This window comes from Electrophorus electricus, chromosome 6, assembly GCF_013358815.1.
Source record: "Electrophorus electricus isolate fEleEle1 chromosome 6, fEleEle1.pri, whole genome shotgun sequence".
In the NCBI taxonomy this organism is placed as follows: Eukaryota; Metazoa; Chordata; class Actinopteri; order Gymnotiformes; family Gymnotidae; genus Electrophorus; species Electrophorus electricus.
In genome coordinates, this window is record NC_049540.1 from 13,833,207 (window position 1) to 13,905,295 (window position 72,089).

The 72,089-nt window shown below is 39.0% G+C and overlaps 3 protein-coding genes across 3 annotated transcripts in view; 1 reads left to right on the forward strand and 2 right to left on the reverse strand.

Moving 5' to 3' along the window:
- The window catches only part of ddx54 (DEAD (Asp-Glu-Ala-Asp) box polypeptide 54), a 6,254-nt gene extending 3,735 nt beyond the window's left edge, over positions 1–2,519 (forward strand). Inside the window, exons 14-20 of the mRNA XM_027020587.2 lie at positions 1–9; positions 202–414; positions 574–725; positions 851–964; positions 1,061–1,174; positions 1,280–1,371; positions 1,738–2,519. The exon at positions 1–9 is cut by the window's left edge and continues 65 nt beyond it. Coding sequence (XP_026876388.2) covers positions 1–9; positions 202–414; positions 574–725; positions 851–964; positions 1,061–1,174; positions 1,280–1,371; positions 1,738–1,982 — 939 coding nt within the window. The 3' untranslated portion in view covers positions 1,983–2,519. The remainder of the gene's footprint in view (positions 10–201; positions 415–573; positions 726–850; positions 965–1,060; positions 1,175–1,279; positions 1,372–1,737) is intronic.
- A 26,598-nt stretch (positions 2,520–29,117) lies between these two features.
- Positions 29,118–45,993, reverse strand: tbx5a (T-box transcription factor 5a). Its single transcript, XM_027020586.2, has 9 exons — positions 45,592–45,993; positions 44,474–44,652; positions 43,601–43,695; positions 41,659–41,778; positions 40,177–40,324; positions 37,042–37,194; positions 33,541–33,632; positions 31,471–31,700; positions 29,118–31,192 (listed from the first exon to the last, which is right to left on the reverse strand). Exons 2-9 carry the CDS (start codon positions 44,612–44,614, stop codon positions 30,606–30,608), a joined length of 1,566 nt encoding a protein of 521 aa, XP_026876387.2. The 5' UTR covers positions 44,615–44,652; positions 45,592–45,993; the 3' UTR covers positions 29,118–30,605.
- Positions 45,994–70,731: 24,738 nt separating this feature from the next.
- The window catches only part of tbx3a (T-box transcription factor 3a), an 8,397-nt gene continuing 7,039 nt past the window's right edge, over positions 70,732–72,089 (reverse strand). The window contains exon 7 of the mRNA XM_035527681.1: positions 70,732–72,089. This exon is cut by the window's right edge and continues 290 nt beyond it. Within this exon, the coding sequence (XP_035383574.1) occupies positions 71,942–72,089 (148 nt within the window). The 3' untranslated portion in view covers positions 70,732–71,941.

Genomic DNA, 72,089 nt, shown 5'->3' on the forward strand with positions numbered 1-72,089 from the left:
TCAAAATCTGTATGTTGATATATGCATCTATGCTCTATTTTAAATTTTCACTCATTGCATTGAAGATTCCTTGGTGTCAGTCTACCCATTCGGGGCGGAAAGCCACAATCATATTGATATAAATGTCACACACTGTTACTTTAAAGAGTTTCTGGAGCTATAAACATAGCTTCCATCTGTCACCTGATCTGTTCTCTATAGACTATATTTGAGATTAACTCCAGCAACAAAACCAGTGCGGGAGAGGTGATGCGGGCAAAGCGGTCTCGGGACAGTCGATCGGTGGATAAGTTTAAGAGGACAAGGGAGGAGCTCCTAGCAGAATCTGCCAGTGGGCTGAATTCACCAGCTCTTCAGGCCAGTAGCATAGTGGAACCACAGTCCAGCGAAGGGGAAGAGGAGGAAGATCTTCAGGTGAATCTAGAGAATGACCAAATTACCTTCTTGAGGTTGACTTTGATGTTGGACGGAAGACCGAACTTCTGACTACTCGCTCTTCATGTTTGAAGGTTTATCGAAAGTTTGTGCTGTAGTTGGACTGTAAAAGCCGAGCTATGTTGTCGCATCCACTAGGGGGTGTTCTCAGAGGTGGTGGGTGGAAAGAGACGGAAAAAAGCTGAAGACACAGAGGTGGACAGGCCTAAGAGCAAGAAAGACAGGCAGTCGGGTCAAGATGAGGACTTTTACATCCCCTACAGACCTAAAGATTTCAATTCAGAGAGGGGGTATGACCATAAACTTCACATCTGTTCTTATCAACTTGGTTGAGAACTAATGCTTAGCGCTGGTACGTTTTGGCTCGGGAGTCGTGCGTAGGGTGTGAACACTGGAATCGTGGTTCCGTTTACAGACTCAGCATTGGAGCAGAAGGGAGCGCATTTGAGCAGCAGGCTTCCTCGGCCATGCTGGATCTGATGGGTGACGAGGGCAGTACGCTGAATCAGAACAGGAACATGATGAAATGGTGAGGGGACAGCCACCTTCAGACCTGAACACAGCAGAGCAGAGGTAAACTAGCAACAGTATAAACATTCCTATGATGTCGCATCTGTCTCTCTAGGGACCGCAAGAAAAAGCGCTTTGTCCGTGACACGGGAAAAGAAGACCAAAAAACCAAAATAAAAACGGAAAGTGGACAAGTGGTAGGTGCAAAGAAGACGAAGAAGAAGAGCTTGTATCCTTTCGGCGTTTTTTTTTCTCCTGTTTTGTAGTTCTATAGCTTTCAAATGAGTTTGAGTAACACAGTGCCTTTAGGATTTATTCCTTCACTCTACCACAGCTATGAGGAATGGAAGAAGAAATACAAGGTGGATGATGCAGTTTCTGATTCAGATGGAGAAAATGGAGGAGGCAGAGGACATGCATTTGGAGGTATGAAGACATGATTTCTATTCAGATAGAAACCATAATATAAGAGCAGAAATTGGGAAATTTTGTTAGGTTGTTTTATTATCAGACAATTTACATTTATCTAGCCATATTTCTACACATATTAGCGCGCATATATATATATATATATATATATATATATATATATATATATATATATATATATATATATATATATATATATAAAGTTTTTTGAATCTGTAATTGATGTTTGGGTAATTTTGGGATAATTTTATATCAAGTCTCTTTTTGTCCACAGTGTCCCTCACTGCATTTACATACTTAGTTAAAATACTCATTTTAGAATGTGTGTAACGTTTTAAAAATGTTTCTTTCTTTTTTAATCAGGTCGGCGGGGCCGGCGAGGAGGCGGCCCCCAGCACGGAAGCTGGAGTGGCCCGCGGGCACGTTCGGAACTCAAGAACCACGAGCAGATTTTGAAGCAGCGCAGGCGCCAGGCCAAGCAGCGCTTCCTGCAGAGTGGCAGCCTGAAGAAACTGCGTGGCAGAAACAACCAGCGGCTCCGCGAGGTCATGAAGTCCGGCTTCGGCCGTGGCCACTTCAAGAAGGGCAAGATGAGGAAGAGGTCGTAAAGGCCATGTGGTCGAAGCCCGACCAGTTTCTGATCTTGGTTTGCTAGCGTAGCTTTCGTCCTGTGAACAGATGGAGCTGGTTTAAAGAGCCTGGACAGTAACCTGTGTACTGTTTTTTTTTTTTTTTTAATCTTTGGCAGAATATGATGTAAACAAATCAGGTTAAGTCAGCTTTGGGAACTTTCTGGCTCATGCTACTCACTTTTGCTGTGTCAGTTTGATGAGTAAACTGTGTTGGGCAAATAGGATGGGGCAGTATGGAGCTAGGTAATGTCAGGTAGTAAAATGTTAGTAAAATGTAAAAATGCCTTTTATAGCGTGAACCCGAGCTCATACACGGCTATGTTTTAAGACCAGGACCTGTGTTCTTGCTGAAGAGCCTCCTGAATATGCCAATTTTGTGAGATACAAGGTTTTCTGGGGAAATCAGGTAACATTGGAAATTTAAATGTAACATAAACTCTAGGAACCTTTAAATCCTATATAGCTTGTACATGTGTATTTTTAAATCTGCGACCAGTACAGGTCCTAATAACATTTGCTGACTTTGCGTTTTTTTCCTCTACGATGCTTTAGCATTACTGTGCCACGTAGTACAACGAACCTTGGTTTGACCCTAAACATTTTTCTCACAAAAGTGCAAGCTATTATGAATGACAGCCAGCAGACGTACATCCACAAGATGGCAGCATACTGTAGCTTACGCGATTTATATTTAATAGTACACAATTGTTAAAAAGCTTCACGGGTAGGTATACAGCCATGGGTTATTTTAATGTCTGATCTTTAGCTCTGCCATGCAGGAAACGACATATCAATGGTCACTGAAGGGCTTGGTTGTTAGACGTGTCTTTGAAACAGCGATGTGAAGAGTGACCTTACGTTGAGAGACAAGAAGCTAGTTCTACCGCAGAAGTATGCAGTCTTGTAAAATATTTGGTGGGGCCCATCTGGATATACTTAGATTCTTGCTGTAGTTTGCGATATGTAGCTTGCGTTATCGCAGGGTTATCTATGGCATATTTGAGTTATGCCTGGATCTCACTGACTACAATGATGATGATTTGTGAACGCCTTACCATCTACCAGTATTGTAGGCCTACAAGCAATACACCACTACCAGTAAAGTTACGGCTTCATATCCTCGGTGAAAAATTGCATTTCTACATTATTTTTTTTCTTTAAAGGATATCGATGGTAAGCGCGGAGACCCCTCTCAACATTGCACGTAAAATATAGACCGCATTTTAATCAAATGCTACGGATCTAATTTATGTCGACTTGTATATTAAACTGCAAAGTTGGCTACATAAGTACATGAACCTTTTGCCCTTTACGGTTATTAACGTTCGATTTCGGTGACGAATCATTGTTCAATAATGTCAAATTCTGAGGACACAGTGGTAATTAATTTGCTTGTTTCTCGGTTTAATCCAACATTTTATAACGTGATACTCGTCTATCGCCAGGCTAAGCAATCGTGTAGTCCTCAACACTGACTTCATTGGCCTTACTACTGGGGGTAAACATGAGTCCATCATGCTAACGCTTCCTCTATTCATTTATTTGAAATATAAAAAAATAATTCCGACACGGAAAACAAGTAGACAGGCACAAGTACAACATTTAAACACCGATTTATACAGTATATGTAGAGAAATATATAAAGACTACCCAATGTCAAATTTGTCTCACTATAGGCAGTTGAGAAAAATGCCCGTCCTTGAAAGGGGACCTGTATGTGAGCTATTAAAACCTCCCCGATAGGACCTAATCCCTGAGACAGACCGTGCTCTCGAGTCTTCCTATCGGCTTGCTCTTTTCAAAACCTCTGCTCTATCCTGAAGTGAAGAGGATCGGTCACCTTATCTTCGTTCCCAGGGCTGACACAGCGCCCACTTGAGATAGGACTGAGAGACTACTACTCCAAACTGTGGTGAGACCACAGTAACCTAATAGTTCATATGCTGCAGGGCCATGTGAACGCTTTATCAAGAAATTATATAGTGTGCATCATTGGCCTCATTTTTGAAAGCAATGTAATTGCATCCTATGAAAAATACTTTGCTATAGTTTTAGTATTGGCATCTTAAGAGCAGTATGATCTCACTGATGGACAAACTGGCCTTCAACACTTTTTAAAGATATCTGTTCTTCAGATCATCATTTAAGTCAAAGGCCAGAAAGGCCTGCTGGATTGACATTTCCTTTTGTTGCCTTTGCCTGGGCTGTTGAACATCCAGGGTGCAGAGTTGTTGACATGGCATCTCAACAATTTATGTCCTGGCTCGTCATGTTTGTGTGATGCACATTTTATGTTTTTTTTTTTTTATTATTATTATTTTTTTTACTTTAGCAAACTATTGTTCATTGTTTAGATCACTTTTTTTTCATTTAACACTTCATGGACAGTTTGGTAGGACTTCAGTAAGTAAGGTTTGATTTATTCTAAATAAATTGATTGGCTTGTAAAGCTATCATAAGTTAAGTAGATGTATGGAGATATTTAGAATTACAGAATCTAAATTATCCTAATATACCTACATTTGCATACCAGAGAAGAAAGCAAAATCTAATTTTTGCAGTAACAGTAAGATTATAGTTTTAAATATCCATTCTTACTGAATTTGAGTGTTTACTTTTTTAAAATTAAAACAAAAAAATCTGAAATAAATGAGGTCTTACTGAGTTTCTGAGGGTCATGTTGTAAGCCAATGAAATAGTAATAAATGGATGAATATGCTAGTGGTAATGATGCATTTAGCAGATGGACGTTAAATATTAAAGTATTTAAAACATTTAAATGTTTTTATTTTTTTACAGCACTTAATAGGGCATGGATTACTGTCACCACAGAATAAAAGCTCTTTGATGATATGAACTCTACACTGTAGTATTGGTAAGTCGCTTTGGATAAAAGCGTCAGCTAAATGCCATGAATGTAAATTTAATGTTCTTGCTGTAGCCCATCCCCAATGTCAGGTACTCTGCACGCTATTCACAAGATGGCACCAATGAGCAGGATAAGAACCATGACTTCAGAAACCCCACCCACCCCCTCCCCATTTTAGTAATAATCTTTCCATGTAAGTTTCTGATGCAGGCTTAATCACAACTTCAGGTACTTAGTCTGTCCCTTTTACTTCACTTGTTTCGTTAATTTCATTATGGAAGTTACTGTCTTTATGGACGCCTGCTGTCACCATGGTGTGCTTGATGTGGACTAACTTAATTGGGACCATAGTATCCACTCAGTAAATTTATATGCATGTGCACCTCTTTAAAGGCCTAGAATCTCATAGGGAGTAAACACACAGTGCCACAATCTTATTGGCCAGCAGGAGCCAATGGTGTCATGACATGAGATCTGTTCTTCTTCTTGTGTTGAGTGGGGGAATGTAGACTCATACCTGCTGGGCTTAGACCAACTTTGTGGAGTTTAATGGCTTACGTGGGCATAGTTATCAAAGACCTTGTCCTGGATCTATGAATTCCAGTTGTGAGGCTTGTATGACTCAACAGAAATACAGAGTAATCACGACTAGTGGTAAACTTGCTTTCAGGCAGTAAATCCCCTAACACTTTCTGTCCTGTATGCTTGGGTTAGAATCAAACATTTTCAGCATCCAGTAATGTCCAAATTATTTGAGGAATTTTTGTCTATTTAAATACCAAAATGGGTTGTATTTCCCTTCCTACCTTTTAAAAAAAGCTATGTTTATTTGACCAGTGTAGTTCTTGCGAGCCTTTCCTGCTGCCTTCCATTTTTTGTCATCCGTTCTGTCTGACGATGTGCTTATGGCATCCCATACACAATGAAATCCCATTTACTCTAATAAAGCAGGGAGAATTAAACCTGTTCTCCGGATTCTGCTACCACCTGTCATTGACACATGATGCATGGGTTAAGCCCACTGTGAGGCAGACTGTAGGAAGATGTGCTCAAGCCTCTGGTGCTGCTGCGATAAATCCCCACGCACCCTATTCAGACAGCTAAGTGAATGTGGAGTGCAGGCATTTAGTTACACCACATGGAAAGAGAGAGAATGGCCCATGTCTGCTCAATGGAGACCTCTCCGCACGCAAGGGTTACTCCTCCTTTTATACCCTTCCCTGTGTTTCCTCTTTTCATCTTTTTATCCCTGTTTTTGTTCTTGCTTTCAGGTTCAGGGTTTTTATAGCTGAGGACTCCTAATAGTTTTGCAGAGGCATGGGGTGCATAGTCTTTTTGATCAAGCAATAAAGATTTTTGAACAATTACATTGTGCAGTGGGACATAGAAAAATGCTTACATTCACCCAACTTTAAAATTACCCCAGTCTTCTAGTCTACTCATGTAGATTCTTATAGTTGACAATACTAAAGACTTTTTGCATTGCAGTGGTAGTATGCAGCACAAGTGAGAAATTATTTCTAGAGCTTTTGTTTACAAAATACTATGTGGTGCTTTTGTGACATTGTAGGATGTATGTTATTTAGTAGCAAAAGTGGTAAATGTGCAGAGTGTTGGCCATGGTCAGAAGGGTTATTTTGGGGGTTCTGTGGTCTGGTGAGAAAGCCCTTATAAAGACGTTAGACTGACTGCCAGAGGGAAAAGTGGGTTATCATGCCGACTGCTGTGTCTTGTGAGGCTGACTCGTTTGCCTCTAGTCAACACCTTCCATGCACTCCTGGCTGAGCTTCCTCTAGCTTCATAACTCGACCTATAGATTTCTTGGGCTCTCGGCATGCAACATGGCCAGGAAACGAACCCCCCTCTTCTCCATGTGGCTTATATTATTCATCAAGAAATCATGGGCCTCTGGCTTGAACAACATGGAACACTAAAGTGTTGTTAGTGATGTTCTCCTAACTCTTCTCTTTTTCAGTGGTGATTCAGTGGTGAGCCTTGATATACTTTGATTGTGTGACTAGGTTCCATTTGCTTATTTAATTAATAATTATTTACTCAGTTTCTGTTTAGGTTGTGTTTTCTTTCAAAAGCTCATGCGATACTCTACATTGTTTTAGTGTTTCATCTTCTTCCTTTTGTTGACCATATGCAGATTTAATTATTTTTTTTATTGTGTATTTTGCCTATTTAGAAATACTTTTTCAGTAATTTACCATGCATAGTTTGCTTGATTTATTTGATCAACTAAGTCAGGTGTATTCATTATTTAATACATTGTATATTCATCAATGTAACCAGACATTAAATTTGACAGCACTTCTCCACTCACCATCACATCTCTTGGTCATGCACAGTGTGACCTGGAATGGTTTTATCATCATAGTTCACAGCTTTTCTTCCGCTTCATGACTCCAAAAAGCAAACCAATGATTTCTCATTTTTTAATTTATGGTTGAGAACTCATGGTGTACATAGTGATGTTACAAGCCTGTTTTTGGCATGATTCCTCAGTTTCCTTTTATCCTGCTGATCTGCCTCTCTTTCGTTTGTTGTCTGCTATGGCCATGTATTCTCAGAGTCTCCCCGTAACCGCTCTGATCTGCCCTGCCCCTCAGCGGTTAGACACTTCATTTGTCACTGGAAGGATCAGAGAAGGCGGTGAAAATCAAAATAATCACAGGACTGAGTCACTACAACAAAAAAAAGAAAGAAAACGCCAGCCCCAAGATAACAAGACTTCTTGGATTGCAGTTTTGCAGTCATCAGAGAAATTTGAGGCAGATATTTTTTCTTTTGCGAACTGATTTGAGTGAGAAAAATGGGGATAGAAAAGAAACCGCCCTCCCTCCCTCCCTCCCTCCCTCTTAGTAAATGAAAGGGTCATTTGAGTGCGCACCCAGTGTTTCTTAGCTGCACATTTAAAAAGGTGATAATTGTATTTTGTTTGAATTGTCAGGTTTTTCTGAAGTGTAAATATGAGTTTTGTGAGATTGTAACTGTGGGAGAAGTATTCCCAAATGGACATACTTGGTATGTATAGCTTTTCAATTTTCAGTGCTTGTGCGTGTGCAGGCCAGGGCTGTTATTAAATTGTATTAATTTTTCATGGTTTATTAATTATCACCAAATTAGGGTAAATTAGGGCTTAATGTAATTGTTAGATATTATAAAATGTCACAAAATAACTTATTTTATATCAATTGAGGTTTATTTTAATGTCAAAAAATGCTTTTAAGAACAAGATAGTAATAAATGTTTTATTTTGAATATTAGCACCAATATTAAAAATCCTTTTAGTACAATTTTTAGAAATTTCTTCTAGTTACTCTACATGTAACTAAATATATTAATTTTACATAATAGATTTATTGTCCCTTTCTTTTTATCAGATGTAAATTTCTGCAGTATATACTTAAGATGCGATGCCTCTAAAAAGCATTATCTGTTTTTAAGTTTGATCTAATTTCCCTCTATGATGCTGTTACTAAAGTGTTTTGGTTAAATCGATTGTGATAGGTTAGATTACCATAGGGGGGCAGTGCAGTCATTGACTCTCAGCTTAGCATGCTAGTGTTGGTATCAGTTTGCCTCTTATCAGAGGCATTTCTATTAATTTGATCAACAGGCATTTTTCACCATTTTTTGACCATTAGATTTTTCATTCATTCATAGTGGTAAATAAACATATGAATGAACATACTATGACAGAAATATCATGCATTGCAACTGCAAACCAAGAAATTGTTTATCAAAATGCGCTTTGTTTTACATCATTCTTGATTAATCTGTGACTTTGAAACCTGGCTACAGCCATGATCTCCAAGGAGCTAACATCCCATTACCTTGTGTAATAAAGCCAGTCATGGGAGGTTGGGTGACCACCAGCGCCGTGTGGTGCCCAGTGACCCTGAGAGGGGGCTGGAGGGCAAAGTCCCTGGACATGTTGTGGAAGTGTGCAGTGGACAGGGGCCAGACAGGACGTGACCCGTGAGAGGAAGTCTTGTGCCCACTAGGAGAAGGATTCATTCATCAAGCCAAGCAGAGGCCAGTGGCCAAACCCTCAAACAAGCTGGGAGGATTAGCGTGGGACTCGCATCTTTAGACCTGCCTGCCTCTCTGTAGTTGCTTGAATAGGCAGTCTGAGAGCTTTTGGTAGTTTGGGCAAATGCTTGGATGTTTCTGGCACACTTAAATGACTGCACGTTCAGAACTTATTGATATTTCTGAATTTTGTTTGATATTTATGGAAATTAACAAAGCTTCTCATGCTTACTTTTGGAATGTTGATTTAATGAATGAGGTTTGATCAGTGCTCAGATTTTGCTGTTGTAGGTGCTGGGGACAGATGTATGACAAAGTGAAGATCTACCATTCGTCAGCGTTGTTATTGAAGTTGCCCTTACTTAAATTGGTGGCATCTCTATCATTGGTCTTTCTTTTGAAGCTGCTGTAACTCATCAGAGGAGGTTCATTACTCCAGCATCAAGGCCAGGCTGATCAAAGAGGCAAGGTCATTTGTGTGTCCACAGAATAACATGGAGCCAGGTTAGTTAGGGCACTGGACAAATAGCCTAGAGGTCATGAAATAGATTCCTGCACCAGAGATCTTATACATGCAGTCTACCTTCCGCTTTTAGTTCCAAGCAAAAGCATTTTGTTTTGTTAGCAGTTGCCAAATATGAAGTTCCATTTGCATTTCTGTCACTTTAGAAATTCAGTTGAATATATATATATGTGTGTGTGTGTGTGTGTGTGTGTGTGTGTGTGTGTGTGTGTGTGTGTGTGTGTGTGTGTGTGTGTGCGCGCGCGCGCATGTGTGTATAATGTATGTATGTAATTCCTGTTAGTGCTGTAATAGTACATACCCCCTTAATGTAATGCATGTGGCCAACCATTGATACATTTCCAAAAAGGCGCAAAAAACACGTAGAACACAGATCATTTATAGATAGTTGTAGTTATAGTTAGTACCTGCTCTTCTAGTGTGTAAAAATTGACATGCCAGTCCTTTTTTCATCCATCAGTATGGCGTGGTCAAATAACCAACAACAATTACAAAGGAAGCCATCTTTACAAATCAACTAATGGCACAAGATGCAATAGTTACTAATAATTCTTTGTAAAAAAAGCCTTAATATATGTTCCTATTTGGAAGGGTTGTTGGAGCAAAGCCCCAAATGTAGAGGAAAAAAACCCTGAAATGCTTGAAATGCTTGAAATGCTTGAAATACTTTGCCAGTACTACTGCCTCCAGTAAAATGACAGTAGAGGGATCTTTGATGCTTTGTGGCTTCTTTACTGCCAGTGCTCCCAGAACCCTTGTAAATACCAGCAGTATGATGAATTCTCAAAAATACCTACATATTTTGATCAAAAACCTAGATGAGTTTACTAGGAGGCTACAGCTAAGCTTATAATACAATGAAGGACAATGCCACATCTGTTTGCATTTTTGATGCTATTGGCAGGGGGAAAATTTTTTTTTATTTTAGAGAAATATGTATAAAGTAAGTTTTGTCTTAATTGAGTCTACAGAGTCATCAATTGTGGATAATACATGCTGGGAATACATATCTGTGCTTAATGAACTTATTTATTTTACACATTTGGTATTGCTGCTGTAGAGTAGGATTTTGACCTCTACATAATTAAACTATGTTAAATGAAAGTACAAGAATGATACATAAAAAGGAAGGATGTCAGAATACACGAAACAACAATAGTGATAAGATACCTATCCTTTGTTGCACCATTTAGATGCTGGGCCATACTGCAGTTGGCCTAATTGTTACTATTTTGCAAATTTGCAGTCATATTGAGGGAGGTGCCCTTTTAAGCAATCAGTCTGATCTGTCACAGTTTCATGTTGCCATTACTGTTTGGTCAACCTTTGTGTTCATACATCGCCAGTTTCTACACCAAACCTTTATACCCACTGGGCCTTTTTAGCTGGCTTGAAAGTGCACATATCAGCAGAAGATTAAAGAATGCATTCATGGCTCAGAGCCCAGTGGGTTTTGGGTTTGTATAGCGAAGCCAGCCAGGGGGTTCCTCGACTTGGGAAACAAGGTCTAGGTGCTAATTAACACAGCTGTCAGTGGTCCCTTGAAGTGAAGTGAAGGTTCAGATAAGCAGTCCAATGAGAGAGGCACGGAGTCTGGCTTGATCGGCCATCTGGTGCTTGTTCCCTCATCTTGATGGGCCTTTGGTTTAGGACTGGGGTTCCTACTGTGCTCCTACCTAGCTTCCAGTTCTAGTACTTATAAAGCTCAAACAAATCTAACATAAGTCATAAAATGTGTGGTAGAATTGAAAACTTAGGGAATTTAGAGTAATGTTAATGAATATTTTTAATTAAAGGGAAAAGCAAGGTTGTCGTGTGTATCAAATAATGTACTTGATGATTGGGTCTGATGCAAGTCGTGTGGTGTTGAAATTAAATCTCAGGTGAGATTCTGAAAAAGCTACCTGATAGATGCCATAATTTCTGTTGAGTTATTGTTGGCTGGATAAACATATTGGAGATCAAAAATGTTAAAAGTGATTCAGGGCAGCTTGTCAAATGTATAATTATGGGTGGTTTGGAAAACGACACATTCACTAGACTACAGAGCATATTTTCTGTGATTTAATGAGTACCGTTGATAGACTTTGGGTATCTGGCAGCCAGATTCTATTCCTAGCATGATTTGTGTCTTATAGATTTTATATATTATTCTTTAGCCTAAAATAAACAGTGATAATAAAAAATCATCATGAAATATGGAATAGTGCAGTCATGTACACTAGTATACACATATTATCCCTGAGTGGCATGCCATTGAAAACCGCTTCATACTGTGTTGATGCAAATAGAAAAAACAACAACAGAAACTAACTTGCCTTATGTGCCCCGTCTTGTTCACCTTACCCACTGTCACTTTAGAAGCCCATGGGCTCATCGCTGTTGTAAAAATGTCATCTGGCTGCTTTGGAAGCCCTTTCTTGTCTTTTACAGTTAATCCTCTATCATTTTTTAATGAGGCAATGAGTGTGCCATAAAGGGTGTAGACCCATGTTCCTGGGTAATGCATCCAACTACACTTGTGGGAACATGGCAACCTGACTATGTCCCGCCTCTCTCTAGGCTGACAGGGACAGGGGCCAGTCTGGTGCTGCTATGACAGTGGATGTAGATCTGAAGAATAAGTGCTTCCAGTGGACAATGCCAGTTAATGAAAGCCATTCTGTGATTATAGTTTCATTGATGATGTCAGATGGATTTCATTAAATGTTAATGCAGCATATAGTTGATTGAGGCCACGTTGGTAAGATTTGTAGCCATGTGAGGATGGCAGACAAATAAATAATACCTTCATCACAGTGCTAGCCGGGCATTCTGAATCTTGCGGCCTATTCCAAGTGTATTCCTACATTCCTTTCTCAAGCACAACACATTGGCAGCTTCTGAGGCTTTGTGTTCCACACCTGGCTCGAACAAAGCAAGCGAAAGGAGGGCAGGCTGAACTGGGGAGGACCAACCCGGAGGAGCGATAAAACCGCAGGAAAAGAGAGCTGAAAATCTGCAGCGAGTTACACGGCGGGCTCTGTGGCCTGCGTTACTAAGAGTCTGGGGAGAGCGTTAGAGTGTGCGGAGGCTGCAGTGCGCCATGATGGGAGACAAAGAACAGGCATCCGCAAGCAAACAGCCCTCGCCGTCTGACAGGACCCAAACGCTGGCCTGTAATGTAATGGATGGGAAGTCCTGCCCCAGCCACTTCAAAGGCACTAATGGATCACTGATAACAGTGTTATACAGCATTTTTTTTGGTTTCGCTTTGTGGTAAACGCTTAAGTTGAAGTGCTTGCCATTGGCATTATGCCACCATGAGTTTGTCAGTAAAGCTGTCAAAATACCAGCTATAGACCTATGTGGTTTTGCGATTTATTGTGTGTGCAGATGCTCCACTAGTAGTCAGGACTGGTGCTTATATACATGAATGTCATCTCAGATGAACTTAAATATTGTAATTTGTTTGTATATGGCAGTCTTTAATATGAACCAATCCATTTGTCTAAAAATGTATCTATTTTTGTTACAATTAATCAGATCTGGTTGCTTTTGCAATGTTCTCTTAAGAGGTGCATTTCTAAATTTACTATCATCGAATTTTACCATGAAAGCATAGTGGAAGAGAGTGATAGTGAATTTCAAAATACATTTACATCCTGTTCAGATGTTGCAGCCCTGCTTCTGTTCAAGTGCCTTTAGCCAGCACAAGGAACGCAGCCTCACCCTGGAGCGTGAAGATGTTCAGTGAGCAAATGGTGCTGTAGTAGAGTTCTCATGCATAGCTAATTGGCTCATTTGTGCCAGCCTTAGCTATGCTAATGCAGCTGAAATATGCTTGAATATTTCAGCAAAAAAAAAAGAAATTCAGGCAGGAACTGAGAGTGAGGTTCACAGAGATGGGATCTTTGCATGTCAGCCATAGTTTTTAAAATAGTTACATGTGAATGGTTAATTTTTAAGAGAACTCACATTTCAATGACTGGTTTTTTGCTCTCTCTGCAGCTGTTTGCTACCTCTTGACATGGACTGAAATACGATTGATGCCACAGCTCTCTTATTGTTTTTCACCCATTCATTTACTTACTGAAAGACGACTTTTTTTTCACAGATTGATGATAAGTTATGACTAGAGATTATGCAGTCAAGCAAGCTTTTAATTAGGTTAAAGTGTCACCTCATTTATTTGGGTGAGCTGTGGGAATATTGCACTATAACACATATGTTGAGTGAATGTACAAATGCCACAGAGGAGTTAGTTGCTTATTTACAGTTTCTGTTTTGACTTCTCTTAACTGATGACAGACCACAAGCCAGAAACATTTTGGTAGAAGTGTAATGAGCAATTCTGAAAGCAAATGTCTTTTTGGAAGGTTTCTGTGAGGGAGCATGTAGAATGCTTAATTAGATTTAATCAAACAGTGCTCAAAAAAGTATTTTTGTAATGTTTCCTGTCAGATTGTGTAATCTGTACTTTAAAAGGTCTGTATACTTAAAATTGAAGTCATCTGTAAACCATATTTTTTCTTGCTTATGTTGTCATTGAAATGCATCTGTGTCCTCTTTTAATCAAAGTGAGCAAACTAAATTATGGACACAGTTTTAGTTTTGATGTGTATTAGACTAATTCTGCTTCTCACTTAGGACATTGATAATTGAATTCTTAACTTAGTTAGTTACAAAGCACAAGATTTTTATTGAAAACATGTTTAGTCCGAGATTAAAACTCAAGAACGTTCTTCACTGACAACAATTGTATTTAAGTTACCATGTAGCTGGTACAGCTGTTTTTGTTGTTATTGTTGTTCTATATGCAGGTGGTGCCATTGTGATTCTATGGTTCTCCCTGTTACAGGTTTTATGTAATTTTCAGAGCTATTAATATAGAAATACAAAGACTCTTTAGCATCAATTTTCATTGGGGGGTCAGTTTGGCCAGCCCATGAACATACTTGGCCGGGTTCCTTAAAGTCTGTGTCAAAACCAGAGATGGAAATTAATGAACACTTGTTGGTGTGTTTGGTGACAGCAGGTATAGGCAGTTTATCCCAGATTTAGCTATGCTTTAAAAAAAAATATTGGCATATAGATGTGACCATGAACAATTCTGAGATTTTTCATAAGAGTGTTATAATTGTCTTTTGCTATGAATCACTGTTTTAGGAATTTATGTGCCTGATATACTTTATAGCCAAAAGGAAAACTGTTTCTCATAATAACAAAATAAGTGATGCATGAGGTTTTTATTCTATTCCTATTCGTAAAGAAATAAGCAGTCTCCCTTTAACGATGGGTCATCCAGAGGTTCTAACACTGTACTTGTTTTTGACAGGGCTGCCACCAGGGGGAGTTTGACATTCATCTTCTATTCATCTACAGACATTGCCCTTTACATGGGGGCGGAGGGATGGAGAGAGAGTGAAGAAAAGGGAGCACTGGGTAGTGGGGGGGTGGGGGAGGAGCGGCTGCTTGCTTCCACGAGCGGATTCTTGACCAAATATTCTGCGGATTTGTATTCATTGCACCCCTGCTGCTATTGATATCATTATGTGGAGCTGTCCAGCTGGGAGGAGGAACCCTGGCCAGGCGGATGGGAGGTCACACAGCTGGCCGCCCTAATGAGAAGTGACGCTGGCTCCGGGCCGGCCAAGCATTCCCCGGAATTCAAACGTTTCAAACGCACATATCGGAGCCGCGCTTTCCCAGTCGGCGCATTCGATTAATTACTGATCAAAACGTATAAGCTCAAGTGCCACCCCCTCCCCCACACTGGTGATGCTTTGACAGTAGCACAGCTGGTGGCAGTGGCTGTTGCATCATAAATGCTGTGTCCAGAGAAAACCCATACCACCAAATCTAATCCTTGGGCTAACTCAGAATTAATAGAGAATTAATTAAAGATTAATAGAGCTTTAAAAAAAATATTACACTTGGACATGAATTTTATTTATTTATTTATTTTTGTAATCACATTGTTATCCTGAGACCATCTATGCATAGATGGTGTTTGAACACACAGTCTTTTCTTGTGAAGAACACTGCAGAGAATTGCAGAGACTGAAAATCAGTGAATTGCTGAAAATACATTCATTGCTAATCACAGTGAAATCTTACCAAGTTCAAGCATCGCTTGTGTAGCAGCTCTGTGTGTAAATGTGGCACACTGCTGCAAGATGAAAGGACTGTGGCTATAAACAGTATTCACTATCAGAGCTGGTGAATGCACAATGTTTGAACTTGCACTGAATGGTTGGTTTTGGATCAGCTGCTACCTATGCTTGCTTAATCACAGTCATTGGAGTTTTAAAAACAAAACTGATTCCAAAACTGCTTTTGTCAGCATATTTCTCATAGCAGGAGCTCTGTCTGGATAGGGGCTTAAGGGTGGGGCAGGGATAAACTGTGGCCTAATAACCTTACTCAAAATCCCATTTGCAGCTACTGCTTCAATAACTCACAGGCTCCACCTGAGCCCAGTGAAGTGACATTCAGCTTCTAGACCTCACAGGAATTTGAGAAGTTCTTGACCTTCTGTGTAGACTGCTGTTTCATTTTGTGCCAGGTGGCATCCAAACAGTGCCATCTTAACATTCCCAACTGCTGTGTCTGTCCTATTGCTCTCTCTCTTCTTTGCACCCTCACATCCAGGACAGATGCAGCTCTTTTCTCTAATTGGTCTAAATTGAAAAGGACTTCTCTTTTCCCGCCTCAAATAACACACTCCTGGGCAAAAAAGAAACGAGAGGAATAAAGGACCAAACCCCAGATAACAATATGAAACTTTTAATGGTCTTAACAGCAAATAATTGGAAAAATTTGAAGACTCAGACATGTTACTTTCAAATGTTTATCAAAATGTAAATATTTGCATGATTTTATCTTTGGGTACAAGAAGACTATGTAATTGAATTTCCATGTTTCCAGCTTTCCCCCCTCAACAGTTTACTGAAGCAATAAGCAGTGAAGAGCAAATGGCCACTTAATCTTGTTAATGACCAATGATTCGTTGTTATCAGATATCAAATGTCACCGGGGTCATTCTGTGTTTTTTATTGTGTCCACAAATTGCAATGGCAGTTGCAGAATGGAAAGTTTAAATTTAACAAAAGTGTGTAATTGTGCTACACAGGGACCTTTATTCAAAATAAAATAAAATACCTGCCGTTTTTTGCAGTGTTTATGTGCATGCATCCAGGCTCCTTGCAGTTGACTTGCTTTAGGGTCCTCCTAAAGCATGTGCAGCTTGGGGAAGAGTGGTGCTTGTGGTAAGTGGGGGAGGGGGTGTGTCTCTGCTTTGGCCAGGGCACTGAGATGCCTTCATCAACCAACAGCAGTTTGTAGAATAAGAGAGGGATGGGAGAATAGGAAGTAGGGCGAGGAGAAGGGTCGAGGGGTTGCTTGGCTGAGGGGTCCACGGCCCCTTAATCGTTTGTTGGAGTTTCCACACTGGTGAGCATGTCATGTCTCCATTAGCAAGGGCTTGTTTCCTCCTCTTGCCTGCCTCTTAGCAGCAGGGGGCTCTCACACATCCCGCCCAACAATTCACTGCTGTCTGGTGCCATGCCAGGCTGTCTGCTGTTTGTGCATTTGTGGGAATAGGTTGGATATTAACATATTTGGGCAAGATAGTGAGGAGGAGTAATTTACTTATATTTGAAAGGGTGGGGCATTGTCTCACTTGAGCTGTTTATTCGTCCATTTGCAATTAGTTTTTTGTTTTGTTTTGTTTACCTGAGTATCCTCATCAAGTTCTCAAAGTCTGAGCAAACATCTACACCAATGTAGATCAATATTATCACAAAGGAAAGACTGGAATAAAGTTCCAGTGTAGAGGAGTATTTTTAAAAAGTATTGATTTATTTTGTGCAACTTGCATTTTTCTTTTTGGTGATGCCATGCTGACTCTCGTCATAGATCTCCAGGAGCCTCTACCTCTGTGTGCCAGCATCACTGATAATGAGGCATTCTAATTTCCATGTCTTGTGGAGCTGTTTCCTACCGTATGACCTGCAGTGTCACTACGTATCTTTATGTTAGTTTGACCTTTGACCAAAACCTCCTCTTTTTCTGTGACCTGCCAAATGGTTTCTGTTCTGTTGGGGTGATCTCCTGTGCCTTTTCACTGCATGGGAAAATATGGCTGTCCAACTGACAATAGCCACCAAATTAGCATGTGGCCAGAGATCAGTGTAGTGTAATGGGGCAGGAATGGTGGAAAAGCTTCTTATCAGCTGACAGTGAGCTCCAGTGAAGCACGTGTATGTAGGGCATGAGTACTGGCAGAGGGTTGAGCTTGTTGCTTGTTGCCTTAGGTTTTGAATGTTTTAGTGCTAATAAATCACTAAAAACTCTTCAGCCAAACACTTCTGATAAAGGCATAGAGACTATCAGCTCTTGATTCTGATGTCTTCTCAGTAGATACCAGCATAAAAAGGTAATGGTTCTTTTCAGTTATTGCTTGTCTTGAATGTTTTTTTTACCTTCACTCTTTTGCCTATCACCTTCAGTATGTGAAATGCATGCTTAATTTGGTCCTGAAAATATATTTGGGCCATTGTCCTCCTGCATGGTGAAATTTTAAAGCATGTGCTCGCTTCTAAGACATTAAGGTTCACATGTACAGTTAAGAATGAATTCTGCTGCTCTTGTCAACAGTCATCAATAAAGACAGTTGGGACTCTTCCTGTGGAAGCAATACATGCCCCTAACAGTATATTTCATAGATGAGCATTTCAGCTTTGGATCATTTACTGACGGCAGTTTCCACTTTCCGGTGCCTTTGAACTTCACACTTTAACCTGACCTTTCTCTTGTTGTTTGCCCTTGCTTCTTAACAATATCCCAAATGTAATGTTTTGGCTATTTCTGGTGTATTCTGATTTTTCACTTTACTACCTGCAACTTCTTGCAACAAGAACAAAGCACAAGGTGCAACTGCAACATATAGAATTACCTTCTTGTTGACTTATTGTTAGCTATGAGCTAAGGAAACACCTGATTAGCCAATTAGCCTGATTAGCCTGATTATCTTATGGTATCCTAAAATGGGGATTATGCAATTCATATGTACTTCACCCTGCATAGATTTAAATACCCTGACATTCTGCACCTTTTTTTTTCAGATCCAACAGATCTTTATCTTTAAACTTGCTCCTCTCCAGCTTATAACTTGTAAGCCTACCCATAGTTCTCTAACCGAGGTCACAACCTTAGCCTCTAAGGCCTGTCAGAAGTGTATGTTGCATTGTGGTGTGGCCACAAACCCTAGGAGACATGAGAATAGCACGTCACTCTGTGGTTCAGTGGAACCTTGATGGGTATATAGTCACACCTGGAATTACTAAGCAAAATGGTCTTGTATTGATTTCTGATAGGCCGTCAACTCCGCTGCTTGACTGCACCTGTCCCCACCACCTTCCTGGGCACTGGGCCAATCTTTACTTAAAGCCTGGGGGATGAATATAGTCAAGCAGAGCCCAAAGCATTCAGTCACAATTCTTATTTGTCCTGGGATGTCCAGTTTAGCCTCACCAGACAGCTGACTCAGCTCAGAAAGAACATTTCATCAGCCCGACTGATCACTTCCATGGCCATCTTATCAGACTTTGACAGTCTTGTTGGAGAATGATGTCTGTTTTTTCATTTCCCACCAGGTTAGGAAGCTTGCCACGAGAGCCCTTGTGAATCCAGTGTCTTGTACACTCAATGAGAAGATCAATAGATTATTAGAGTGGAACTACCTGTAGTGAGTCTCCATTTTCCATTTTGTCAGACTGAATCCCAGCTAATGTTTTCCCATTTTATTTGCATTGGGTTAATATCTGTTTCACACATGATAAAGAGGTTGTTGCCAGGATGAACTCAAAGGTTTTATCAATAGGTTGTCATTTAATAACTTTGATTCACTGCCTGAAAGCCACATATGTGGGAACACATAAAAACAAACAAACAAATAAAGATTTTGACTGAATCTATGACTGTCTTATGACTGAATCTGAATTTGGGGAACAATTTATTATATATTATTTTTATTTTGCAGTGTTGCAAAGTTTACTTTTGTAATTTTTTATTATATACCTAATTGAAGTGTACAGTTAACATAAGCTTGTCAAAATAGCCCTGATCAGATTCAGAGGGCACACCAAACCAAATGCTAAACCAGCTGATAAGACTGACAAAGCGCAGATGGTGTTATTTATAACCCAAGTATCTACTTACTGTCCATCAAGACAGATAAAGGAAAAGGTCTGAGAGAGGGGATTAGACTAGGCCCATGCCAATCATATTCCAGTAAGATTCCTCAGTGCAGAAGATACTTTGTTAAGTACTTGTTAAAAGTGTTATTATGTAGGATGCCACAAGCATCTCCCTAGTGGCTGACCTCTTTAGAGGCAGAGAGAGAATGCGGGAGGAGAGTGGATAACATTATGTGCCACTTCAGACACTTTCATTAGTGTACATTAACTGTCCTTTCCAGAAGAGGTTTTGTATATATTACAATGACAACCAAAGTTATTATTAACGTGCCCACAGCAATATCAGACAGGCTTCTAACAGTTATCAGTACTAAAATGGGATACACAAGCAGATGCTGTGATGACTAAAGTAGGTGTAATTTTCTCTATAATTGTTTATTGAATGAGCAAAATGTGTTCAATACTTTAAAATAAAAAAAAAATTTTAATTGATGTTCTGTTCATTTCTTTGGGGTCTCAGTTGAATCTTTATGAATTTCTTGATGTTAAGTGTTTGATACATATGTTTTAAACTTTATTTTATAGTCCATTTAGTAAACTTTAGACTATATGCTGATATTAAAATGTACAGCTGTGGAATCTAAGACAAAGATTTAACATCATTTTTCCTTATCTATCGTGATTGCAGCCTTTCAGCATAAAGAATTTCTTTCTAAACATGCACAGGCGGTTGATCCTCAAAAGTAGACTAAACGAACATGGAGGATTTTTCAAACATAAGTGCTGACCAACCACCTGTGCTTTAATCAATCTCTACACGAGTCAAATGAATGAGAGATAAGCGCGAAACTGTATATATGCTCTCAGATAAGACTTAAGCCTTTGTAGAAATTACACAGTGGAACAAAAGGCTTCACTACTGATATTGAGTGCACAGCCTGGCCTTCTTACATGATTTTTCTCCACACTTTTCCTCGCTAATGTAATTGCTTCTATTTGTCTTCCCCTGATAGTGTTTTGATTTGTCATTCATCTGCATTCCAGGCCCAAAGCTGAGTCAGAGGACTTCAACTCTGCCATTTCTCATAATTCCATCAGTCATATATGACACTGAAACCACTTGCATGCCTCCCTCGCACTTATGTTCAGCCAGTTATACTAAATCTTTGCAATAGTGATTTTTAAAAATCTATTTTGATATAAAATGTCTCCTCCTGATGTTTGCCTGGAATTATTTATTTGTATTTTTAAATTTCCACTACTGAGTCTAACCACCTTTCATGTGCAGTACAGTGCTGAACAGAACACCTCACTAATAAAATGGAGACGAGGCAATCTCACACGGAGAATATTTTGTGTTTTGGTGTTGCAATTCTTCTACTTTTGAAAGACCACTGTAGCATTTAAACACTATATCTCTCAAATTTAGCTTAAGGAGAATGTAAGCTGAGCAATAGAAAATAAAAATCACATATTCAGTGCAACTCCAAACCTTTACACTGACTGGATGTTCAGCAAAACATATCCATAGATCTTTGTAACTAAAGGCCTTCACAGTCCCTGCCTCAACATTACCACTGTCACACTATGAGGCTTATAAGATGTTATGTTTCCCTTTCTCATTGTTACATGGCCAGTCCGCTACTCAGAGAGGGTTAAGAGGGAAAGCAGCCCTTAAAGTGTGTGCCGCTTAACCTTGACCCACGTCGCGCTCTTTTCAAAGTGTCTGTGTGTGTGACTGCAGCTGCCCCCTCGCCACTTCACAGAGTGTTTACATTCTAGCGAGAAGTCTTTATCTTCCCCCAGCCTGGGATCCCTCTCTGTGAGTTTACACAGTATGAGCGCGCGCGCGCGCGCACACACACACACACACACACACACACACACACACACAGAGCGAGTCTTGCTGTCTTTCGCTCTCTTTTCCCCTCTCTCTCTCAGGGGTACACACACTCACACACAGGGCCCAAAATGAGTCTCCCATAGAGATGGGAGAGAGGAAAGAAAGCTGTCATACCCTCATACATTTGCACTGGAGCCAAGGCCAAGATCCCTTTCTACAGCAAAGCACTTTGAGGCCAGACCTGTTTGTATACATGATACATGATACTCATGATACGATATATATTTAGTCTGCTAAAACAGTTTTAGGGTTAAAAAGTGTTTTCTCAAGTCTACAGCACAGTGCTATACTTTTCCACTACATCAAATATTTGTTTTTCTTCAGGTCTTTCAACCAGGCCCTATTCATGAACAAATTCCTGTTATGGGTTTGCTTAAACTAACTTTACTGATGCTTTAAATATCCATAGAGGCCAATTAATTGATTGAAAAGGATATTGATTTGGCATTAGTTTATCTGCTGATAACTTCTCTGCAGTCCCTTAGAGATAGTAAAACTAAAGAGAATTCTTTATATAAACTCCTTGTCACATCACATTTGGTGATAAATATTGTATATTGAACGTTGGAATGTTTGAATCTCAGCCTTGTCCAAATTGCTAAATGAGTCTTATCATCTGAACTGTAACAGCACTCTTATGAGCCAATCATGATTTGTGTGCACAGATTGTGAGGACGTGATTGGCAGGACCGAAATCTCTGTGTCACTGAGTAGTCCTGTGGACCTTCAGTGGTGTCATACAATCAGCATGTGACTGCCTGCACTACTCATCCATCATGATAGTGCTTCTGGTATGGATAGCAGAGATGGTGAGTCCTCTTCCCTATTTGTATCGTCACCACTCTGCAGTCTTGTTTATGTCAAGCAGACATGACAGGTTGGGTTGGTTAGGGTTGGTTAACCAAATTCAAACCTCAAAAAGCCCATGGTTTAGTAGCCCATAGGCAATTTGTACAAATTTAATTTAATTGTTTGAACATATACAAAGTATCTGTATGAAAGTAGAATGATTTCCACTCATACACAAATGGACCATCAATTTCGTGTACAGTTCATCTCAGCAGCTTTTTGTTTACATCAAAACAAAACGTGCAGCAAAGGAGAACTCTTCATGATACCTGGCAAAAAATGAATAATTCCTCTGTGGTGACCTGTGCTTTCCATTCTCTCATTGCCCATCACTATGACTGATGGCATCTGTTGTTCACGATGTGTGCATCAGAGGAGACAGACAAATACTCTGTCATCAGGACATGTGCGAGGGCCTCTTCACCGACCCGTCTGCTGCTGCTGCAGTTAATTGGAAATGCAAACTGAAAACACAGATTTCTCAAGCTAGGCAGAGGTTGACAAGCTGAATGAGAGATTATTCACTCACCCTGTAAGGCCTTTTGATAGTCCAGGCATATTTATTTAACGCCGGGCCGAGGGCTGGAGTGATGAAGGGCCCAGTTTGTTTGTAAGGCAAATGTGGTGCTGGACCACCAGCATGTAGAGAATAACAGTGCCCCTCCAAAGATACACATACACAGACTTAGGCCCAGAACTTCGAGGTGAGTATGTGCTCTCAGAGGTTGAGGACTGAGCTGTTACCAAAGCCAAACAATCTGTCACTGATGAAAGAAGACAAGTGGATGATGGGCCAGGGTCTTCCAGCAATGATGTCAGTGTGTGGCTGGAAATGATACTTCTTATCACAGTTCTCTGGAATCCCAAGACTGTTACTTATGACTCTCATATATTAGTATTTCCTTATTTCTTTGTTGTTGATAACCTACTAGCAGGTCACTTTTAACCATCTAGCAAATTTTTTTAATTGTAATATTTAAGTTTGATACTTGACATAATAGACATCATGCAGTTGGAAATTGATTATTTACTGAGTAAATAATATACTGCATATACTGCATATACTGCATATATACTTAATGTACTGCAGTAAATTGTAGATGTAATTATTTGCTTAAACATAACCAAATATCACTTATGTTTCAAACAAACCTGAAAACTGTTATTTTCTTAATAGTTTCTTGTGTATTTCTTAATAGTTCATTCTAAAACTATATTCAGGCATGTCCAAAACTCCAGATGAACATACAGTCCCCTATGTCTTAGTTTTGCATTCGTAGGTGACCTCTCTTTAGACCCACACACACCCATGCTATTCTTCATAAGCCTCAGCATGCACTTCCCCGGGCCCTTATCCACAGAGCACATGCACATGAGTTAAGTTGTGGTTCAAGACAGACAGACAGAAAGGCTGAAGCGATATTGAGTGTTGGCTTCCTACAAAGCTGCTTTCGGCTGAGGTGAGTCAAGATCAGCATTCCATTCGACAGTGGTAGGTTATGACTCCAGTCTGTAGCAGCAGGGGATTTTATTGATAATGTCAAATCACACATTGTCCACTTCCAAGGCTCCTTGCTCTCTTGTGTGGTGTGCTGAGGCAGGTGCTCTCAGGTTCAGACTGTCCAGAGGTTGGTGTTTCCACCAGACAGCAAGGGTTCTAGATCCCTGCATTTAGTGAGATCAATATCATTCAAATAGCAGCTGGATCAATACCAAGAGACAGGTCCATATCGACCTCTGACAAGCATAAATAGAGCATGCATATAGGACTGGTAAGCTTTGTGTTTTTAGATAATACTGTATGCGTTTACCTTTTCTGAGATCAAATGCTATTTCAAACTGGTGAAAGGACATGTGGATCCTAATGGTGGTTTAGTGTTAATATTAACAGCAATATAATGGAAGTCCTCCATGACACAGAAGCAGACATTCCAATGAGAAACAAAAAATTATCTGGTATTTGTCAATAGCTAAAGGACTTTACCATGAGATTTTGTACATCTATGGATCAGTGAGCAGTGTCTGGAAATATAGTTACTACTTTCTTAAATAAAGAGGATGGCCAAACGTGGGTAAATTGATCGTGAATCTCACCCTTTGTCAAGAGTTGTCATCAGTATTACTGGCTGTCTGACACCATACCAGATAACATTACATGGGTGTTTGTTGATTTTTTTAGATACAAATTTGTGGCATTTGCTGGGTGCATTCATTATAACCACATGAAATATTTGAGTAATCCATTATTTGGTAGTTAGTGTCATAAATGTGAAACACAGACTTGACTGAAGACCAATAATTAACTCCTCAAAGAACCTCTCTGTCACTAGGAATGGTGTCCTGTTGTGAACTGGCGAGATTCACTGACCTGTTGAGTTGGCTCTTAAGGCCCCTGGGGACATTGTGGGGGGCTCATTCACCAGGTAGTTTATTGATCCTCTGGGGTCCAGACACATGTTTCCTGTTGGGGTCTTTCAGTCCTCAGATCTTCTTCTCCATTCACTCAGTACCACCTTCCCAGCACAGACCATGGTCTATGCAGCATGCAAGACACACTCCAGGATGGAAAGCTCTGTTTACTCCTGTCCAGTCTTGACACACCTGCAGATTTTATATGACCACATCACTACTGCCTGATTTAACTAATGACCAATGATTTTGAATGACTCTGCCCTTATTCATTCTGCTCCACTTTGCTGTACCCAGCCAAAGCACGCTAAATCAGAGCAGACGCACACAAGTTCTTTCAAGTACATGGAATGGTCACCAGTGTATTTGTCAGATCTCAATATGTCTTATGTGTTTTTGATGTGATGATAACTACTGCGAAGAATGCCAGAAATCAGTGAGGCTATAAAAAATGGTTTACAGTTTGAATTATGCCCAAACTATTCTGTGCAGATAGTTGATTGATTCAGGCCGTTGCTTTAAAATGACCTGCAAATAATACTGTAAAACTCCACACTGAACAGAACTGCAGTATATGCTGCTGTAAACTATATACTACTATCAATCTACTATTAAGCTACAACATATGTACTATATAGTACTAAAATTATTTTAAAAACAGAAAAATAAGAATTCCAGAGAGTTTCCAGATAGATTCTCCAAGATTTTCCTCAACTTAAAACACACTGAACCATATTTAAAAAGAAAAAAAAAAAAAAAAAATACCACCTCCCCTCAAAGTTTTCTTCAGGTTCTAATAAACATTTTCACCTTTCTTACAACAGAATAAGCAGATTATGGTTTTGGTGAAGACTGCAAAGAGATCTTTGCTATGAACAGCTTGATGAATGAGAGATTTTAGTGTACATGTTTTTGTCTGAAGAAAACAGACCAGGCCTGCAGAAGTCAATTTATATGTAATTTAGCCCCCTCAAAGTGTCCCAACTGTACCTTTATAAGAATGCGTGATAAGAGAATAGAGAGTGAGAGTGATGCTGTCAACAAATAATGAGAAAGACAGAGTCTGAAATGACGCAGACCCTCTACGTAATACCCACCCACCCTCCAAATAAGTAAGGAACCTCAATGTTTTCCATATGGAGAACAAATGCAGGTGAAAGAACTAGCTGGGTGTACCAGAGCACCCCATGGGGCTTTTACCTTGTTCCACAGATGGCCTGTAGGTGGAGAGAATGGGGTGCCTTATCTGTCCTAATGATTAGACAGCTGGAAGCCATTTTCCAGGCCTAGAGCTAGATTAAGCTTTGAAACCTTCACTGGTCCATCCAGCCATCTCATGACAAGGACGGATGAAGGCGCTCTGACATACATTAAAATCTGATATGACTGCATTTTAAATCAATGCCATCATTTCACCACATGATTCTGCTTGGACCTCATGAATCACATTATGCGAAACTCAATGATGAAATGAATTTTTGATTAGTGCTGAATGTTGGTGCACTGTGATTGCTTAAGTTATGATGAAAGCTGATAAACAAGTTATTAACTTGAATTAATCGTATTAATCATATTAACTTGAATTAAACTCATTAGTTATGTGGCTATGTTACATTTTCTTTGTTAAAAGCAAGCGTCTCCTTATTCACTCTGGCTGATTGTGAATATTGGACACAGTGAGTCTTTCTGATTTTATCAAGTGTCTTGATGCAACTTTTCTTCTTACATATATTTGCAGGTTTATTTATTGGCACTGCTGCCTTCACCATTTCCACCAATCTAAACATATCCATCAAGTAGAAAATGTTATTTTCTTTTAGCTTAGACAGCTCTTGCATGCCTAAGCAGAGCAACTCTCTCTGTTTCTCACCCTCTCAACACCCCAGTTCCTGCAGCTCCAGACCTGGCCTGGGTGCTGAAAGACCAGATATAGGGATTGGTGGAGCGCCCCCATTCCCATCTCAGCGCTGTCCAGTGCTCTGTGCTGTGCAGCACATCAGCTGCCTGATGCATGTCTCTGCTGATATGCTGAACATCTTTACAGGAACCAGAAAACATGCTGTCTGATGGAAGCTTGGCCTAATTTGGCGTTCCTTGGTCTCGCATGGTCCTGCATGGAATAAATGCTGGTGAGACTTTTCTCCATTTTCTACTTACCTGAGCTTTTTTGCAAGCTTTCCAGATTGGACATAGTTTTAGTATTCACATTTAGTTCATTGTCACATTTTAGACATTTATGTAAATACATTATGCATGTAATCATGGAAGCCAAGTTAGTAAGCTTGACTCTTATATTGTTTGACTCTGGGCTGTTGGGTTGCTCATACCTCGTGCCTGCTTCCACACAGCTCTGTCTGATATGTTCTTGTGAGGGCCTGGAGCTGTCTGCAACTGTGTTGTGTTTCTATGGCTGGGCCTTTGACTGCTACAGTTTGCCCCAAACAAAGCTTTTATAAAGCAGCTGTGTGACTCCTTCAGCAGATAGATTTGTCTCTTGGACTCTTCCTTTTTGAACTAGTCATCCATCAAGGGCTGTCTGCATTTCGGTATATCTTAATAAAGTAATCCCCCTCTCTTTTTTTCTCTCTCCTTTGGAATGCTCTTGTTCTTTCTGTTCCTCTTTGCTCATTCAGGGCACCCCAGCAGTGATTTGTTTTCTTTGCAGATTCTGGGCTGAGAAGGGCCATGGCTTGTCATTACTCCAAGTTGACTCTGTATCTCTTTTAAAAATCTTCAGTTTGCTTGCCGAATGATATCTTGTGAGTTATAGATTATCTTATGGCCCAGCCAAAAGAAATACATGGTATAATATTTGCATAAATAGGGGGATCATTCCTATACAGTATGGATGCAATTGTTACCACAAAACGTACAAGCCAAAAGGAAGCTTCACTGAGATTCCATTAGAAACACTGAGAGCTTCAATTATGCCAATTTACTAATTTATGTACATTTTTGTATGCCCACTACAATTTACTGTTACATTCCAATTGGCTGATGTTTTTGTTGTTTTTATCTGGATTACCTCAGAGTCCATGTATGTATTATTAATAATGCTAACCCTGACCACTCAGAATCTTAAAAGTTGACCCCATGTTTTGGAGGACTTGCTTTGAAAACTGACCCTGACTTAAATGTCTTTTTTAAAAATCCATGGTGTAATCTGTCTTGGCTTACAGATGCATGTTTGTTTGATCGAAGGATGCGTGGGGTGGGCGTAACGATAAATCAGACGTTAAGCAGTAGGCCTAGCACTGTGGGGCTACAAGGTTAATGAATTTCTCTGGCCAGGGGTTGGGGGGGTTGCGGGCGTCAAGGATTTCAGGGATGGATAAGACTGTTCGCGTAGGAGCAGGTAGTCCAGAGAGGCCCCATCTATCAGATCAAAGGCGTCTGCAGGGAAGGTCACCACGTTTGGCCGAAGACCTGCCCAGAGAAGAAGAGAAAGGGAGGGAGAGAAGGGTGGAGGAAAGCAAGACGGGGAGATGGAACTAAGAAACTGTCTTTCCACAGTTCTGCTTTCACTGCTGGCTGTCTTTCTTTAAGCACTGACTAAATTGTAGACAGCATTCTTTGTGAAGGCCTACCTGAAATATACCAGATCATTGCCTGATATTATGTGCCAATAGTCTCTTCATTCACATACTATATTCTATTTACACTGTTATTGTAGTAGATTGGACTAAGGGGAATCTTGAGTTCTCAGTAGAGATTGGTCTTCTTCTTTTTAAATGTTTACATTTTCTTCTTCCTCAAGCAAAACGAAATATGAATCCCTCACTCTTATATCAACAACTTATATTTTTACTCATAAACTCCAGTACCCAATATATACATTTGTCACATTTCCTTCATAACTTCAGTGAACAGCCCTATGAAACCTAAAGTCATCAGACTTTACATGATTTTGAGTTTTGCATTTACTTGTAGCCTAAAACACTATGTGTGTCACTTAAGATCAAGGGGTAAGTCCATTTTGGCTCAAAGATGATAGTTTTACAAGACATGACATTTCTGATCAGGGACATGTTTTCTCAAGAATATTAGTATTGCATTAAGGGTTTGACTAATACCCCTTTAATCTGTTGATTTTCCATTTAACTTCAATACTATTTAGGGCCTTTTTTGTGGGGACAAGGGTTAGCCATGGTCTTGGACTAAATTGCAGATGGTGAATCACTATGGTATACTAGGATATATATATATATATATATATATATATATATATATATATATATATATATATATATGTATAAAGAGAGAGAGAGAGAGAGAGAGAGAGAGAGAGAGAAAGAGCTTTCAGATGGTAGAACAATACAAAATTATACTCCTCCAATTTCAAAGATGATCTTTTACATTTATTTCATTTCTGTGTTCTATGTACATTTGTATTGTATTTACATCCCAGTAATTAATGTTACACTGTGTCTCTTGTATCTTGCTCTTCGGACAATTATCAATAGCTTGTTTTTTCCTGAAAAGAAAAGAAAAGAAAATCTAAACAAACAATGCAAAAGAAAAATCTAACAAATATTTCAGATAATTAGTAGCGTTGCAATAAAGGCAAAATAAATACTATTAACAGGGAGTAATGCGGTTATCATGAGCTTTTTCCAAAGTTTGTATATACCTAATTATTGTTTTTCTCAATGTGTTATTTTAAGATGCCATTCTGGAGGCTCCATAGCCTTCATAAGGGCTCTGTAATGGGTGCACATAGTTCCACATATTGACTGGAAACTAGAAGTCATGTTTGAACATTAGACAAAGTGCCTTTTTTGAGAAATTATCCCTGTGTGGTTTTGCAAGCTTTTGTAATTTTGTAAAAGGCTATGAGCTAGTTAATGACAGCTAGCATTGGGTATAATAGTGCTATTAAAAAGTACTAATCTATTCCATTAAATGGAGATTATGGGGTAATCGGGGTGGTAGAGGACCAACTTTTATGCTTAGAAAACATTCCCTCAGTATTGTGAGGTATTCCCTCGGTATTGTGAGGTATTCCCTAGGTATTGTGTTGAAAATAATTTTGTAACAGCCACTTTAGCCTGGTAGATATAATGAGACACATGATACATTCAGTGATCAAAATTCCAAGCAATCTTGTAACATATCCCTGAATGTTTAAAATCACTAAGTGCATACATCTACACCAACTGACAGTTACACACCAGAAGCTGCATATTTAACATTGATCTGCTCATTTATCTAAAGGCTTTTCAGACTTCAGTGGTAATGTTGTACAAATGGTAGAACTGATGAGAAGTCAACTGGAAAGTTTCTTTCTCTTATAATCACTACATTTGAAAGAATCTACATCATTTTCTCCAGTATTTCAGAATAAAAAAGAAAGCATAGCACAAACATCAAGTTGAAAAAATAGCTATAAGACTGGACTTATTTTTTCTCTTTTTTTAAACAAATTGGTTTGTGTAGTATTTATTTAGCTTGTTTTAGCCCTGATTTACACAATACAATATAAACTTTTATTCATCACTACAGCCCATATTATGAAACAAAATTGTTTATCCTGCATTCTAGTACAGGAACCATGCTAGAGTTTGAAGACATTCATTGCTGTTTAGCCAGTTTGTCTTACTTCTGAGCTGATGCTTACAACATCTCTGTCCAAATCAATGATGTCACCTGATAATGGAGAACTTGGGAGGATGAAAAAAAATTTATACACTCACACACAAACACACACACACACACACACACACACACACACACACACACACACACACACACACACACACACACGTTTTTTGCATCACTGCAGTCCTTGCTTGCTCCACTCTTCAGCTTGTATATGAGAATCCAATTAACTCCCCTCATTCCATTCCGGCATGACGCTTACACTGTGTACAGCATGGTACTGATGAGGGGACAGGGTGCGGGGTATGCCATGGCTGTACAAGTACTCGTTCCCCTGCAGGCTGGTACTTGGTGACTGGATCCCTGCTCCAGGGCTGCATTGACGGCCAAGAGTCTGATGGGGCATCGAGCCCTGGTACATGGCATGGGCATCACCTAGCTGTGGTGATGTGTGGCCAGCCACTCCACTCAGCCTGGACACTAGCGGTCCAGAGGTGAAGTGAGCAGAGAAATGTTGGTAGGGTAGCCGCTCCATTGGTTGCATGGTGGTCACAGAGCAACTACTGTAAGGAGAGACACCAGCCCAGGTGTTGCAGCTGATGTCTTCCAAGCTTGAAACAGATTCTGTGGCTTGTGAAGCACTGGCATACATGCACGCCTGCCGCTGTCCTGATTCAGTCCGATAGGGGCCACCAGTGAGAGCCAGGCTCTGAGAGTAGCTGACAGGGCGATAATAATGGTCGTCTTCACTAGAAGAGCTCTCCATGTAGACCTTCTTATAGGAATGATCTCCTGTGTGACAGTCATCCTCAACTAAAGGTGGAAATGGGCAAATATGTTACTGACATGACTGATGTGGCATGATGCTACCACATCAAATTGTGCTAAAAATATATATTATTTTATACTGGAAGGTATAACAGACTGGAACTATTGTACTTTTATTAGCATGGGTCTTGCTGAATTGGCTTTCAGTCTGTCTATATTTACTGTTTGCACTTACAAAATACTGACAGCATTTTAAGTGCTTGGTCCTAGCAGCAGGCCTGAGGCAAGCGTTATATAACAAATTTAGATACCAGTTAGCCCACCTTTTCTCTTGATGCAATGAAAGTCTTGGCTGTGCTCATGGGGTATTGGATAAGAGTTGGACTGTGGCAGTAGATCCTGGGAGGAGCTAGTAACCCCGTTCTCACAGGAGTACTGAGAGCTCATGCTACTGGGGGTGGGCATGCCTTGGACATCCCCACTGAATGGACTCTGATTTGTGCCCACCCTCTGACGCACTGTGCTTCGGGGAACCACTGGATACTCCTTAGTGCTGTAAGAACCGACAAGGATATCACTAATGTCAGAGACTAGCCATGCTTTACATGCACTTACAAGAAGTCGTCCAGTCCTGGATCTCCAAACAGTTACAGTACATACCACGTATTTATTTTAGTCCCTGAGTCATTTGCAAAGCCTGTGGTTGAAATACAAGGATCTGTTTCATTCCAGTTAAACTGTTAATGTCATTAAGGGTGCTCCATTTTCCAAAGCTTTCTCTGCTATTGCTTTGGAGTTTGGAGCTGGGAACAGACTACTGGATCCAAGTCCTACCTAAGTTCAGATCTGTTTTGTCTCAGATAAGGAAGTACTTAGGACAAAAAGGGTCGCAGGACCTTTGACAGATACTTGATAATAGAGGACAAAAGTGGTCTTTCGGTACCACTGACGTCATACGGTTTCACTTTACTTATTTGCTAATGATACATACTGTAAATTATTTGCTTATTGGTCCCTATGAGACATCTGTGTGCACAAAGTCTTTTTTAAAAGAAAGAAACAGGTACCCTGTAGGATTTTCCATCCTGCTCTTGGATTAGGGGAATGTGCAACATGGAGTGGTGATAACTCAGCTATTGTAAGCTAATAATAGGACAGTTCAGTGGAGCCCTAGGGAAGAAATGGCTGTTGAAAATCATGCAGCCTTTAAGAATTGTTTGAAGTCTTCAAATCATTATCTGGAAAATCAATAGAACACATTAACCCTAGAATCTTTTATCGCAAACATTAGGAAGTGTGTTCTTTGGTTGGCTAAAAGTAATGACAGACAAATGTTATCTACATCACAGAATTCTATTTCCAGTTTTCCTCATGTATCTTCCTTCTTATGAATCTCAAAATATCCTTTTAGAGTGCACAATGACTTTGTTGGCTGCTGAGAGCTATAAGACCAGTTTTTCTGCTTTGAAAATGTGTTTTTCCACACTATATTGACGCGTTACACAGTAGTCATCTGGAGTGAATAAGAAGAAAAGCCATGTGTGCTTTGCCTCCAAAGGAGTGACTGCAGCTCCGCCACAGACAATTGTTCAGAATAGCCACAAAAAGCAGAGCCTTTGCATGGAACAGAGATATTGCTGTGGTTTGAAGGTCAAGCCAGATCAGGCATGAAAACCATCAGCTGGAAGACTGGCCTTCCTTCAAGAGCTACACTTTCATCACAGCCTTCCCAATATGGAAAAGGACAGCTACATTTCTGAAATAAACCACTTCTGGTTTGTATCTAAAAGCCTATTTGTTCTCTCTCTCTCTCTCTCTCTCTCTCTCTCTCTCTTTGTGTGTGTGTGTGTGTGTGTGTGTGTGTGTGTGTGTGCTGGTTAACAGAGCTCAGTTAAGTGATAATTAGGGATCTTGTTTCAGTGTTGACTGCTCCTGTAAAGCTCATCCTGTCTCATGATGCCGGTCAAGCTTATTTTCAGGGGTGACCTTTCAGTGAGACTTGTGTATTTATGGCGCCTATATCTAGTGAAAAAGTATTCAATTTCTCTCAGCAGTTATAGCTCTGTGGGTGCAGTGATGGCTAAATTTAGTAAAAAACACACTGCTTGAAGTACTAAACAGGAGACCAATTTTAATGCTGTCAGAAAACGATTGCATAGATACATAGTAAAATCGCATTTGCTATGAGCAGTCAATTTAGTAGAAAATGGTTGTACAGATTCATTACCCTTGCATAATTTTGTGATTTGAAATATGTGCAGTAAAGGCCTTAGGCCTACATATATTATTAGACCACCTCAAATACAAGGAAACTATTTCACGCTAACCATTTGAATGAACACAAATCAGGGGTGTAGCTCTCCCGCATTTGGAAGAATGCTGTCACTTCTTACCTCTGCATTCGTGCCATGCGGTGTAATTCCACGTCATCACTGCCACGGAAGCCCTTTGCGAAGGGATTGTTCTCGATTTTCAGCTGGGTGATCTGAAACAACCAGCAAACCACTGATCACTTTATTTGTCCAGCCCCTTGACGCGCACAGATACAGTTAAAGAATATGAGTAAACATAGAAAAAAAAAATTCTTTAAAGATTTCACGTTTCTTTAAAAATAATTTTTAAAGCACATCTTTTTCGAAAATGTATATTGCTAGAAATATAACTAAATATGAGGTTCATAGAAGGATGTACTGAATCTGTGCTTTTTGCAATTTTGCAAATGGTGCTTTAGAAGATATAACTGTTCTTGTTCATTCTTTTTCTAGTTCATTTTTTGTTGTTGTTTTTCGCCGAGTGAACATGGACTTTTCTAATGTCTCTCTGCTGTTGAGAATATAAATAAACATGGTCGATGTCCTCACGCACTGTTGTTTGGTTGTTGCCGGAAAAAAGTCAGTTTTGGAACAGACAGGCCTATAATTGTAATACTTTGTAGTTATTTAATAGTCACCTTTTTTCTCACTACCTATGTGCATAAACATGTTTAACACTTTACTGTAAAACAAAAGTTAATAAAATGAACATTCTATGCGAAACTATGGAGTCTACAGTGGGATTAATCGTACATGAAAAGATAATGCAGATCATTCATAACTGTAAGCAACACAAATGCACGTACGCACTCATACAAATGCAATTAAACCACACTGACTCATCGCGCCATATAAAAATTTTAAAAAACCTTCAATGGAATTTAATTTCCATTTCGAATACGTGTTTAATATTTATACACTAAAACGGTATTAGGTAAACAGAAAACAACAAGAACCTTTTATAATTATAGGTGTGGCAATAGAAAAGATGTCTGAAACCAATAAGGGTCGTACACGTCTTAAAAGTGATAACTATGTGCAACCGAAAAATAATCTTAGATGAACTTTCATATCCCCCGAATAAGACACGCTTTCCTTGGCTTGTAAATGATCTTCATGTTGGGACTCGCTTTTAAAGTGTCGTAAACGCACTGAAGACTTGGCAAAGAGACTGCTTCGTTCAAATATTGGAATATGTGTGGAGTTATGATGCCAAAATACACTGGCATTTAGTAAAGCTTGCTTTCAAGCAAGAGCGCAGGATGAGGACCTACCAGCTTCGCAGGTAGTCTACTATTTGAACAGCCTTATGGAGTGTGTGTGTGTGTGTGTGTGTGTGTGTGTCTGTGTGTGTGTTTGTTTATATATATATATATATATATATATATATATATATATATATATATATATATATATATATATATATATATATATATATATATATATATATATATACTGTGAATTATCATAAATCATTAGCGTTTATTCATGCATTCTGATCATACGCTCCATGAAAGACAAATCGCAATTTTATCGATTGGTCAATGCTTTCTCCAACTGATCATGAATGAAAGAATCAATGAATGAATGAACGAACGAGACTACTTTCACACTTCAAACATAAGACTTCTCTTAGTGACTACTTTTGTAACTAACGTTACTTTTCTAAAAGCAGGAAATAATAAAAGCGGGAATAAAATTTCGCTTCTGGAACTCGTATGGTAACTCACTGAATATAATCACTCTCACAGTGAGCGCCCCAGTTAGATGGATTTCCTGTTCTAACAGGCAATGAATTTTGATTGGCTCATTGCACATTGCCAGACGTTGCCTCCCATTGCGTATTTCTCCTAATCTGAACAAGCACCTGACGCAAACATGCTTAAAACAAAGGATCAGAAACAGACACATCAGGAATGTTTTCAGATTTCTACTAAATCATTTTACTAAATGACGACCAAACGAAATCTGAAAATATTTTTGAGAGAATTTAAATAAAGCTACTTACAGTCAAGATAAACATTATTGACTGCTGCAGTGTATCAAGTGACGTTGGTAGTTAGTACCTGTTAATATAATTGCTTTGATATTTAAAAAATGACGTTTGACTATTATTATATTGCCTGCTATTAGGGGTAATCCCCCCAAAAAACAAACAAACAAACAAACAAACATACATACACTAACCTTTTACTACAGAAATTTTGAAATTTAGTTATATAAAGTTACACTTGATCTTGAAATATAATGTTAGACTCGTTTGGATTATACAGATATCCAAATTATACGGATATCCAGATCTGAATTAGAGTTTTCCTTCATTTTCTCAACTCCTGTAACTGATTTGTCTATTTTGCTGGCAGTAGAAGTCAACTGCTTGATAGTATCATTAATCCTAAAACCTGTTTCTCTGTGTACACTTTGGAAATACTTTTTAGGTGATGGAACGTTTCCCGCACTACCAATTAGAGCTCGGAAATGTTGCCACTAATATTATTAATTAATTCCGGGAAGGCTGGTGTAGTGGGAGAGGCAACCTGTAACCAAAGCGCTATTGCACGCATGAACAAATGTGGTCCCGTCTTTAAGACTTTAAGAGCGTAAGCGTGTAACAAATTCTAAAACAAATTCTAAAAACTATTTACAACATAATCAAAACATCAACGGTGGTCAGATGCTAGGAACATGTACAGTATGTATATATAGTGTGCATATGCTGCAATTCTTTATCACTTGCCACTTGCTCCCATTACATATAGTCCTACAAACTGTTCCGGAATGCGAACAAGGCTAGAATTGTGCGCTTCTGTACAAATATTCCCTCAAAATGTCTATAACAAACATGATGCGAAGAAAACATCCTGCAGAATTCTGTTCAGAGTCTCGTAAATTCCTTTGCGAGAGATATTTTGTCTTACATATCTACACTTTTAAAAGTCTCCTATATAAAGATCACATCTAATGGAAATCACCTCTCGTATATGTAGCATGTACACAAACATCTATTTCATTATAAATGGCCTAAGCACTTTATTGACTGGAGAGTCTATTAAGTTGACTAGTACGCTAAGTAGCCTTAGTAGGTTTCAGATAAGCCTTTAAGCTTTTAATAAAGACTATTATGAAACATCCTTGCCACAATCACAGCATGGACGAAAGTTAGTTATTTAAAAATGTGAAAACAAAGTAATCTAAGTAGGGTACTTTCTTAATAGTTGAAAGAAGCGGTTCAGATTGTAGACTTCAGTTACACCTGATGAAAAAGCACATAGACCAGACAGATTTTATTTTATATGCAAAATCGAATCTTAATTGCATTATGGGTTCAAATCGGTTCATTCTAATTGCAAACGGTAGCTCACCGTTGCAAATGATTGCTGCTGTTGCAATCATTACCAGACTGAGTAGTTTCACTAAGCGGATTTATTGGGCCTATTTTCGCTAATTTCCTAATCCTGCACGAACTTTTTCTTTATTTCTGCAGTCGCTTACTGCAAATAAGCAAATGAAGGGTAGAATAATATTATATGCTGAAAAATATCTGTAAACCCACAAAAGTCAAACCTAATCTAATAATCTTACCTTGTGGTTCTGATAAGATGTAACCGCAATAAAGGCTGTTTCGGGGAACACGTGCGTGCAGAATGCGGTGTTTTTGGAGCCGAATCCATTATTTTCATCCGCCTTCACGATGTGGATCCTTGGTTGATATTTATGCATAGAATTTAAAATAATCTGGAGGAGAAAAGACCGAAAAGATTTTTTTGAAAAGCAGTTGCCTTACAAGCCAGTTCCAATAACATCAGCAGCGTGTATCAGAAACCTTTACATATGTGCTATTGCAATTTGTAGCATTCTAAGTGGACCTACACATCGCGAAGGACTCATATTTTTAAAAAATCGTCTGATATACCAATTTGTAATCACGAGTCGCGCACCATAGCCCCAAAGAGCGATTTGACGATCCGTACGTTTTTTCGATTCACATTCTCTTTCCTTATACTTATACTTTCCCTCTGACCTCTGACCCTCCATTAGTAAAATAATCAGCGGTATTGTGGTCTTGCCTAGCGACACGGAGACATTGTTCGCTTAGCCCTCAACTCTACTCATAAGGCCCCTGTTATCCGAAAGCCTAAGCCTAATTTTCACTGACACACGTGGAGTCATGGGCATCGGTGGTGAAGAATCTTATGGCTTTCATGTCCACTTTACAGAGATTTTAAAACATTTTCCCTTAACAAGAAAGGAACCCCTAGATTACAAGGAGTTTAGATTTTAAGGCTTTAAGGATTGATATGTTGTAGTAATTACACATACACGGGCTCAGCACTGTGGCTCTAGTTAAAAAGGCAGCTCTGTATAGTCTGTGTATTGGTTGATCATCATCATCATCATCATCATCATCATCATCATCATCATCATCATCATCATCATCATCATCAATATGAACCCCTTTGATCAGTGTTACCCATCATTTCTGTCCGTGTTGTTGGCTAAGAACTAAGAATTGCAAAGTAACAACTGGTTACATAACTTTCTCTGTCTACTGTAAACTTTAAACACCGCACCGCACACAAAATGACCATTCCTGAGACCTGTAGATCTCAGATGCATTTCAATGTTAGACTGTTAAAATACACAAACTTTTGCACAAAATATCATGGCTGATGATGTAAAGAATGCATAACAACAGTGTCTAATGTACAGAGTGTCTAATGCAGTTTACAAGGATTTGCCCCAAAACTGCAGAACAATATTTGGAGATCTGTGTTGATATCAGGCAGAGGACAGTTTTTCTGGCATGCTTGTGGTGGACCACCCAGAAGAAGCGCAGCGTTTGTCTGAGTTTGGTCTCCTGTTGCGTTGTATCTCCATTTGCCCAAACTCTGTATGATAGTTTTTAATGATAGCCAGAGATCACAGAAGGTCCTGAACGCTTGCCCCTCTCTTTCATGTTGCTGACATCACAGGGATTCTGAAACCCTCCAGATTAAGAGTCTTAGTAGACCCTTGTCCATCACTCATCTCACACTGTCATTAAAACATAAACATTTTGAAGTACAGATATCCAAACTGCCATTCTGACTCAAATATTTCTAGATGGCAGGCTGTTTTTTTGGTGGGGGGGTTTGGGATTGGGAGAGAATATGTAAGCATAATGAGGAAATGATGAATGGTACTAAATTGATCAAAGCTTTCAGTGAGTTGAAAAAAACAAAAGTTTTTAATTTGGAAAACTCAGTCTAACTCTGGTCTTCCCAGTTAACTATTATCTTTCAGTATAAAGATTTTTTTTTCATTGTGATCTGCTTTGCAATAATTGTTGTTTCTCCTCGAAAATCTTTCCTTCATGAAGCAAGCCTAATTAAGACTGATGTCAAAAACACTGGCTTGTTTTATATATATCCTAACTGGAACCAGCCTACAGCATTGCATGCTCAGCTCCCATCTCTGAGGTTAGTAATTATAAATACGTCTGAAATTATTTCAACCACCTGGAGCAACAAGCCAATGGATTGTTAGTTTGGAAGAGAAACCATACTTCATTTATAAATCCCAGGGTGCTCTTTCAGCACAAAAAGAAGGCATGCCAAGAACCACTGCAACCAATCAAAACTGCATTTCTGGCCAGAAATTTACAACACTACTCACTTTCCAACTGGACTCCAATTTCACTCTACCAGCTGGGGTTTGGCAAGACAACAAGCATGATCAACTTAAACACAAGCCAACGGAAACTTGTGATCAGCACTAAATAATGACACGAGATGGTATGCTGTGTCTTTGTTGTGCACCATTATTTAAAAAGTCAAAACAAAAGAAAATTGAGCAGACTCAAAGATTCAGCCAATAAAATAGCAGGCTAAATAGAGATGTCGAGAGGCATTCATTCTCTGATTAAATTAGATTTTCAGTGGTGACTTATCTTATACAGTGTAATTTATCATTCAGATCTCCATAATATGTGTTTAGTCAGTATCAACAAAAATGTTGATGATGAAACGCAGGGTAATAGTGAAATATTCTAACAATAACTAACAATAATTTATTTTAAAAAATGTATGTATGTATGTATATATATATAAAAAAAAAATAAATTAATATATATATATATATATATATATATATATATATATATATATATATATATATATATATATATATATAATGTGTTATTACAGTATAAATATGTTTAGTGTGTATAATCTTTAAGGTCTGGTTAATTTTACCCACTCGTTTGTCTTTTTAAATTTTCAGATGTACACTTACGTTTCAGGCACTTTATAACCGGCAGAAATATATTACGTCTCTACCACTTCAGAAGCTATTGTGCCTATTAATAAAAAACTATAACCTCGGCCTAATGGATGCCGTCTAAATATATAATCCAGTCTGTACAGTACAATAGAATATGGTATACCCATATGAACATTTCTTTATTGCTATTGCTGCTTTTTTGGTTTTTACATTTATTATTACTGGGTCTGATTTAGTGTTTTTTTGTTATTGCGCATGCGCCGGCATTTGTAGCTAGAGCCGTTAAAGGGGCGTGCGCGCTTTTGACGTTCAGATGCTTGCAATGTACCCGAATCTACCCAGTAGCACCTACACTGTCATAGTCATAAATCTGACCTCACCCACATCGGTCAGTGATTTTACTCAGCGAAAAACTAATACACGTATATAAACAGTAGGAAAACGCTGTTTGCTTACATGTCCAAAAGGATCAAGGTGGTTGTTGGTCAGTTTAAGTTTCTGGAAGGAGACAAGCTGTCGCATCCAGTGCGCGCCTGTGGCTGGAGAGTCCGCGTGCACGTAGAGCCTTCCCGGCATAGCGGGCTCAGCTTTCCCCGTCACTGACCTGTGCAACGGCGCAAAAGGCAGTGATTTTTAATGTAGCAAGTTTACAAAGTTTCAGTAACCTATTTATTGCTATTTTACGTTCACTTAGCGCCATCAACCTCGTGAGATTATTACGCATGATTTAGTTTGTTATTAATATTTGTAGTTTATATTTACAAAATTATTTATATTTACGATTTTCAGTCTTTTCCATATCCATATACATGCCCAATTAATTGCAGTAAGATGTTTTCCATATGTAATCTAATTTACACTTGCTTGGATTTGCATGGTTTATTAGCTCGTGTTGTGGCATACTGCCATGAATTCTTCCATCTGGTAATTTAAAAAACAGTGTATTTCGTAAATAGACAAAGCGGATAAAACACTATCTGATTAGTTGCAATGCCTGCACTGGACGGGTAATTATCAGTGATATTGGCATGTGGTTATCCTTCCTGAATAGCCTTCCATTTAAAACCACTGACCCAGAAACTGGTGTCTCAGACATGTTTAAAACCAGGAATATAACACCAGTGAGTGCATCGTTTTCATGCCGGTGCTGGGACCAAAATGAAAGGTGCAAGCGAAGTGTTTAAAGGATTTTTTTTTTGCTAATCCTTTGACCAATTTAATCTGACAAAAATGTAAGACATTCTGCTCATTTAGCAGGAACAGATCTTGCCAGGACACCTTCTTATGTTTGCTACACACTGTTTTAAGGTCAGTGGTTCGGACTGACAAAGCTTTCACGTTAGCTCCTGAACTAAAGCAGCACTGAAGCATTTACAATCACTTGTTAATAGTAGGCTAGATGAGTACATAATCTTAGGCTATTGTTGTTTCGACATGGATTGTTCTAACATCTTAGATTTGGAACTTTTGACTAAATTAATCACTTTATACAACTAATGAAAAACGATGCAATACTGCAAACGTAATGCGATACACGGGGTACGTTTGCAAAATAACTTTGTTAGTTTTTGGTACATGCCATTTCTTTAGTCTCGCCTAAGAGTTTAACGTGAAACTGGTTTTTAACAGCTGAAACTGGCTTTTGTACTCAATGTATAACCCAAGATATGCATGCATTTTGCTCTCAAAAAGCCAATAAATGCTAAGCATGATACTTTATCATAAATGTAAAAAACTAAACTTAAAAAAAAAAAGGTTTTGTCTGAATGTGCCTAAAGCGTCTCAAATCGTACACAAATATTTGGCTAGACTATCTCTAAAGAATAAAGATAATTAGGCTATGCTAAATATATAGTTCTCATATAAAGGAAGGTAATTCTATGATGCATAAATAACCTTCAAAAATATAACAAAGGTAAATATTGTTGTCTTACGAACCATTTATTATCGGCGAATTTATAACGATGGTCGTCCGCTGGCACGACATCCATCAGAAGAATGTATTTCGTTTTGGGGTTCAGCCCTGTAACCTTCACTTTAAAGCTTGGGAACATTCGCCTGTGGATAAATGAACATTAAAATATGTTAAAATTGGGGATTTAGAATTTTTGTTTTTATTCTCACTGACAACGGCAATAAACATGATAGCCTACAGCACAATTTGTCCAGGAGGTGTGTCTTCTGAATTTAGAACTATTTCGATTTTCTAACACTTCAGTTAATCCTTTTCAGTTGCCATGAAAGATAAACTAGCAACACATGCTGTAAGAGCTTTGTTTATTCACTTGTACATTCTCTAAGAAACGCTTAATTTTTGCCCTTTATGGTATGGACCTATTGATTTTCTCAAGGTCAGTTATTTCAGTGCGTTACATTTATAACTGACATCTTTAATCTTAAACCGTTTTAAAAAGAAAAAGGTTTATAATTTTCTACGACAAAACTAGCTCATTTTGCAGCTTTGGTGTTGCATATAGACTCGAACTTGGTAACAACCATTGATTATTGTGAATTAACGTCCTCAACGTCTGTGACTCCGTAGCCGTCCACATTAACGTCTACAAATTTGTCACCCGTGCCAAGTTTATCCCTTTCCATGATGCATGTTTTGCCCACATGTAGTCGAGGCGCGTATATGTGCATGCACAAAAGCCTACACACCAGGTTAGGCCCTATTAATTACAGTTTGGGAGACTGTGTCAGGCCGATTGGAGCCAGACCCAGGGTGTTATGAGGCCAGACCTCCGGGAGTTGGTGGGGTGAGGTGGGATGGAATGGCTAACATGTTTCAACTAAAACCGAGGGGAAAGGCGCTGAGTATAAAAGCGGCATTATGCCGCTGCACTGATGAGAAAAAAAGTAAACGTCAGCTCAGTTTGCGCAAGGCTACTGAGACGTGACCGTCATAAATAATAAATACCTGAGGCCCGATAGACAATTTGTTAACATACAGATGCACCCCCGACTTATTGATGCGCATATGCAGAGGCTGGCATGGACAGAGTTGGCACGTTCCGCTCGTCATTCATAAGGACTCTCCTTTTATTTGGTGACACGATCAAACTGCAAGCCGAGTTTAAGCAAAACTGACAGTCTGTTCCTGTTACCTTTAATACAGGCTTATGTCCTAGTTGTTTAATTTTAGGCACAGTGAGAAAATAAGCATGGTGAGATTTACATACGCGGCTAACATTGAACCAGAGATACCTTGAAAGGTAAAAATAGCAGAAATGATTGGAAAGGTTCATTAAAATCACAGCACCATTTAAACCACAGGCACTGTCGTAAAACGTATTTGTAAGAGTATGCGCATGCGTGATTAGAAAGTGCAAAAGGAAAGCGACTAGAAAAAAATGCATTGCTCTAAACCTGAAGTTGGGAAAACTGCACTTCACGAGATAATCCCATAATCTCTTTGGCCAACAAAAAGCATCATCTGGGCATATGAAGCGAGAAATGGGCATTAGGGTTAAGTAAACCATTGGGTAATACATGCAGTAATAGGTTCACTAGCAGTCACCTGCCATACTGATCTTATAACTGTAACGCTGTTTTATTCTAGAGGGAGTCCCTCATAGTGCAAACACTAAAATAGTGTTCGAATAGCGGAGAGAGCCCAGTATCTAAAGAGGAAGGAGTCCTGTCTCAGTCCGTATTTAATTTCACTTTCGGTAAGAGTAGTTCGATTTAAATCGCAGCATATCTTCTTTCCTTTTTATGATGGTTAATTATGAATGGTCACTGGCGTGCAGAGGAGGATATATGAGGGATTAAAAGGCTCATACAGTCGTTAACCAAAAAGCGATTGCCTACACCTCATTCACTATCTGGAAATGAAACTATGGATATTGAGAGAACGTTTAGGACATGAGCGACCTACCTCCCTGCCTTGGTGATGATCATTTCGGTCCCTACTTCGTGGAATTTCATCCACAGCTCTCGTTCGTGTAAGTAAACCTTTATTCCCTCCATTCCCTGTAAAACGACACATTTCAAAATGGGCCGTCTGCAGGAACCATTAAACACCAAACGTAAACCAAGAAAAAACAAGAATACGGAAAAAGAAAGAATAATAAGAATTTTTTTTTCATTCGGTGCGGAGGTTAATAAATGAAAAATCAAAGGTAGCTCCCAGTTTTCAAAAAAAAATAAAAAACCCGTTCTGGCTAAATAAAATAAAATAAAATGCATAGAAATTAATCTCATAAATGGAACATTTTTGTCTGGTTTAATTTTAGTTAAAGAATAAGTAGAAAGTATTCAACTTGAAAGAAAATATGTATAATTTTAGTTTAGAAAAACAACCACCCGTAGTTGTATATAAAAAGGACACGAATACGTCTTCTGAAAACAGAGGCCAAGAAGCGCGCATAAATTAACTACTGAAAAGCAAGCAAACAAATAAGCAGAGAACCTACATAAAAAGAGTTCTAAAGGAAGTACAACCAATGAATATAAATTCATTAAGATGTCTCTTAAGTTATTAAGTTATTTAATTTTGTTTTGTGCCACGTGCTAGGCCTTTAGCACCCAAATATCGCATGGATCTTTTGATATAAATAGGTTGTATTAGTTAGTTTTTTAGTTTGAAGTAAAACGTAAAAACAGAAAATTCAGTAACTGCTCGACTTGTCTATTCATACATCCATCATATTTGAGCGCATCTGTGTATGGTAACACACACACACACACACACACACACACACACACATACACACACGCACGCACGTGCGCGCGCGTAGCTACTTCTAACCTGTTGAATGTAAGTTGTTTGGGATGATGGAGATTTGCTGGAGTTCCCATTCTGTTTCTCAGATTTACTCTCGTGCAAATCCTTTGAATCGGTATCATTTGGAGAATTTTGAAGCCCAAAGCCCTCTTCGTTGTCCGCCATGTCAGAAGGCCTATCAGCCACTGTTTTTACTCTGAGGCCTAAACGACAGAATATTTGATCAAATCATAAACTCATTCTAGAAAGCCAATGTTAAGCATACACATCTCACAAGTTGTCTTGACGAAGTGTTTCGCCTAGAGTTGAACATTAGATGCATCAATCAGAAAGCTGTGCATTCATTTAATAAACATTTTTGCATGTTGGCCCAAGACCTTATAAATCTGCTATGACTTTATAAATCATGAACGAAAGTACGCTAGGCCTATCGGATGGGTTACATTTTCTTCTAATAACAGGCGACTTTAGGTTTTTACGTATTCTATGTATGAACACAGGTCACCAACTTTATCTTCTGCTTTTCCCAATTAGTATCTTTCTGAAGGGACAGGTTATATTTAATAATTTAACAAATTTAGATTAGTTTGATCAAATCATTAGTTTAGATTAATTTGATCAAATTATTATTATTATTATTATTATTATTATTATTATTATTATTATTATTATTATTGTTGTTGTTGTTGTTGTTGTTGTTGATGATGATGATTATTATTATTGTTATTATTATTACAGTTGTTATTTCACGGCACGATCTAATCTGTTTTTATAAGCATGAACTATAGTATAAGGCTATCTGATAAAAAGGAGCATGAACGATTCAAATGTTTTAGGCAAATTCAGCTCCAAGTGGCCGGACAAACAGCTCTTGATTAATGGTGGTCGTGTTTAAGCAACAACTGAACCAAACGATGCTTAAAATTGAACACTTTTAGAATGTTGATAAACACATACAAGAACGCTGTTAGTTCGACAGGCTCTAATGCATCTGTTTCTAAGTGTTGATGCCGTGATAACAAGATCATTTCTCACGACGGCCTATGTGTTGGAATAGCGTTCGCGATAGCAATAACTTAAGTCAACCAGTAACACTGGAAACAAAAACGTAATCTTCAGTATTGAAAAATATATTAGCCTACCTTTTATACAGATGCGAAGCGTGCAGTTTCGCGAATCTGACCACGTCCGAGTGCTAGTATTTTCTCCAAAAATTTCTTTTAATAGCGACGTTCCTTTTAATGCGACATATAATCCAACTGTGCAGTTCACGGAATGCTATTATGTGAGGCCATGGATTTGCCTTATGTCCGCAGTCAGGCAAGAATTCTCCGCCAAATCATCAAGCGAACGTAAAGCTATAGAGTAAATCTTCAAGGATTGCCCCAAGATGGTGATGAACAAGCGCTCATGGCAAGACGCACACTTTCAGAGCACGGTATCGTTTTTCGGCGAACCTAGCCTGCTCACACATACCATTGTAAGTATTCCTCTAGGAGACGAGTTGTGTCACCGCCTTCCCTCTCTCTCTCTCTCTCTCTCTCTCTCTCTCTCTCTCTCTCTCTCCGCCTGCTGCTTTCAACTGGTCAGCTCTACAGATACGCTGTGGAAAACGGAAGCGCGGAGACGAAAGCTGCTATAGAGACGTGGACACGCTGTGCAGTAGTAGTATTGGTCCACCTTCAGTACAGATGTCCTTCATATCTCCACCCCCTGCCCGCTCCAAAAACAAACAAACCCTACCCTACTTTTATGACACTGGACGAATATTTCAAAATTAGCTGAAAAGTTCAGTGATTAATAATAATAACGAACGATTATATTTGTTAATAATTTAATTACAAGCATATTGACATTTTAAAAACGAAGTTTAATTGATTTTATAAGCATAAATACTTCGAAAAAATATGACATTCTTCAAATATCGTATTATTTGTCGCTTTATGTATTTACTAGTGATTAGGAACGATGTATTAATAGGTTCTCCATGCATAGTATCTTTCGAGAAACGGCACAGCGCAAAAATGACAACCGGAAAGATATATGGCTGCGGTAGCGTTATTTCTAATAATTGCGCAAGTGTCGTGGATTACAATGGATACAAAAATGCAGAAATGAACTACAACTGTGATCGAATGCGTTCATGAATCTCCCTGTTAAATCTTTTGTTATGAAGATAACAAGTAGGTCACATGATAAATAAGCGTGCAATGTTTTATAAGTAGAAGCACATTGTATTTTATTAGATATTTTGACAAGAGGTAGCGTAATCGCTGTAATACCCATATAAAACCCACTGCTCGGCTAAAGATCTCACCTGAGATTTGATTCAGCGTGTACAATCGAAGTCAAGTTGCCGAGAACAACAAGATAATAAATAAGAACGTGAAGTGACAATAAGACAGTATGAGTCTAGATGACAGGCTATTTACAATTTTTTAAAATTATATTAGTCTGTTTTTGTTAGACTCTATTACGTTGTTTTACAGGTTCGGTTCATATAGGCTACTTCACCTGACTCATTGTGCTAGTAATGTTGCCGTATTGAATACGCTGTGTTAATTCTGATTCACTTCAGGCTGAAAGTGTATCAAGAGGTCAAGACAAATTACTGAAATGGATAAACCAAAACCAATGTTTACTTGGTCATGATTTTACAGACTAAAGGAGTACAGCCCACCTTTGCCTTGCTACTAAAAAACAGGCTATACGTCCATTTTATCTGTCGGTCAGAAAAATCAATATTTATTTATTTTTGTTTAGTTTTCATGAGCTTCTAAACGTAATAAAGAAGTTATGTGATTAACAAACGACATACAACTGTATAATATCCATGTTTGCTAATAATACATTAACACCTTCAAACATCTCTTATAATCTAGCACGTATACAATAGCACGTAGTAACCCCCTGTCGGTTCTCTAGTTCCCTAATAGCACACAAACGAACCACAAGTCTCGTTTACTGACAGTTCAGTGATGAAACTTGAAGCAACTGTGCCGCCAGAAACGAGAAGACTGAACGCAGCATAATGACTGCAGACAACGTTTATACACCATTAGCTCGTGGTTGAAATGGTTTGTTATGACCAGTTTATTGATCGAGCAACATTATAACAACACCTACAGCTGTAGATTGGGTTATTACAACAGTCAGGTCTCTGTTAGCCTATATTTAAGTCAGCTATATTTAAGCTATATTTAACTCCACTGAATTCATTCATAGCAGGCCACTTGTACAAAATTCATCCATATGTTAATACGTTTGCTGTAAATGTTAGAAACGAATCGTATTATGTCTCTTGGGACGTTTTTCCCAACTGTCTATTGAATAGTATAGGTGCTTTATTAAATAAGAGTGCGTTCTGGTGAATTAGGTAAGTATATTATGGTGAACGGATGCCATATCCATATGCTACATTAATTCCAAACGAGTCTCCCGCTGGACAACATGTTAGAATATTAATGCTCCAAATGTAAATTATATTTGTTACATTGGCAAATGATAAAAGTAGGCATGTATTATATGATCGGCAGACATTTCCGACGTTACAGCAGAAAATTATAATTTCGCTGACGTTCCAAGGTCCAGAAGGAAATTTCCCCCAAACACATTTTCATATCTACGCCAATAGGTGTCACGAGAAATCTCAAATTAAACAAGGAAATATAGTTACTGAACAAACAAACCCACCTGTTAAATCTAGGCCTAATATCGACATGCATATTATTCTCGCTAAACGTTTTGTCGCTAAAGATTTGTTTAAATCAATTTCTCCGAATGTAATTATGGAGTAAGTACTGAAAAGACAAAGAAGCACGCTCAAAATATAACATGTTTTGCGGAATTTTGAGCTTTTTCGCATTGCAACCTCATCACACTTGCAGACGCTTCATCCGTTTTTTATCTTACGATCTTACGTAACATTTGCATTGAATCGAAACTAAATAAGCGTGTGTTGACCTTTATCTGAGAAGAACTGCCAAGTGACATGACGTTTAATTCATAATTATGATATTTGTAAATTATTAACCTGTGTCGAAAATCCCATTTAGGTAAGAAAGGTTTGCCAGACTTAAAGGTTATGTCAAGGCAATATCGTGCCTTGTTTGGTGAGTTGCTTCAGGGTGCGTACTGGGTTTTATTTTTTTCTCAAGTATCAACTTGTGGCTACAGATAAAGTTTTAAAAAGTGAAATAATTATGTTGTATGACAGAGGTGTACACGCCTGGAAATTCTATGACAAACGTGTTTTCCACCCAAGTAGCCTAATAAATTCTGATTTGAAAGATAAAGATTTGAATATCTTTAAGAATTTAGCCCATTAACTAATTAATGTAAGTTTGCTTAAAACGTTTTTAATACCTATTTTCTTTAATCGAATACGTTCCGAAAACATAAGAGATATCATTACCATTGTGAAAACTATCTATTTTCCGACTTCAAAGGAAATAAGTCCGACGGACCACATCAGCTAACTGGGGAATTGAACGCTTAGTCATTCTTTAAACGTTGGAATAGGAGATGTCATACATGGCTCAGATTGTAGTTGTAGTGCTTTGCCATGTAAAATAAGTTATTTTACAGAACTTTAAAAAAACACCCCAAAATACTAAATCACAGACATATGCACACATTGTCAGTCAGCCACTAACACAGTTGTGGTCTAATTAAAACGCTCTCATTTGAAGTAATAGTTACAGTCTCAATTACACGCACTCTACAAAGCACTAGTGCAACATCAAAACATCAAAACCGCATATTAAAAAAATACATTCATTTCGAAAACGTTCGTTTCATGATAACATGTTATGTTGATGCGAGATATCATATTAAAGTATTAATACACAATCTACTGCACAAAATCTAGTATTTGATGCGTTTCGTGCTTGCTTTGAATGTTGAGAAATAAATACATCTTCATTATCATACATCTTCTAAAAAAAAGTTATAGATTAACAATGTATAGATAAAACCTGTGAAAATACGTTTTGTATTTGCTTTTCTATTTCTGTAACTTATGTTCAAATACTTTCTAATTATATTACTAAGGCAACTAAAATGATACATTTGACTGTTTTCTACAGTACGCTCAGCCGATTGTTTAAGTACTCTCAATTAAGTTTGGGCACGAATAGCGTGATAGAGCCGCGTGCGGGTTCACCGCCACAGTTATTCTCGTCTACAGCCGAAACCACTTGAATTATAATACAATCAATTTCTATTTAGATAAACAAATACCTATAAGGTTTAATAGTTATATGACTCAAAAATGTTAATAATGAATTATTTAGCTAGAAAAAAACGTATTTTACAAGTACCTAATAAAACCCTTTGATTCGGGAGTTATGAGCACCTATTGTCAAATCAAATATATATATATATATATATATATATATATATATATATATATATATATATATATATATATATATATATATATATATATAATTTTTTAACATTTTGCCATCAAAAGCTTACTGTTAGCAGTGGCCAAATTGGCATAACTTCAAATAACCCCAAAACAATGTGAATAATATCTAGAATTATAGGGGAGTTAGATTTTTAAGATCACGTTGAAAGATTTTTTTTTAATAGCAATTGCTTTACAATTGCATAATCATAAATGCAACTTCTTTAAATATTCATATTACTGTTACACCAAATGTACCAAGTATAGTTTTTGCAATCATAGTATTCGAGGTAAGTGACTCTGACGAATTTGAACCATTTGAAAAGAAATATAAATGAGAAATATAAATGAGAGCAAATCCCCTAAAATTAATTTGTAATTTGTTGTAATGTATTTAAAGCTACAGCAAAGCTTAAGATAGGAAAAAAAATTGGAGTGAGAAATCAAAAGCTTAGCGACTGAGTCACTACAACGGCACACGCGGCACCGTGATAAAATGGGAATTGCTACTTCCGACTGCTGACAAGAGGAGCACGTGAAGCCTGGTCGCATTGGTGGGTATAATGAGCGGCTCACATGTTTGTATAATCAGAGCGGGTCGAGGAGGCGGCTGCATGTAGGCTGCATGGGGCACGTATTAACTAGCTTAGGCGCTGCAAAGATTTGCTGCCAAAAGGAAGACGGCAGTTCAAGCAGCCAGATGAGAAACATGCTGACGAGACCTACCACTAGTGCGGTTTCCCTTAGACCTGCCATTCTTTGTGCATCACTTTGAAATACTCTGGGCAATATTCTTTGTAGGACACACTGACACATGCGCATACACGCGTTTGTGTCTTCATCAGGATAGGTGTGTCATGTGTGCAAGATTTGAGTGCGTATGTCTGTGCATGAACGTTTGCATGTGTGTGGCATTCCCATGGGTGATGGATGGATGAACCACGAGGTGTTCGGTCTGATTTCCAGATCTGAACAGGTGCTGGAGGTGGTTTCAGGACTTTCTGTGAAGAACAGTAGGAAGAGGAGGCTAAGCTGCTCCTCGCAGCGCTCTACCGAGAAACCAGAAATAATCTACGGGGTATATTTTGAGCTTATTTTGAATCATTGGTGAAAGGAAGAAAGCTCAGCACCCAATATATCTTCCATATATGAGAGACATGTTCTTAATGTAGATAGCTGTGGCATAGACTTTTAAGTTTAATATCAACACAGCAGTCATATGTGTCCCATTTCTGAGAGTAAGAGTGCAGATCTAAGTTCTGTTTTTGCTTTTTATATCCTAATGAACATGGTTAAATAGACGAGGATTGATGGGTGGGTAAGTATTTGATCTTAGCATATGCAGTATATAAGCACATGAGCCTGGAAACAAACATGTATTAAAGCCATGGGGACATGTTTGAAGAAACCCCTCATTTCAGTCCAAGGGAGCATGTTTTGCATTCGCCAATACACTTTTCATTTTTGCCCAAATACAGTGGACAACCTATTACCTAAAGCAGTACCTTTATCCAGAATTCAGAATTTTATAGATCTAATAGTGCCATAAAAAGACAGGTATGCAACTGCTTGCAATACTTTATCCGCCTGCAGACCCAATCCAGTCGGCCTCCGCATTTTCACCCCAGCAGTGTCATCCAGTCCACGTGTGTGCGTGACCGGTGCTAAACCCGTGGTTGCACCTCAAGGTTTGTAGGATTTGACATGGCCACACATGGCCATCCACTGGGGCTCCCACCACAGCCCATCCTCCGCTGGCTTGTTCCACTAAAGCCAGGGTCGATAAGGTATCTGGGGGCCTTACTAGAGCGTGCAGCTCAGCAGCGCCGGCCCCCACACCTCGCACCTCACTCACAACTCCACAGCCTGTCTGGGGCCAAGGGCTCTGGGGCCGGTGGGCCTGGGCTGACACATTTCTGCTAACAATCACATCACACACTGGACCCGCATTCCGTTTGCCTGGTCCGTTGCTTTTTTTTCCGTTCACTTCCACAGGTCTCCCCCAAATGGGTCAATCAAACCACTCCCCCTAAGCACACATGCTAGGCACACATGCACACACATGTACAATTGCAAGCCTCATGCAGCTGGTAAGTGCTCAGAGGTCACAGTCATTAAAAGAGCCAGAACACGTTGTGCGTGTTCTGATGTCATATTCAGGACACTTCCTGCATTATGATACTGAACTTTCATTGACAGAGGTGGTAAATAACACCGTAATTGTGATCATTTCATGATAAAATATTAATAGTGGATCAGTCTTATTATTAAGCATAATTGTACAGGACATTTAAATGATACCCTCTAACAGAGGATTGATTAATTGAACTGTTGTGTTGTGGTGGCCTCTGCTGCACATACATTTTCACTTTGTAACAACTGAACAAGACACAGAGCAAAAGCTCTCAGATAAGCTTCTGTAATTTATTCTTAACATAAAACAGAGCAAATGAACACACCTGAGGAAAATCAATATGCATAAACCCCTTACTGTCACAGTAACACAATGGAAAAGTTGAAAATAAAAACATGCAAAATCTTTGTTAGTTTAGACATATCAAGGAAATGAAATATTCACATTAAATTCATATTCCTCCACATTCTTACTAAACACTATGTTCGCTCAATCTTTGCTGGCAACAAAGTGGCAATATTGACAGTGACATTAATTGATTCATAGATCTCAGCCACAGTTCCCTTTCACCAGTCTCCAGCTGGGTGAGTCCTCTACATTTTTCCTTTTTGTAGTGTCAGGTTTCTACGCATCCTACTGAAGATGTAAAGCTCTGGCATATAAAGAGAAGCATACAGAAAAACTAAGGGGTTTGTTTTTAACAGCAGCTCTCCACAAGATATGAGTTCTCCAGTGGTTTTGGATCAGTACTGTGCGTGAGTGTGTGTATGTGTGGACGGTAGGAGGTTTTTGCTGGCGTTGGTCCATAAGATCTGTGTGTTGTTGGCTTGCCCTGGGGGGGTCAGATCGCTCTCAGCTGAATCACATACTACTCACATGCTATTTATGAATTGCTTTTTCAGGTCAATCTAGTGCTAGTCATGAAGCTAATGCATTGTATTTAACTGACCGAAACGGATACTTAAAAGTGAATCACTGCACATTAGCCCTAAGTTCTCTTTTAGTACTACCTTTTGTACCAAAAAGTATTGTTTAACCATTAATTTTTGACTCTGCAAATGATAATGTGAATCTGTAAATGCAACTATGCAAATGTTGCCTTAAACATGGGAAGAGCACATTCATAATAGACTATAAGGAACACATGTATGATGCAGTACTATAGCTGCAGGAATGGCAGTACTCACTACTAAAATAGTTAAGGATTTTATAGCATCTTTGGAAGTTTTCTCCTCCCTAGAGGAAATAGTCTCCTTGTATTGGCTGTGCATATAATTTGGAAATGAACTCCGAAAATGAAAAATATATGATCTGCCTATACTGTAATAGCATTCACCTAGCCTAACATCACTTCAGTGCGTTGCAGAAAGGAAAGGTTAGGGTTAGCTTAACTATTTTTTAAATTACAAATAGCTTCTAAAATATGAAATGTTTAATGTCATGCAATAAAGTTAATAGCTGTAGTTGTATACTTCTGATGAATATTCCTGGAATGTGATCTCACATGAAGTTATTTGGCTCCTACTAGTTTTCATTCATTATTGGCTCTGTTGGCCTTGTGTCAGTCTGATTAAGAAGAGAATGACCTGCATTTATTTGTGTGTGTGTGTGTGTGTGCACATGTGTATGTGCGCGCGCGCGCGCGTGCGTGTGTGTGTGTGTGTGCGTGTGTATGTGTGTGTGTGTGCGTGTGTGTGCGTGTGTGTGTGCGTGCGTGTGCGTGTGCGTGCGTGTGCGTGCGTGTGCGTGCGTGTGCGCGTGTGTGCGTGCGTGTGTGTGCGTGTGTGCGTGTGCGTGCGTGCGTGTGTGCGTGTGTGCGCGCGTGTGTGTGTGTGTGCGCGCGTGTGTGCGCGTGTGCGTGTGTGTGCGTGTGCGTGCGTGTGTGTGTGTGTGTGTGTGTGTGTGTGTGTGTGTGTGTGTGTGTGTGTGTGTGTGTGTGGATTGGTTCATCTTCTGAGACATGGTTCTTTTTCTCATGCCTTCTTCCTTATGCTCTTAAGGATCTATTTCTTGCCACTGTCACCGTTGTCTTGTTACTTAGGGGCCTGGACTTGGATTCTCTGCTAAGCTTATTTCTGTAAAGCTGCTTTGTGACGAAAGCTGTTGTTAAAAGCACTATACAAAGACATTTGAATTTGCATATTTGTGTAAGCATATTTTCAGCTTTTCTTCAATATTTTGTTTCCATTAGTGAAAGCATTTAGAGAAAATCATCATTGCTTTTTCTCATTGTCTTGAGCAGTGGTACTCAATTCTGACACAGGAACATGTTGTTCTCCCCACTTTGACCCACATGGTTAAGTTAACCATCAGTTCACCAACTAAAGCTTTAACTCTTCAGCTAACTCAAGTCTGTTTAAACCATGAAGCACTTAAACTACTATGGAACTCCTAGATCATCTTGATCAGATATAGATAAAAAAATGAGCCTTTTGGCTAAATTTGGCATATTTACATCATGGAATGATGATGATTAATATGTATTGGCTCTCTTAAATAACTAAAACTAGAGTAACAGACATTTAGATTGTTCTAACAATATAGTACAACAATAGTTTCTTTATTTTTGTGTAGATTTTTGTTTAGATTTGAGAAAACTCAAGAAGAAGGAGGAGGGGAGGACTTCAGTGAAAAGAAGCAGAGCAGGGTTCAAATGAATAGGCCAGGTTTTAAATGTCTTAAATCACATCAGTTAGTGGCAGAGATCTACAGCATAGTGAAATTAACAGAAACATATCACACTTTAGAATTTAGCAAAGAAATATTTGCTAACTAAAATGCACATAATTTAAACTATCTATTATACCAGACAGACATGTATGGTATCTTGTCAAATGGTCCCATCTTGTGGTCTTTTGTGGTTATTGCAGAGTAATACTCCGTGCACATTGTGCGTCCCAACAGTCTAAATGGTCCATTCTTGTTTCCACTCTTCTTCTCATTTCCTTCTCTTCTTTCATCCTGCACGTACTTCTTATTTATTCATTCCAGGCACTGTTCTAATATTAAAGAAGCAGAAGACCTAAATTTTCTTTCAGATGTCTCTGTTTGATGGAGGTGTGACTAAGGAAAACTGAGGTGCTGTTGAAAGTGAATTGCATCCTTTGGTAACACCCACTCATATTATGTGGACACAGTTTCTGTATAAGGAAAGAGCTTCTAAAAAGACCATTTGTTAATTTAGGTAGTCTGAAAGACTTCAGCAGTAATGTGAATGTATTCATCTGCTGATGTTTATAAATTTCATAACTTTCATTGTGGTTATAGATATACCACAGATGTTTAAAAAAATAAGTGTCAAGTGCCACCTTAAGTTGTTAACTCATTGTTCATTATTACACCGTGGATTTCCTGTTATAAGGTTAAATTAACTAGAAATCTTAAGGCGACTTCACTTGACACTTAACATTTAAGCTACAACAGGTATTTTATGGTGCATTCTATCCTCAGTTATGCTGTTTATTTTCATAATACAGACGATGCACTTGGACACGCCATCAGTGATATTTCCTGGGGTCACTGGATGTTTCTTTCAAAAATCAGACACCCTCTCCTAGGTGACCCAGCTGGGAGTGATGCCACAACATCCTTGAAAGGATGCCATGCTTATGGATCCAGGCTTCGAATTTTCCTGATAGTCCTGCCTTGTCAGCCACTGCCAACCTACAAGGTGGCCCTTGATGGAGGCAGAATTCTTCACTCCTGTCAATGGTCTCTCCAGATAAAAACAGCAGCACTCAGTCACCAAGAACCTGGCTTAAAGCACACCTGTGCCCCTGTGACGAGCTGCACCAAGCACCAAGACTTGACCAGCATGCTCATCACCAAAGTAAAAAGGACCACCGAAGTACTAGAAAAAAAACCCCCAAATAACATTATTGAAATGATATTCATATATACAGTATCTCTGGGTTGATGTTGAATGTGTTTGACTCAATTTGCAGTTTCAAAGGAGATTTGTGTATTTAAGAGCATTCTATTGCTAGGTAATATATTGCACAACAGATGTAATAATATCATAGAGCTTTAGATAGGGCCCTGCTGACTCTTTTCATAGTGGGCAGTGGTAGCTCAGTGATTAAGGTACTGGACTTATAATCAAAGGTTGCTGGTTCAGGCCCTGCCACTGTTGGGCCCCTGAGCAAGACCCTTAACCCTCAATTGCTCAGGTTGTACTCAAGTCATAATTGTAAGTTACTTTGGATAAAAGCATGTATGTAAATGTATTCATTCCAGCAACCACAACACTGTGAGCTCCTCTCAGGTACCTCCCTTTGTCTGTTTTGTAGTGGCCTTCCCAGTGACTAAGGCCATACCCAGTTCCACTGGCACCATCAATGCATACTGAATGGCACCAGTTCCACATGGATTTTACCCATTATATCACCAAGCATTCCCCCAGCACCGCAGGTCCATCCAGGCCACCCCAGTGACTCAGGCCACTGGCAACATTAATGCATGCTCAATGCCACCAGTTCCATCTGGATCTAGAACATTATACAATGACATGACAACCTCAGCCACTCCACCTTTATGGTGCATTTCCCCAGATAATAGTGGCCTAAAATGATGTAGCATGTCTTAATAAAAGTGTTTGGTTCTCCTGATCTGTCCATTTCTTCTCTTGTCTGCTCCTTATGTGATAAAAACGTGTGAACTTGTAAGCTTTGTGACAGGATGCAAAGAGGAAAGTAGAAAATGAGGAAAAGGTTGTGGGAATTGATGCACTTGTAGTTTCTCCACTGAGTGGACATTTTACAGAGTGCATTTCAGTCAAACAAACTCTTAAAGCTGCATGTTTTTGCCCATTCATTCTGTCCATATGCATTACACATATCTTTTACCATCTTTGTTTAGACAATTATACATTTTATCATGAGCTGTACATCAAAAATGTAATAGTAAACTGTCAAATATATTCTGTAATTCCAAAAAAAGATATAGGATTCTTTTACCAGTAATATCTAACGTACACTGCTCCCATATTTAGACATTTGTGAGCAAAAAATGACCTTTAGACCTTAGACTAGCAGAATGCATTTCCTGGCCATTTTCGGCATCCGGAGGACATGTCTGGGTAGGTGTAATCAGTGTTATGTGATGAAGATGTGCAAACTGCCCATACAGCTTCAGTGATGGGATTCATCTTCAAGATTCTCCGAAGGCACTTATGGTGGAACATGTTTCATTTTCTGGTGATGGCTACAGTCTTTCATACTCAAATATACTTTCATATTAAAATTGAAATTAAAATTTATTTGTACAGCACTTTTTATATGTTCCCACAAAGCTGTTTTACAGAAATCATATACACAGGGAATCTGGGTCCAGGTTCACACAGCTTTCCACATTTTGTGCTTGGCATCACAGTGGAGATATAAGTGTAGCTTGATCTTCAGGGAGATTAATGCAAAGGACCAGATGTTCTGTAGCCTTCAGAAAACTCTTGCTTTCCCGATTTGACATTTAACATCCATTTATGTGTCTCCATCTTGACAAATGATGCTACATAGGTATATAAACTGTATGACCTCGTCCAGAAATTATTTTCTGATGGTGATCCTGCCATTTGTGCTCCCAGAGTCAATCCTCTGATCATTAACTCAGTTGTATTGGCTTCTCTATCCAGTCAGTCATAGTGCGCTGGAGGCACTCATTTTCTTCTTCCAGAAGTGTGACTTCATTTGCAAAATTCAGGTCACAAAGGCAGTTATTGAATGATTAGGTGATGCCAGGCCCGAGATGAACCCCTGCTTTCATGCATGATGTAATCTAGAGTGATGAGGAAGAGAATGGGAAATAGCTTACATCCATGATGTACCCCAGTGATGATTTTGAAGATGTCCATCTGCCTGGCATCGGTCTTGATGCAACTTGAAGTATAGGCTCTTGAGGACAGCAGTAAAAGCTGAAGGGACCTCATACAACCAAATAGTATGCTATAATGATTCTTGATGAATGCTGTGAAATGTCTTCATGAAGTCGACAAAGTTGATGATAAATGAATAATGGTACTTTGCATTGTTCAGTGATGTTTCGCAGCACAAATGTTTGCTCACTGCATGATCGCCTACTCCAGAATTCTGGCCTGCTCTTCCCGTAGTTGCTGGTCAATGGCCACTCAGAGCCTCCTTAGTAGCTATGCGTTTATTTAATCAAGGCTAGTCATCTTGTTGCTCCTAATCAGGCTCCTATACACTACTTAAACTTTGTTGCTGATTTCTCTTAAATTTACCTGCAGCTATTCTTGGGCATCATTGAAGGTGTAGGTGACAAATGGGTTGGGTTGGTTAAAGGTCTCCTGAAAATGCTCAGGCAATCTGTGATTGAGCTCTTCTTTGCTTCTACACTCTCCTTTCATTGATAAACGTCCAGGACCAATCTTTAATCCATCAATCCTTCTGCTTTCCTCTACATCTCCCAATGACATCTTGGGCACAACTCTGGACAGTATCCACAATCGCCGCACACTGGGATTTGATGTTGGACAGATCCCTGAGGGCCTGGAAGCAATTTTGTAATGTAAAGTTGAATGAGCTGGAGACTGCAGGCTCTTTTAGCTTTTCAGTGATTGGAATGGCTTTTTTGGCATTTGAATCTGATTTTGATGTTTGCTGTAATGAATGCTTGCTCAAATCTTTGGTGATCATCACCCAATTTGGCATTTCAATCGGCCAGAATAATATTCACGTCATGTCATCTCATCAATGATATCTTGGTGTAAAAACAATAATTCACAGTGCTTAAGCATTTTCTAACGGGGTGTAAGCATAAATGATCTCTGTCATGTAGTTGATGACAAAATGGGCCATATTAGTAGATCACTGACCAGCTTCCATCCAACAAGGCCACGTACTGCCCGTTCACAAAGTATGAAAGCTTGAGAAGCTCACATATTTATTACCAAGTAGGATAACATTAATGACTCAGAAGCAACATATGAAAAGTATGTGTTTAAATCAAAGGTAAATAAAAACCTAAGAACATCCAAAATCATAATGATGTCCCATACAAATATAAACACAGATAAACACAATAACAGAAAAACATCTTAGTAATGCAGTAAAGGCCGATAAAGAACCCAAGCAGCAGACAGAGTATAGAAAAACTTGAGCAATCAGAAGAGAACTGGTGATGACCGTCTAAAGGCACCATGATTGCCATTATTACAACCATGGAGACAGTGACCTCTGGAGGCTGCTTTATGAACTGTCTGATGTGGACATGGCAGTTGTCTTTTAACCACTGCCCAACTACCACCAGTGAAAAAAAACTGCCTAACCATCTTTTGCCCACAACAGCCTACAAGGCAAAGACAAATGAAGAAAAGCAAGCAAAAATACAGAATTAGACCGAGCCTGGGCTAAAAGAAGAATAAACATCAGCGTGGCATTTAGGGTGGGGCGTGCAGAGTGCGGGATGCAGAGTTAGTCACATTTCACTTTCCTGCTTGAAAGGTAGCTAATTACTACCTGCTTACTTCATTTATTAAATTATTTTTGAAAAAACAAAAACAAAAACACAAAGATGGTAATAGTTACAGTAATAGTTACAGTACTCTGATATTGCAGTTGGGTAACATTAGCTTGCTTCTGGTGCTAAGGCTACTGGTTAGCGTTGTTTAATTTAAAAGTAGCTGAAAACACTTTTGTGAAGTACCCAGGCAGCTGTATCAGAGTTTGTCCTGATATTTATATGAGCTTGAGCTCTCACAGCTAAATGTTCTCATAAGTGGTTTACTGATTATTTAGCACAATTCATGACAGTTTCTCTTATCAAACATATAACCTCTGAAAAGTATGTGCTAGTTTTTTTTTGTTTTTTGTTTTTTTTACCAAATAGATTTATTTCTTCTTGCTTGTTGGCCAGTAATGTTGACATGTCTGGAGTGGGGTGGAAATGGGGGGTTAGCTTGGAAGTTGTAGTCGTTCAAATGTTCAAGCCAAGTCCACTCTCTTCTTAATCCTACTGCAGCACAGAGCAAGCCAGTGCAAAACAAATACTCCTTTTGCTGGTATGTGAGGAGTCATGCAAAAAAGGTGAATCTGTCTCTCTTTGAGTTACACCAGACAGTTGAATTATGATATGACATTTACAAAAGTAGGGTTAAACAGAGGCCTTGGATCATACAGAATAAGGAGGTAAGAGTAGCCAGTGACCAGGATTAAAAGTAGAGGTGTCAACAAGTCCTCACTTTGCAAGTATTTGAAAGTCATTGAAGACAAATCCTAAATCTTTTCCACCATTTGTGCCATACCTATTAATTGATATCAATTACAAATATTCCAGTGGAAATATAATACAACAGTATGTTTTTATTTGTCTTTGTATTCTGCTGTAATGGCTGCAGGCAGACTTTAAACAATAAATGAGCTATTAATACAGCAGTATAATACAAAATCTATGAGCACACTTGAGTGACTTGCCCTAAATTTGAAACTAGGAATTCGAATTGAATTCATCATTAGAGTGTTTAGCAACACCACTGATCACTTTTCTCAAGGAGAATTAGTTGTAATGAGCTAAAACCTGTTTATTATGATAGAATTTAAATTGTTCCAAAAATTAATCAAAGTCCTAGCACGTCGACACACGTCAGTACAAGTCTCAGGCCAGTGATAATGAAATCTAAGTAAAGTCACAACCATTTCTGATTTTGTCAAGTCATTGCCTCTGATTAACCCAGAAACACACAGTTTGAATCTAGGAATCTTTTAAAAGCAACAGTTAAAGTTCACCTGATACAGCTATCTATATTGTGCTGTATGCTATGTTATTGTCAGTGGAGATGTTTCTGGCATACAAAACAAACAGGATAGCCTTGATTTATAGAGTTTATCGTGAAGGGAATAAACCTTTTACTGTTCTGGTCTTCTATGGTATGAAAGCATATACAGGTGTTGCTGTGACTGCCTCGTTCTTCCCCAGTTAGGTGTTGCAATCTTCTTTTTAGCCCCATCTAGTGGCTCTACTGTCACCCATCAGTACTTAGATGACAGTAAGGCTGCAACATTTAGTAGCTGATATAGATAATGTCAGTTTAAAAAAATCCAACAAATTGCTCTTCGGAAATCACAGGGTTTTTTCCCTGGAAAAGCAGCAGGCTAAGGACATTCGAAGCTGCTTAGAAACCAGGCTTTTGATACTATGCCTCCTCAAACTTGTTTTATGCCCTAATTGTTGCATTGTCTATCAACTGCTTAGAACATTTATATAAAAATATTTTTGTATTGTATTTCGTACATATTATTGCTCCTTCGGAGCATTGGGACGACTTAAATAAATCAATTATTTCTACAGTCCTGGGTTATGTAATTGCCCTAATACACCATTTGCATCTTTGTCAAAGTCAAAGTCAAATTTATTTATACAGTGCTTTGTCACAAAGCAGCTTCAGTCATGTCTGAGTTGAGGACCCCAGTGAGCAAGCCAAGGGCAGTGGCAATGAAAAACTCCCTAAAGCATGAGGAAGACGAACCAAGACTCCTGTGGACAAGAATGGATACCACCCACACTTTTTACATTTTTGTTCTTCCTATTCAAGGAATATTGTGTGTTTGAAAACAGGAACCCACATTGTTAAAATGTGTACAGAGAGTTTTTGCTATACTACATCATTTGAGATCACCTTTTTTAGTATTTTTTAGCCAGGCATAATTAAACCCTCAGACTTCCTGGCAATGATTTGTATCTTCAAAATGGACATTTAGGGAGCATTTAAGATTTGTTTGTACTCAGCCAACACGAACAGGTACTTGAGGGATTCACGCGGTCTATGGACACGATTGCCAAGCAACAAGCAGACCAACAGGCACAAATGTCGAAACTTGGACAATGTCTCAGAGAACCTGTAACCTGGTAATACGCTATGACTACTTCTCCCCAGCACGAGCCACCTCCGGCATCCATTCCCACTCCCAGCGGCACTCCAACTGCAGTCCCCGTGAGTAAACCCGAGAAATAAGATGGCTCTCCAGAAAAGTGTCGGGATTTTTTGTTACAATGCATCCTGTGTTTCAACAGCATCTCTCCTTGTTCTAACCAAGCAAAGACTGCATTCCTTACCTCTCGTCTAATGGAAAAAGCGCTAGATTGGGCTACTGCCCTCTGGGAGAACATACAGGTGGTTTCTTACGGGGACTTTATCGCTCAATTTAAAGCTGTTTTCGATCACCCACATGAGAGGAAAGCATGTGGAAAAATGCTTACAAAGCTCCGCCAAGGTAATCGTTCTGTGTCGGACTATGCCTGTGAGTTCCGTACTGTTGCTGCTGGTAGTGGGTGGAACATTGCGGCCCTGCTTGTCACTTTCCAGAATGGTCTGAACACAGAGGTACTGCATGAACCGGCTTGCCAGGATGACGAGCTCAACCTCGATCAGTTTATAGCCCTAGCCATCCGTCTTGACCGTTTTCTGCGGGAACGAAGACCACGTAGAGCCAACAGTACCCACTTAACTTATACCACTCCTGTAACAAGAGTAGATCCCAGACAAAAGAGAATGCAGTGGAGCCCATGCAATGTGATTACTCTTGCCTGACCGAGGAGGCGAGGAGACATCGTTTCCATGAGGGATTATACCTGTACTGTGGGTCTTCAGGACATGTTATCAGGGAGTGTCGTATTAGACCCAACAGGTCTGCTTTCTTGTCCCATAGGGGAGGCATGGACTCCAAACCACTTGCCAAGGTAGGGATCATACCTGTTAAAAAGATGGTAGTGAAGTCATTTACGGTACCTGTCTATGTTAGGGCTCACACTCTGTCCTCTCTGTTTACAGCCCTGATTTACTCTGGAGCAGAGGGCAATTTCTTACCAGATGCCCATCTGGTAAAAGACTTAGATATCACCGTAGAGCCCTTACCAAAAACCCTTCACCTAGCCGCTCTAGATGGGTCTTCAGTAGGGTCTGGTTCCATCACTCTCCGCACTACACCAGTCAGACTCACCACAAGCACACTTCACTCAGAACTCATCTCATTTCTGGTTATAGAAGCCTCGTCCTTCCCAATCATTCTGGGCCTTCCATGATTGGAACAGCACAACCCAAGCATATCATGGTCACATATAGAGATCACTCATTGGTTGTCTCGATGTCAGAAGGACTGTCTAACATTACCTACAGTGAACCTATGTTCCACCTCTGTAGAAAGCCCTGCTGACAACCACACCTTTTCTGTTCCTCAAGAGTACCAGGATCTCACTATGGTTTTTCAGTAAACAAAGAGCTACCTTGTTACCCCCTCACCGCACATATGATTGCTCCATCAATCTCCTGGAGGGAGCCGTGTTACCTAAAGCCTGCTTATATCCCCTCTCCCAAGAGGAGGAGAACGCCATGGAGATGTACGTTGACGAGGCACTAAGTCAAGGCTTTATTCAGCCTTCCACGTCCCCCCTGGCGTCTAGCTTCTTCTTTATAAGGAAGAAGACGAAGGTCTACATCCATGCATCGATTATCGCAACCTCAACCAGATATCCAGAAAATATGCATACCCGTTACTGCTTGTCCCTGTATCCCTAGAAGAGCTTAGAGAAACCAAATACTTCACCAAATTAGAGCTCCATAGTGCATACAACCTGATATGTATAAAAAAGGAGAAGAGTGGAAGACTGACTTCGGGTACCACCAGGGGTCACTATGAATATAAAGTTATACCTTACAGTCTCAGTGTAACACCATCTGTCTTCCAAGCATTTATCAATGACACATTTCGCAAATACATGATATTTTAAATACATTATATTATATGTGAATGTGTAACATCGATGACATCCTCGTATACTTACGGGATCTGGAAACTCACATGTGACACGTCCATTCTGTTTTGAAGAAACTCCTGGGCAATGGACAGTATGTGAAAGGAGAGAAATGCGAGCTCCATCTCACTACTACGACCTTCTTGGTATATGTAATCAGCTAGGGCGGTATCACCATGGATTACTGTAGGACAGAGGCAATTCTCACCACAGTCAAGAGGCTCTAGAGTTTCCTCGGCTTCGCGAACTTCTGTATGGCCCTCTACGTGGGATTTCCGTAAACCGGGTTCATGTTGCAAACTGGGTCCTAAGTATATCAGTCCCTTGGAAGTACGCAAACGCATAAATTAAGTGACTTACCAACTCAATCTGTCTGCACATTACAGGATCTCTAGGTCATTCTATGTCTCACTTCTCAAGCCTGTCATTCCAGGTCCTTTGGATGAGGTGTCTCCTGACTACACTCCACCTCAACCGGTTGACTATAACAGCACCCCGGTGTATGCGGTACGTTGCATTCTGGACTCCAGGAGACCTGGTTGATTGGGAAGGGTTTGGTCCTGAGGAACAGAGCTGGGTCCCTTGTTGTGATGTCCTGGACCCGGTCTCCTTTCGGATTTCCACGTGTAGTTTCCTGACAGGCCTGCTCCTCGTTCTCTGGGACGCCCTCACTGCCTTCCTTCTGGGGATTCTCGGGCGGGTTCGGCATCTTCCGCACTGGTCGTCGTAGGTATCCTTGTACCTTGGCCGAAACCCAAGCACACTACAACACCCAACATGCTGTTCGTCACCTGGTTAACAACTCAACCAATCATACACATTCCTTCAGATCCTCATCACCAGAATATTGATATCATCTGTTTCTCTACATTCAACTGTATTTAAACCTGACTAGAACTTCCCAGTATTGTAAAGTATCGCTACTAGTATCTACTGTGCATACCAAGCGGTCTTTTCTTGATTTCTCTCCTGTGTATTGTTTTTTTTTTGTTTTTTTTTTTGCTTTTCTGTCTTCTGATTTTTGCCTGCCCCTTTTCGGAATAGTTTGCCTGGTTTATGATTGCTCTCTGTTTTTTTTACTTGTTTACCTTAATGATTTAGATTACCCATCCTTGCTTTCCTGGTTTTGACCCTGGCTTGTTCATTCACCATGAACTTGTAATACAACAAATCCATCGCTCTACATCCGCAAGCGTATGACCTTGCTTGCCCCATCACATACAGTGTTTTAATAAGTCTGTGTTCCCCAGCAATGAAAAATATGTTGTTTACTATACAGGCAATTTCAAATACAAGGAAAAATTATGAAGAAAAATAATGCTTTAAAAATTAGGTATAACCTAAAACTGTGTCTTTCTGGGATTCCATAACAGTTCAGGTTGGTGTTCTTACTTGGGAGAGATGACAGGATACCTCTTCAAGATGTACGGTGTTAGCAGGCCTGGTTTCTGCAGAAAGAACTGAACAATAATATTTGAACTGCTTGCCATCGAGTCTTGGCTGTAGTGATAGTTTCTGGCTTCGTCTTTAGGGTGACAAGTGCGAGACTTAGCCCTCCCAAACTGGCTATAACTAATTTTGGTGGTGAAGAACAATACATTACTTAACAAACAAAACCACATTTTCCTTGCTGGTCCAAATAACTGTCATCATTGTATCTACCCAATAAGAACCTATGACATGTGAAGTGTCGATCATTTGGTCATATTTCCATTTTATGTATGTTTTACAGGCTGTTTGGATGTGATACTCAATGTGTTGTCCTGTTGCAAAACCAACTTGAATAATCACTGTAAATATTAAAGAACCCCCCACCCCCATCCCAGCCTGTGAAAGCAGTGCTCATTAGCATACAAAATAAATGTCCAGAAAAGGCATTATTGCCACAGTGGACAAAATGACAGAACACACCATAGAAAAGCTGAAGTACTCTTTGCAGATGTTTTCCAGTGAGAACAGAGAACTATTTTAAATTATGACAAAAGAGTCAAAGTTTTCTTTTTGAATGATACAATAGATTCCAAAATCTGCTACTAAGAATTGAAAAATCTGGTGCTGGAATGGTTTTTATCACTTGGGAGAACAACCTGGCCTCATATAGACTCCCTATGATCCTCTGACTTTGTTACAAACAGCTGGAAAATATGTTTCAGTGGAACTCCTTCAAAACTGGAGCTCTAGTAGTAGCAATGTTAACAAAGTTAACGCACAGAGAACCATAGCCTAGTAAATGATTCTAGGTGAGTAACTGCAGTGTACTGTAGTAAGAGATGTAGAGATATTCGAAATATATACATATATATATAAACATGACATTTTGGACAGAGGTCCTTCATCAGCTGTGCAAGCAATGTGCTATATACAGTCATGTATATAAATCATCTGGTCCTTAGCAGGTCTAATAAATTAAGTAAGTACAACCTCATATGAACAACAACACATGACAAATTACATTCTGTCATTATTTATTTAACATGCAGAAGCAGTGTATGAAAAATTAAGTACACCCTTTCTGCTGCCATAGGAATTAAGAGGGTAAGTAGCAGCCAGGTGCTGCTGCTAATCAAATGCCCTTGATTAATTGATAATCAGTGAGTGTGACCACTGCAGTAATAGCAGAATTTTGGGAGGTTTCCTGGTCTGGGGCGTTCAGATGATGTGTTAAAATGATGTGAAGGAGGAAAGAATTCAGCAATGATCTTAGATAGCAATAGATGCTGACCATCAGTCTGGGAAGTGTTATAAGGCCATTTTTACAAAATGTGAAGCCCCTCATTCAGCAAGTGGGAAAGATTATTCACAAATGGAAAACATTTAAGATAGTTGCAAATCTTCCCAGGAGTGGACGTCCCAGCACATTCACCCCAAGGTCAGACAATGATCAGAGAAAATGATGAGAGAAACTGCAAAAAACCCAAGAGCTAAATCTCAGACTCATGACAGCACAATAAGAAAAACACTGAACAAGTATGGCATGTTAGAAAGGGTTGCCAGGTAAAAGCCTCTTCTTTCTAAAAAGAACATAGTAATACATCTTAAGTTGTATCAGAACAAACCACAAGACTTCAGGAACAATATCCTTTGGACAGACAAGTCCAAAGTGGAAATGTTTGGCTATAATTCATGTTTGGTAAAAACCAAAATACAACATTTCAGCACAAACATGTCATACCAACAGTCAAGCATGGTGGTGGAGAGCTGGTGATTTTGGCAGCAACAGGACCTGGGCACCTTCAGTCGTATAGTTGACCGAGAACTCTTCTGTATACCAAAGTAGTCTAGAGTCAAACATGAGGCCATCTATCTGACAGCTATAGCTTGCCTGCAGTTGGGTCATGCAACAGGACAATGATCTCAAGCACACCAGCAAACCTTTAACTGAATGGCTGAAAAAGAAAAGAATCTTAATTGTTGCGATGGCCTGGTCAGAGTTCTGGCCTCAATCCAACTGAAATACCTTAGCGTGACCTTAAGAGAGCTGTGCATAAAAGAATGGCCACAAACCCCAATGAACTGAAGCAACGCTGTAAAGAAGAGTGGGCCAAAATTCCTCCAGAAAGATGTGAGAGACTGACAGTCATACAGAAAGCCATTACTTGAAGTTATTGCAGCTAAAGGTGGTTCTACAAGGTGTTGATTCATGGGGTGTACTTAGTTAATCACACATAGCTTCTCCATGTTGGCTTCATTTTTGTTACTCACACGGTCTAATTTGTCATATGGTTGTGTTCATCTTAGGTTGTATTTATCTCATTTTAAGACCTGTTAAGAACCAGATGATTTTTATGTCCTGATACATAAAACCACAGAATTCAAAGAGGGTTTACTTTGTTTTTCACATGACTTTGTAGATATATAAAGTTCCCATCTCACCCTTCCAGTGGGTCACCATAGCCTTTCCTCATGCTTTTTATACAAAAAAGTAGTAGCTTTTTAACAAATTAACTATCAAGTATCAAATCAAACATTTTAATCAAACTAGTTTCATGTTATAACAGTGGTAATTTATATATGAGAGCAGGGGGCGTTGGAGCATGTACTGTTTCAGTTGTGTTTGTCCATGATGAAATAAATGTTTTTCTCATGATTATTCAAAACTCTACTAATATAAATATTTACTGTGGAATCTATTAACTAAATTATTCTTGTTTGTGATTGGCTGCTTCTGTTTTCTTTGAGTTTGTTCACTCTGAACAGAACCATGAGGGCTTTTAGTTTTTAAAGAACTACAACTAAGCAGGCTTTAGAGCATTAGTTAGCTCGAAGCTTTGGGTGTACATTTGACGATGGAGATGAATGGATAATTAAGCACAGAGAATACCTTGCGACACTGAACGGAAGTCGTTTTGCAGAGCTATTCTATAAGGCGCCAGTAGATGGCAGGCAAACCACGTGAAATAGTTGTACATCGGTTTTCTGTCCTTTGGGTGTGGGTGTGTGTGGGTGTGTCTGATGTGTCTGCGAGAGAGAGAGAGAGAGAGAGAGAGAGAGAGAGAGAGAGAGAGAGAGAGAGAGAGAGAGAGAGAGAGTGAGAGAGAGAGAGATAGAGAGAGAGAGAGAGAGAGAGTACACACACGCCTATTCAGTAACTCATTTGGTTATACCCTCGCTCTTCCTTCACATGTCCAGATGGACCTGAAAGAATACAGTAAAGGTTATTCAACTGTGTTGTAAAGGTTATTCAAACCCCTGTGTGTTTTTTGCTGTAAAGTGAAATACTGAATTAGACTTTTCCACTTTTTATCAAACGCTTAACATTGTAATTAGGCGTATTAGAATGAGGATCAGACAGATAGCACAAACTAGATCTTCTGCGAATTTTATTTAACTGCATGAAACACGTCATATACCTTATCGGGCCGATATGTGACTTAGGAAATAAACTAAAGGTGAATAGGTAATTGAAAATTTATAGTATGAAAATTATCGTGAGACACTCTTTAATATCAGTGATGACCTGCTTCCTGTGGATCTTTGTCTATTTCGATCTTTGACCTAGGTACAGCCCTTAACGGATACCTCATAACAGGTGATTTTGCTTAGACTATTGCAGTATCATAAAGTACTTGCACATTGTAATAGGTGGTGATAATATGACGGCCCTAAATGGCGACAATAGCAAATCAGATAATGTGTTTTTCCTCATGTTAACCAACCGTTTTAATGTGATGGCATTATAGTTTTCGGAATGACATTCTATCAAAAAATAAACGGCTCGGCAAATTTTGCGGCGTTGTCTTGGGTGATCGCATTAAGGAAACTCCTTTTTTAACCTTTAATTTTTTTCCGAATTCATGCTTGTAGACTATGCGTTTAGAGTAATTACAGCTGTTGAGCAACTACTTTAAACAAGTAGTTGATTCTAACTTATAAAACACAGTTATTAGTATACTTTACACTTATCTATGCAGTTGTTAGGCTACTTTACACTTATGTATTTTCGATTATAAATTGAGAAAAAGTTCGAACTTTCCTAAATTGCGGTGCGACCCATGGTAAATTAATAACATCCAAATCTCCATAGACCGTGGTTCAGATAAAAACCACATTAGAACGCCTATTTTAGTAAAATATATGTTAAAACATAGGTTCCTTGGAGCGATTGTGAACGACTTCTTCTGAAGCGCAATGACTATAACATTTGAAGAAACGTTATCAGTTATTTACTGTACCAAAGTTACAAAATTCTGATGTAAAATCGCTCTGAAACTGGAAAAGCTAAGTTTTGTGTTGAACCAAATGTTGATTTATTACTTTGGTTGATGTTTGTTTATTTTGAAGTTGAAACGAAATTCAAACATGTCCAACCCTTATGACATTTGAACGCTTTATTGGGTTAAGGTTTTATTATATTTGTTATTATATTTATTATAATTGTCCGGTATAGAGCAGAAGTATACTTGTTAAACACATAATAAAATGGTTCTGGCCTTATCTTACAGGCTATCACTAATGAAATAATATCCATACCCTGCATTACCTTCCTTCAATTTAACAAACTGTATCGCAAGCTCGTTTGTAATCGCAGTGCTCTTTGGCATGTACTTTGCCCTGTAACCACTGGGTGGCGATAAGCAGCTGACCTCAGCAGGATAATTCCTTTCCAACATAAGGGCCTAATACAGACGCAGCGTCGCCTGTCGAGTAATAAATTCAGGTAAGATATCGAAGGCGCCAGGTGAGCAATAGAATGAGCAATTGAGATAGTTCTCGTTGTGTTTACCACGATTCTCTAGCGCCACTGTCGTTACTTATTAACCATACAATATACAAATAAAGATATGTGCTCGATAAACCTGTAAGTCTAGGCGCAACAGTGGGCAATCACGTTATTTTACATTCTTTCAGGTTCATATCGGTCAAAAAACACAGCCTACTGGTTTCATGGAGCCCCTTATAAAGCTTAATGCTGGTTAACGTACAGGTACGTCAGATCGAGCCGAGCTAATGGTTTCACTTTTTTTTTCGCGTTCGTCCTAACTTGAAGACATCAACCTTAAACACACCTTCTTTCGGATATTTCAAGTCACAGAAAAGCAGAAATGTCGCTAAGAAAGATACGGTGCACCTCCGAGATATGTTACGCACTATAATTTGCATGACGAAACGTATATATTAGCCTACATATTTTGAAATTTTGTAATACTTTAGTCTACAACATGAGTAGTTATAGTCTTTAGGTTAATTATATGTGTAAAAACGATGTTTTAATAGTACAGCACGATTGCGCTTCCCATCTCGGAATATTTAATCGATTTTGTGGTTCTTAAAATTCCTTCTTTCGTTTTTACATTGGTCAAATTCATTTTTTAAATGTGCGTCAATGCTTTATTGAAAGTTTGAAGAAAACGTCGGCGATGTAGAATAAACTGCTAAAAAGTATACCCGAAAAACACAAATATGGTTTCAAACTGCGTAAGTCGTTTTGAATATAGGTATTCTTACGGTCTTTCTTTAAAGTAATGAAATTCATCATCAATTTGAAGCAACTGGCGAAATGTGCTGTCGCCTTTAATTAGTTTGAACAGAAGCACTTAAACACAGACAACAGTAAATGGAACGATGGCACGTAAATGTGTCCGCTAGAAAACCTAGCAGTGCGGGTGTTTGGGGTACATTACAATCCATAGTCAGAAGGATGTAAATGAGAATGTCATAAACCAGGATAATACCTCACAAACTATTTTTACACAGGTATATCAACAATAAATTAAGGACAGAACCCCAGAAAAAAATGAACTCCATCATATTTACACGCAATATCCTTATGAAATAATTACATAAATATTTTGTAACTACAGTATATGTCACTATTTACATTATAGTCTTAACCATATCCGTCTTTTTTAGAATCCCCTTTCCCAATTAATTTCAATGCTGGATTCAGTATGCAGTTTTTGTACCACGTGGTAACCAACAATGTCAAAGGATTTAACCCATAACTACAGTCTATTTGCCCGTGTATCTGTTGACCGGCTGGGGCAATTTTTGGAATTGTTACTACTTGTTTAAAAACGTTTTGTTAAACAGATTTTGCAGTTGTTTACTCAAATTATTCTATACATGAGGTGAAATTAAACCCGTGCAAGTACTGCCTCATCTTGATTATTCCGTTTTGCATTTAACTCTAATTGATAGGTATTTGGTAATCCAAAAAATACACGCTACGACAGCAAACTGGCAGTCGTGGTCTTATGACATGCAAACGCTTGCTTCCATATGGCGATAATGACAGACTTCAAATAGATAACTGAAAATTCAAACACAGCAGTCTTTATAAGATAGAGATATCTAAATAAACTAAAACATACGAGTGCATATTAAATTAATCCATTTCACCCCAGCAACTTGACATAAAACATAGATACGACAGCAGCAGCGTATTCGATCTGTGACATATCATTGCCAAGCTGTTCACTTTCAATACTTCTACGGTAGCCTATTCAATTAACAGGAAAACTGTACTGTTTTAACTTAACAAAACAGAAACGTACGTACTAAATGTTTGTTTGTGTATTACCAAAGTGCATTTTAAAATCTAACATTTTTCACAATATGTATAGGTCCGTATTGTAAACCCGCTTTCGCTAGGAAGGGCGTCGTCGTACACAATCCTTATTAATGTACTTATAATTCGCAAGGGGATCATTCTTGTTGACAGCGACCATCGCTCACGTAAATCAAGTTACGGAGACACGCTTCGTGATCTGTCTTGCTTTGAATCGAGTCCGCTGACCAGTCGCTGAATGCTCTGCAACTCATTGCTTGAATCTTTCTCGGAGCACGTTTTTGGTGATAGGGAGACTGAGCCAGATGACATGGTTGAAGATCGA

Excerpts from the sequence above, each read along its gene's own strand:
- tbx5a (XM_027020586.2), bottom strand. The coding sequence starts at position 44,614 with ATGGCGGACAACGAAGAGGGCTTTGGGCTTCAAAATTCTCCAAATGAT. Across the intron at positions 40,325-41,658 it reads AAATTCGCCGATAATAAATG|GTCAGTGACGGGGAAAGCTG; the intron begins GTTCGTAAGACA and ends GCCGTTGCACAG. Across the intron at positions 31,701-33,540 it reads CGCATGGCACGAATGCAGAG|CACTAAGGAGTATCCAGTGG; the intron begins GTAAGAAGTGAC and ends CGGTTCTTACAG.